General features: G+C 40.9%; 2 protein-coding genes across 8 annotated transcripts; one reads left to right on the forward strand and one right to left on the reverse strand.

The window, feature by feature from the left end:
- Window positions 1-3,390: 3,390 nt before the first annotated feature.
- On the forward strand, window positions 3,391-7,113 carry LOC114358309 (nucleolar protein 6-like). Its single transcript, XM_028312241.1, has 5 exons — window positions 3,391-3,412; window positions 4,131-4,501; window positions 5,206-5,325; window positions 5,860-5,958; window positions 6,913-7,113. Exons 1-5 carry the CDS (start codon window positions 3,391-3,393, stop codon window positions 7,039-7,041), a joined length of 741 nt encoding a protein of 246 aa, XP_028168042.1. The 3' UTR covers window positions 7,042-7,113.
- A 2,710-nt stretch (window positions 7,114-9,823) lies between these two features.
- LOC114358294 (bromodomain adjacent to zinc finger domain protein 2B) lies at window positions 9,824-59,417 on the reverse strand. Of its 7 annotated transcripts, XM_028312221.1 has the most exons (36): window positions 59,290-59,417; window positions 58,661-58,800; window positions 57,811-57,952; window positions 55,125-55,211; window positions 53,077-53,796; window positions 52,032-52,097; window positions 49,859-49,903; window positions 49,093-49,131; window positions 48,283-48,452; window positions 47,511-47,659; window positions 46,865-46,981; window positions 45,985-46,131; window positions 45,233-45,373; window positions 44,225-44,402; window positions 43,296-43,432; window positions 39,093-39,370; window positions 38,618-38,751; window positions 37,652-37,806; window positions 35,250-35,438; window positions 31,506-32,251; window positions 30,827-31,071; window positions 30,081-30,210; window positions 29,247-29,402; window positions 26,897-27,087; window positions 22,662-22,759; window positions 22,168-22,301; window positions 21,115-21,236; window positions 19,518-19,534; window positions 18,707-18,831; window positions 17,437-17,573; window positions 15,635-15,777; window positions 15,156-15,260; window positions 14,509-14,605; window positions 12,973-13,116; window positions 12,352-12,489; window positions 9,824-12,311 (listed from the first exon to the last, which is right to left on the reverse strand). In XM_028312221.1, exons 1-35 carry the CDS (start codon window positions 59,305-59,307, stop codon window positions 12,354-12,356), a joined length of 5,778 nt encoding a protein of 1,925 aa, XP_028168022.1. In that variant the 5' UTR covers window positions 59,308-59,417; the 3' UTR covers window positions 9,824-12,311; window positions 12,352-12,353. The 7 variants fall into 7 exon arrangements, with proteins under 7 accessions (XP_028168022.1, XP_028168024.1, XP_028168023.1 ...); XM_028312223.1 differs by having other exon boundaries at window positions 9,824-12,489; window positions 49,093-49,110; XM_028312222.1 differs by having other exon boundaries at window positions 9,824-12,489; window positions 26,906-27,087.
- Between the last annotated feature and the right edge of the window lie 5,822 nt (window positions 59,418-65,239).

Genomic DNA, 65,239 nt, shown 5'->3' on the forward strand with positions numbered 1-65,239 from the left:
ATATTAATTTTCTGACTTAGTTTGTTAATTAGGTCTACTTTACTGTTAATAGAAAACTATTGTTCTCAAGATCACAAGATTTGTAAAGCTTAGGTGTTTGTAAGAGTTGATAAAGAATTAAAAATAAATTGTTTTAGCTCTATCTCTAGTTCTCTACATAAATATTGTGTAAAAACATTAAAAACTTTCTTGGTTCATTTTCTATCATTAATATTTTTGTAAGTAACACACTGAAAAAAAAATTATTAAGAGCCATTTGAACTGGGAAAAATGATGTAGTTTGGACTTTATTTATTCAAATAATTTGTAAATACTACCGAATAATTCAATTTATCCAAAAATATGTCGCTACTTGACATTACCATTTCAATTTAAATTTAATTTTATTGACAGTATAGTTAGCCACGACAGATTTCATGTTTCAGTCATCTACGAGCCTATTTATCAATAGTAGTGGAAATTTTATGCCCCACAGTGTTGTTTGTATATTTGCTGCAGACTAAGGCGGATCTTGACGAAAACACGTTCACCGGACTTAAAAGTCGTGCAATAATTGTATCACAAGTAGTTAATAGTAATCAGCGCGATCTAATCACCGTATAGTACTGGTCACTGCGCGTTTTTCTGCGCACGAGTCCGCAATTTGTTGATTCCTCGGACGTAGAGACCGTTAATTTTGCGATACAATAGCATCTGTTCCTCATCCGAGTGCATTATTAACTAAGATACGCACGCTGGTTGCGTGTTGCTTCGGGCTGGGGCGTGGGACAAGTCAGGAGATTGAGCGAGCGATACAATCCTATAAGGCGCAAGTACACTATGCGTCAAATGGCCAAGACGTAATAGTGTGAACACCATCTCGTTTACTTTCTCCTTCCCCCATCCGTGCGTCGCCCATACTTCGGTGTGTGGCTAGCGCTTCGACTTGGACAACTTTCCGCATAGTGTACTTGCGCCAATAGGTCTTATATAAATAAGTAGAGACGACGGTACGTTGAGCTAAATACTTTGGTATCTATGTGCTTGTAATAAGGCCAACTATGCAACAAAAATGTGCATTCAGATTGCTGACGTCTGAACATAGTGAGTGAGTAAATAGAGAAAGTCCCAAAATAAGGGTGGAGCTAGAGTTGCACTACACAAAGCGAGAGACTGTCCACATGCTCAGAAAACACAATTTTTATTTTTAAAACCAGGCATCTCTCTCTCTTTAGTTTTCGTTCACTCATAGGCCTGGTTTCCACCAAAGCGCACATCTTGTGTTTGAATATCCAGTCAGATTTCGTCATTTCCATATCACCTCAGCTCTTCGTTATTCGAACACCTCTCCTCTCCGTTTTGGTGGAAACCAGGCCTTACATAATTATTGAAGTTTTATTGAAGTAAAATAAAATAGAGAGAGAGAGAGAGCTAAAGTTAAAGACACTAGTTCTAGAGACAGTATTATTGGCAGGTAGTTGCTAATTGCTCATAAGATAGGCCCCCTTAATTTAATTTATTGTCCGTGGTGCATAATCTTTTTCTTAAAGGTTTTAAACCTTTGTTTGTCNATAAAAAAAAAAAATATATTGAAAGATATTTATTAATGAAAACGTAAAGGTTTGCTCCCACTAGGTGGACCGACGATCTGGTGAAGTCGACGAGTCGTTGTCCATGGGGATGTTTATCCGTCTACCGACGTCTCTTGACTAAATTTCCCCAAATAAAGTAAATAATTTGCCCGTGAGAAAATTTATCACACATTTAAATTAAAAAATCAACATTATTGTAACTAAGTAGGAAACTAAAATCACAGTTATCTCAGATATTCGAGGAATACTACATTACATGATAATATAGAAGCGAAAGTATTATCACTCAATAAATTATACCTAAAGCTCACAAATAACGTTTATCGTACACGGCTATATGAGGATAACACCTGATAAACTCCACTCGACCCGAATTTAACCAGAGAGGTCAAATGTCTGATTTTATTTGTGTTTTCCAAAATATTTTAATACAAACCCCGTCGACTGCATCACAATATTTGTCGGGGCAATTTTTACCCTACTATGGCGGAAGGAGGATTATGTGTTTACATAGACCGCGTCACACCTCAATATCATCTGATGGTTATTTAGACAGCATCAATACTATTTTTTTAGTTAAAAAGTTTAGTAAATTGTAACTCACAATTACGACACTTGGTACGAAACGATTAACTTCGCCCTTTTTCTAATAATCTTCTTCGCATCTTATTCCGTTATTAGGTCCGGTAGATTTTTGATACTTTAATCGTATTCTTCTAAACAATCTTATTTTAATTATATTCCTCCCAAATGCTCAGTGTTCTACAAATATTCATGGTTAATGACGTAGGTCTCAGGCAAAATAAATTTTAATTAACTCAGAATATTATCTCCTACCAATAAGTCAAATAGAACTAAATATATCTAAGTTGATATGTAATATGAGCAGACATGAATAAAATGAACAATATTTACATATGATAATGATTGTAAATACTCGGAAATCTAGCATTTTAGTATTCCATATCAATATAATTGTGCTAACATAATATTCTCAGAATGATACAACTTTCCTCGGAAAATCTATTGTTTTATGTTTAACAGAACTTGAAGATCAGGAAAAATAACATGAGAACATGATAACACTAAGTTCGTACGTCTTTGGAAGTCCCAATAATGAAAATAATAAAATATGCCATTTGTAGTCTAAGTATACATAAATATGAAATTCCTAACTTAAATGGATGGAGCAAGTATTTTTAACGATTTAATTTTATTGTTATTGTTTTAAAATTCTTCATTATTTTATATTATTGCTTTACATTGATATTGGTTTTTCCTGGCATTTAACAATAACTCGTGTTAAATTGTATGTTTAGATAATTGACTTTCTTGTACTCATGATTTCATTTTCAACCCTAAAGAATAAGGCTGAGTTGCACCACCTAACTTTGACGGGAACTATAACGATAACCGGTGCTTATTATATATGGAGTTTGACAGATTTTTGACGTTTGTTAGAGTTAAAGTAAAATGGTGCAATCCAGCCTAAGATGTTAATGCCGCCATATTGCCTATAATTATACCCTTCAAGCCGGAATAACAATACGTAATTGATGGCTTGTGGCCAAAATACTCGTACTTCGTAAGTGGGCTGGCCCAATTACTCGCATTTAGGCCTGTTGAGGAATATACAGCTGTATTACTTGTAAACAATCAAAGATTATGTTTAATGAGCATTGGTTTGAGAACAATCGCTTTGGCAGTCAAAATTGACAAAGAGACCAGCACTTTGTTAAAAGAGCGTAGTATAGTCGTAATATAATGGAAATCAAATAATAGAAAATTTAATTTCTTCTTCTTCCTCGGTCCCTCACTGATGAGGATCGCGACCACATATGGTTTGTCTCCACAGACTGCGGTCATAAGCTGTGTGGACCGCACGATGCAAGCTTCCACCCACCGTCTTCCTCACCGCGTCTGACTATCTCGTCGGTGCCCTGCCCCGAGCACGTCTGTCTTAACTCGGCCTATAGTCTTTTTCACCTAAGATGATCCGTATGACGTTTCGAGTTTGAAAGATTTAGAGATGTCACATAACTAAACCATAGCGATTTATCTATCGATNATTAATCTAAATTAAACATGTTTATTTTTACATGTAAATAACAACTTAAGCCCGGTCGCCGAACACGTAGAATTTCGTCCAATGACCCCAAATCAAATCAAATCAAAGCGCTCGCAAACTCACTGCGGCCGCCCGTCTCACAGTCGCGACAGCAATATTATTACACGCGAGCTTGGGGTCATTGGACGAAATTCTACGTGCTCGGCGACCGGACTATAATAGAGTTAGAATTACTGATTCACCATACATAACTCTAAAAAGACAATAACAATAAGTATTATTTCTGAATCAATAACCTAGGATAATGCACCCACCATTACTATTAGAAAGGCTCAAGCAGGGACTTTAGAGAAAATGTAGTAAACTTGTTATACACAAATATTTGTTGCTAAAACTCATCCATCCTCTTGTCATCAGTCGGACGCACTTCCTAAAAAAAGCGCAGAAAATTCTAAAACCACACTCAATACCAATACAATTTACTGTTTCAGGCCGCATAAGAACGTTACTGAGAGACAACCTAAAAGGCACATCCGAGTTTCTTCTACCAGACGTGATACACAATCGCATTCAAACTGTGCTGAAAAGCTCATCCGATCTAAACGATACGGACCTACGGAAGATCCGTATACTCTACAACATGCTCAAGACTGCAATAAAAAACGAAAAAGCATTGCTAGATAAGAAGTTAACAGAGAAAAAGCCTGTAGAGAGAAAGGTTAAAAAGGATAAAGAGAAAAAAGAAGAAAAAGTTAAAACTGCAACGGAGGAAAAGAGAGAGCAGTTAGTGAAGAAAGTTAGAGGGAAGAAGAGATATGTGGTGTTTATAGGAAACCTACCACTAGATATCAATAAAGAAAAGGTAATATTCTTGACCTATTATTTTTCTATAGTCCGGTCGCCGAGCACGTAGAATTTCGTCCAATGACCCCAAGCTCGCACGCCACGCTCGCGCGTTATTATGTTGCTATCGGGCTCGCACACTCGCTGTGGCCGCCCGTCGCACAGTCGCGACAGCAATATAATTACGCGCGAGCGATAAGGATGGGTAGCTAGGGGTCATTGGACGAATTTCTACGTGCTCGGCGACCAGACTTTATCAACGTTAACCCGTCCATACTAAGCTAAAATTAGTTTGAGTTACGATGACGAGTGAGTTCACTAAAATAATCTAGCGGTGACGAGGTTTGAACTACTGACACTCGGCAAATCCGGAATCGTCAGTCCGACTTTATCTGTATTATTTTCAACTGGTCAGGGCAAATCAGTCCCTCTGGAGGTGTAGGCAGAAGCCTACACTTCCTTAGCTGATGTCTACTTCAAAATGTAGGAAAAAGACAAGAAGACCCTACAGATATACGATGACACGACAGCCGATCGAGTGAAGGGGTCGGACTGGCCGACCCGTGATCCGGGGAACGCGGGTTCGGTCCCCGCCGCCGCTCGACTATTGTGGTGAGCTCACTCGTGATACAAGCATACTTAGCTTAGTAAGAGGGGCTAACGGATATAACAAATTACTAATAAATCTTAAAAAAAATGATTTTGAATAACATTTCATTGCAGATAATCAACCACTTCTCCGAGATGAACGAACACATCGTAGACGTGCGGATCCCCAAACAAAAGGAAGCCAAGAAGAGCGCCATAGCCTATGTCGAGCTCAAGAACGAACCTAGCTATGAGGTATGTTTCCTGTGCCAATTACTTACGCCCGTATTCACAAACATTACTATGAGGTCTCACAGTGCGCGTGGACGCACCACAAACCAATCAAAATGGATGCAACTGATTACAAATAATTCGATGGTATCGATATTTCAAAATATCGAGGAATATGACATTGTTTTTTTATTTAGAGGACAAATCCCTTGATCCTTAGATATCTAGGGACCCCCCACAGCTCAGTAGTTTCAAGACAGCTTTGAGTATAAAAATCTATGAACTAATGCACACTTACATTAGAATGAGTTTTATACATACACTAGCGGCCGCCCGCGACTTCGTACGCGTGGATCCCGTTTTACCCCCTTAGGGGTGGAGTTTCGTAAAATCCTTTCTTAGCGGATGCCTACGTCGTAACATCTACCTGCATGCTAAATTTCAGCCCGACCCGTCCAGTGGTTTGGGCTGTGCGTTGATAGATCACAGTCAGTTAGTCAGTCACCTTTGAGTTATTATATTTAGATTTCATATAACTCTCATGTTATATTATTTCAGTTGGCATTGTCTAAACACCACTCAATGCTGGGCAACCGGAGAATCAATGTGCTGTACTCAACACAAACGAACAGCAAAATTACTAAAGCAGAAGCAAAAGTAAGTTTCACTTCAGTCACTAATTTATCAGAGGTAAATAGAGAGTTTAATCTACACTTCCCACGCTGGCCAGACGGGTTGGGGAGGCCTAACATTCGCGATTGTCCCTAAGACATGCACGGAAAAGTAGTCCTATAATACTGACCTGGAACCACACGCCTTATTCCCACTATACACGTACAGCTTGAAGCAGCTACAGTCGACCACTTGAAGCAGCAGCATTATACGTACACACATACACGGAACTGTAATTGTACTATACCCGGGACAAACTTGACCTTCACTGGTTAGATTTTTATTGGCGGTCAGGCTGTAGATTCTGGCTACACAGGAGTTGCAGCGGTGGGAACGAGAGGTGGGAATAGTCTCATATACACGGAACTGCTCAAGCAGTTGTGATTGCTTCGGGCGGTTGGCAGTGTGGTGTCATAAAACTCATTTTATTTTTGCTAGAAGGTTTTTTTTCTCCTTTTTATATCTGCAACTGACTTGGGTCATAATCAGTTGTTTTATCTTACTTTTTTGTGTTCTTAAGGAGGGGTATTTCAGTAAATTCTCTCCCTAGTAGGTTTTTAAAAAACAATTTTATAAAACACTGATAATGTGCTAACTGTATGAGCTAGCAACAAGCACGTCCGTACCGTGTGGCGGCCCGACTACGACTGACCCCCACTCCGCCGTATTAGTCAGTGTTGCCATAGCGCACATTCTTTATGTGTGTAGTATAGTAATAATACATCACAGGCAGTGAAATTTAAATTTGCAATGACTGCCAGAGCGGCCCGTGTATGTTGATCACTGGCTAACTGCTCGAGCTATCCATGTATAGCTGGCCTTATACAATACGTATTTCTTTTTAAAAAGCATGCATCCGATACTCATAGTGCAAGCTTTGCTTAGCTTGCGACTAGATGGCGCTGTACAAATGTCCTAAATCACGATAACGTGTTCCAGAGTAAATCGGCGAAGCTTGTAGCCCTCCAGAAGTCTGGGAAACTTATTGGAAGCACCCCAGCTGTCAAGAAACGGAGCCACCGCCGCGCTATACTCAAGAAAGCTCGCGCGAAAGAAGCTCAATCGTGATACAGATTATATTCCGTTGAAGTAGCATTGTTATAAGTTCAATTGTTAAAAAAACAGTAAAATTTACCTATTTATACTTTTGTTTTTTTATTAGAACACACTATAGTCCTTTTAGTCTTAAACTGGCTGGATAATTTAGTGTCTATAGATTTTTTTTATATGCTGTTCATACCAAAAATGTGTGTAGATAAGGTACTGAAACTTTAAAAGCTAAGTAAGTTTTTATAATTAGATTCAATTTGTGCCTTATACCTACACTAGCTTTTGCCCGCGGCTTCACCTGCGTGAAATTTAGTTTGTCACAGATCGTCATAAATTATAGCCCTTATGTTATTCTCGGTTATAAACAATAATTCTGCAAATTTTCATCAAAATCCGTTCAGTAGTTTTTGCGTGAAAGAGTAACAAACATCCAGACATCCAAACTTTCGCATTTATAATATTAGGAGGATTAATGTTGTTACCGAAATGTTGGCTAATCAAACTAAGAAATAAAACAAGATGCGAGTGCTTCAAAAAATTATTTATTTATTCGTATATATAATTTATATATCCATTTATAGTTAAAATCAACCGATGCACACAACATAAACATCTTTACTCACACATTCAAGCGCGTGGCGCGCAATTATCGACCTTATGTACTGGCAGTAGGGCTGAGAGTCCAATATCTTGGCAAATTATTCCGCTACATACAATAATTTACTTTAAAATTACCTTAGAACTCTCTAAATAAAAGCGCGAGATATAAAATTAATACTTCTTAAATACTTAGGAAAATGTATAAAATGGGCGCCCAACGTGTTGTCATTTTGTATATAATTTAGTTTTTGTGCTAAGTATACATGTAATACAATTAAGTATTTTAGAGTACATATTTTGTACATAACTACACCTTAGTCCGGTTATCAAACTACACAAAATTAAAATCATGCACCATCCATACAAAACAACAGCACGTTGAAATACATACATAAAACATTAAAATATAAGTACTGTAATTGTCTAAAACGCCAATCAACTTAAAATAGTGGAATAAATAAGTAAGAAATAAATAAAATCCCATTATATCACTGCCGTATCCAACAAGTAAAATTTTTATACAAATTAATGACTGCAATCCAATAAATAAAAAATTGTGCCGTTTATCGATGACTACAAGTTACAACACTATTCATAATGTTGCCATGTGTCAAAAAAGGTAATCGGACACTTCCGATCAAATGAGATACTTTTTAAATGTAAAAACGCCGTTTTTCCATATTTTGTATGAAACAAACGTTTGAAGTCACTAATTTTTGATTATTAATTTCAAATCTAATAAAAATATAAATGTGCCAAGACTATATTTTGTATCTTTAAACACATTTCACGGACAATAAAATTATTTTTATACGATTGCAGTCACCGAAAATAATTTCAATTTGTGAACAACTACAAAATCTTGTGCCAACATATTGATTGTAAGAGTGTATCCTCTTCTGGACAAACTTGTCCCTTCAAAGATCACATCTAAATCTCTCAGTTGAGATTGCAATCAAAAGCCAGCCCATTTAACCCTTCATTTGGCAGTGATGCTTTTAAGCAACAACCACTTTGAATATTTCTACAGCACCAAATAATAAGTTTTGTGCAAATCATTCGATTTTGTTACGAAGCTTAGTTCAGCAAAAAACTAGTAAATCGGTCGTCGACTGAGTTTTGAGTGATTTCATATCCATATTTCTGTCAGATGCCAAGATGACGCGCAATGAGAATAACAAAGTCGGAAGTTTTATGATTTTGTACTATTTTATCATCTCTAATTGTTTTTGTTTTGTCTAAATTTTATTCATAATAAATCAAACTAATCATATAAAGCAATATTTGGCGTAGAAACTGTGTTTTCTAATACATGACATGCTTCCGAACCTCGATGTTGCCTAGAAGCATCAGTGCCAAACATCTAACAAAATAGGTTTAGCTTTTTGTTAATACAAAAGAGTGTCAATACACAATAAATCGATCATGTATTACATGAATAATGTTATAGAGATGGTACCTATAGTAGGTAATTACTTTTGATGCAATTATGGACCCTGTCGGGCACAGCATTTTAGGAGAGAGGAAGAATTTGCTGTCTGTCTCTGTGTTGTCTGTCTTCACACTTACACCGCTGAACTGATTTTAAATGATAAACACATTTTTCTTGCGTTGAAGTCAACAACTATAGCAGATAACGGTAACATACCAGTTTCAGAAGCTAAAGAGAAAATAAAAAGCCAACCTTGGCTCGGCATATTGATCGTGAAGTATGATGACATACGTCATCTATCAAATGTTGGAGAAAAAGGTCATTGTCGACTTTGCGAAAATGGCCAAAAAAAAGTTTAATGCATAAAATGTGAAATACGATTGATTTTTTTAAGATTTTCATATAAAAAAAATAATTCTATAATATATCTCAATGTTTTATTTAAGTACCCCTATTTGGCAATGTGGTAAATAAGCAACAATCGTTTTTCGCGAAAATACCAACCAAATATTTTTTTTACTATTTTTCTTAACTTTATTTGATAGTAACAATTAGGTCTAAATAGATTTTATTGAAAAAATCAAACAATTTGTGTCTTGCCAAATGAAGGGTTAATACAAAAAAAAGACATCTTCGTATTTTGGACAAAAATCAATTTAGTTTATGCTAATGGATGTTTCGCGAATCAAATTAACGTAATTTTTAAGTTACTTATTAGAGTTTTTAAAACATTCATATCGATTAAAATATTTAACGGATCATTATTATTATACTCGTAATTTACAAGTCGACATATCGACTTTCTATCGACATATCGACACCGCTAAGATACATTTTACTGACAAAAACTTTGAAAGTACAGTCAGCCACGATACAAAGTGACTATTTTGTCTATTTGGAAGAGTAAGAAAATAAATAAGTAAAAGAAGAAGAAGACTATAGTATTTTTGTCAGTAAAATCAGTATAACATTATGTTTTACAGTTAATACATAGAGACGGGGACATTTTTGGCACACCACACCAATTTTCAAATTCAAATCAATTCAAACACGCGTGATTTAGACCTTCTTGTAAATAAATACCTTTGTGAGTCAAAAATGTCTCCCAGATAGAATTGAAACGTAAATCAGCCACAGTAGAGAGAACTGTTACCGTGCAATAGTAATACGCTAACACCCAATTACAGGGTCATCTACGCTTATAGTTCCCTATACATACTCTAATATTAATTCCAACCTACAAAGATTTCGAAATAACTATATTTTATACACACCCATAAACATATACAAACAATTTCAACTCTACGACTGGCCACATAATATATCCGATTAAAAAATCAATTTCAACTCAATTCTTTCACCCACTCTTAATAAATTTATTTAAAAATACTGCTTCGTTGCTACGCGCAAATCATTACAAAAATAATATTCGAAACGACATTCAATAACTATGTTCTATGCTTAAAAATAGTACTAATACTTTTTAATCTAAACGTCAGCATTAGGACTACCTATGTACAGTCTACATTATTAAATACAGACAACGATAATGTGCGTTGCTCTAGATTTTATTACAAAATCACTTTTCGGATTTTTTTACACTCAGTGAGATTCTTATTTATAAATTTTTTCGTATTTGACGACGGCCTTACAGACCGGTTACAATTTGGCATGGAATGTTGTCGTGGACATTTTTGTATTTTTTTTTTCAATCAAACGTCGTGTTTTGGAATGAATGTGTTGTAGTTTTTATTGGTTGAAATTTGTAGTCTGAAGATTTTTATGAAGTTGACTGTATTTTATTGAAAATCGATTTTAGAGCTAGCTATTTCAAAATGGCATAAGCGATATTTCTATTTCATAATAATTATGTATTGTCGTTATTATAGAAAAAACATAGTCGAATTGAGAACCTCCTTTTTGTTGGTTAATAAATTAGAAGCTGGGACAGGTATTTTCAAATCATCTATTTAGAAGTAGATTTTCAAGAATATTTACTTATTGGCTAGCATTTTAAACAAAAAACATCATTTTCGTTTTATAATATTATGATTAAGTAATAAGTAAGACTTAAATGCAGTTAAGTAACCAATATTTAGTAGGAAATCAAATTTCTAATAAGTATTAGTATTATTAGTCACTTTAATTTCTGTCTGTGAAATAGCTTAGTCAATTGTTAAAAAATCTAAAAGTTCTTAGTTTCATGCGAAAATTTTCAAAAAAATAATAATGTTGCGTTCAATAATTATGCGTCCAGCGCATTTATTGGGAGTCATAATTTAAAATTAGTAAGAGTCGCATCCGTTGGTCAAATAGTACAGCCAGCGTCAAAGTTCGTGACAACCAAAGTGGCCAAAAAGTTGACAACCTTATTCCAATTGTAACAAAGACGTCGAACTTTTTGGTTACTTTCAGTGTTACTAACTATTTGACGTTGACTGGTAGTATTATTTTTTTAAATCACAAAATTGTTCTATGTTGGCTCAGACCAACTGTGTCAATATCTATTAAAGTATCAAGACACTTTTGTCATAGTATAAAATCAACTTTGGGGCCTGAGCGTAAGAGTTGACACTTTTTTTAGTGTTTCTCTAATGCCATCATAATGGAGAGTCACTGGCTATACTGGCAACTTGCTGTAGAGCCTGATAGCCTATTATGAAGTTATCTGTCAGATAAACTACAACGTCGAGGAGAGATATCTGGCAGACAAAGTTACTTAGGTTACTGGCGGTAATCAGCAACCTTTATTTGTCTAGAGCATTATAAAGCCAGATAAAAAGTACTTGTTCAGTGTCAGAAAGCTAATTTACTTAGGCTAGGTTGCACCATCTTACTTTAACTTTGACAAAAGTCAAAAATCTGTTAAACTCCACTAAGCTGGGCCACACACATCGCGGTAACCCGAAGATTCGCTCTAGCGCGATCTGTGTAGCCGAGTATTCGCATATATTTAGGTTCTGCATAGTTGCAAGACTTCATTTTGCTGTCGCTCGAATGATATATTGATGTATGTGGCCCAGGCTATATTCTGTAGGTAGGCTAATCGTTTGTTGCTATCTAAGGTTGCTGTCACATATACAAGAATAGCGTGTAGCCATCCAAAGATTGTGCCTTCAAGTGTGCGTCAAGCAGGGTTGTCACTCATAGGTATGGCACGCAGGGTTGTTACTCAGATGTCACGTAGGGTTGTCACATATCGCGCAGGGTTGTCACATATCACGTAGGGTAGTCACATATCGCGCAGGGTTGTCACATAACACGCAGGGTCGTCACATATCGCGCAGGGTTGTCATGTCTACTGCCAGCGCTGCTCAAAGAACTGCCTCATGTTGTGCCCCGCGCGGCCCACCGGACTGTCGTCTTCGTTGAAAACTTCGCAGTTGCTGAATATTAGGCGGACGTCTGACGCGAATTCTTCCTTGCATTTGTAGCTGGGGACAAAGAAATAACTCTTTTAATCTAAAATTGAATAAAAAGTATTTTACTAATTCCTGGTTGTCCATGTAACATGCTGATCGAATCGAATATGTTAGTTGCCCGCGCATATTGTATTAAGATTTTCTTCTACTCCTATCTATTTTGTGATATCGTGCTCATCAACGAAAATGGCGTTATTATGAGCGATATATTTGCAAAAAGTTCGAAAGTTATTTGCGACACTGAATGGAATTTACGAAGAACACTTTCAAAAACATCTGTATAGGTCGCTTAACGAAAGTTGAGGCGAACACATACTCATGCCGATGTAATATTTGAATTCAGAACACATAAATCGGTCAGAATACGCAAGACGTCAGCGCGACAAGCGTATGCAGATACAAATGATTGTGTTGATCGCCTCAACTTTTGTTGCACGATCTATAAAAACATTTTGATATGCGTCTGGATGCCCAACAAAAGAGTGAGACACTCACCTGCCCTCCTGCAGTTTCCTCTTAATCGTGGAGAGGTCCATGGGGCACTTGATGACCTTCTTGTACTGCGGGAACTGCTTGGTGTTGACCGGGATCAGGAACGGCCACGCGTGCTCGTGGCACTCCATGTCGCAGAGGAGACTCCTGGAGAAAGGGAATGCCATTTAATTTTTTAGAAAACTCCTCGGTTTATTCCCCTTGCTTGAATTTAATGTTGATTGTAGATAAAAATGGTCGACGAGATGGTCGGACGCGATGAGGCAAGCTTAGAGCAAGTCTTGGGCGGAAGCTTGCATCGTGCGTTTCACACAGCTTATGACCGTCGACCGCAGTCTGTGGAGGAACACTATCTGTGGTCGCGATCTTCATCAGTGAGGGACCGAGGAAGAAGTAGATAAAAAAAGAAAGATAAAACGTTTTTTGGTAACGTTATTTTACAATAAAAGAAAGATAATCTAGTAATAAACAAAGTTGAGTTAGGTACATCATTCATAATCTAGGACCCAGCTGACCGTTTTTAATAATCTCTAATTTATTGGATTCTTTATTTCATTTTGTTCAAATTGATGTTTTTAATTTGCTTAACCACTAACTTTGGTATAAAAGTCCAGTACCTACGTGAATTGAAGGTCAAAGTATGGATTCCCAATATGAAGAACTGGAATGAGCCATATTATGGTTACGTAGCTAGATTACTATAGTCCGGTCGCCGACCACGTAGGATTTCGTCCAATGACCCCAAGCTACCCATCCTTATTGCACGCGTGTAATTATATCGCTGTGCGAAGGGCGCTGTTGAGAGGGGCTATGTGTGGTCAATTAAAGGCTGACTCCAAATTACAATGAACATTTATTTCAAAAACGGACGGTCTTATATAGGAAAATATTTACAAAATGAGACAAGGACAAAACATATACCTATTTCACAGAGAATAATTACAAACATTTTAGGGTGAGACAATAAAACGATTACCTACACACATTATACTCGTAATAAACGGTCAGAGCGAGACAGAAGGAGAACAGTATATGTATTTCACACTACACAAATATAAATAAGATGGAGGGTACACAAATTATTGATACTGAATTTAGAAAGAGATAGCCTGAACTTACAAATACATCTGTTTCATACAACATGGAAATAACACTTAAAAGACGGTACACGAATATTAATTAATAAGCAAGATAGATAAGGACACCAAGAAGTTAGTATAGGTTTGTTTCACACAACATAAATATTACACAAAAACAAGGGTACTTTAATAAATAAATAAAAACAGATTACCGACATCTTAAAATAAAAAGTCTAGTAGTGGTCTAGGGCAAAGCAGCTCTCATCGTCCAGTGCGGCGGTGCTGCCGGTATGATGCAGACGTATGTCATGTGGTGTCGCCACAGGCGCCCTCAGTTACTGTGCGAGCGCGACAGCAACATAATTACGCGCGAGCCATAAGGATGGGTAACTTGGGGTCAATGGACGAAATTCTACGTGCTCGGTGACCGGGCTTTAGTAAATCAAATAAACTCTCTTACTTGCAGAACTGTAGATCCTTGTGTAGTTTTTTGGCGGTGTTCTTCTCTTTCTTCGCCCGCGATACTAGCGGTACGTTTTCTGTGTCTTGGTCTTCAGCTGAAACAAACCATAACAATTTATTATCGACTAGTTTTATACCCGCGGCTTTGCCCGCTGTCTATCGCGCGTCCCCGTTAGAAAATCCGGGTTAAAAAAAACTGTCCTATATTTTTCCTGGTTCTATACATTACTAGTAATATAATCCGCTAGCGGCAGCCCGCAACTCAGTACGCGTGGTTCCCATTTTACCCCCTTAGGGATGGAGTTTCGTAAAATCCGTTCTTAGCAAATTTCTACATCCAATAAGGAAGCTACCTGCCAAATTCCAAGTTTGTAGGTGTTATAGTTTCTGAGATTTCGTAATGAATGAGTCAGTCAGTAACATTTCATTATTAATTTATCGTAACGATATCAAAATTCATCTAAGGGACAACCCGGCAACCAGCGGATGTCAAACGCCGGATCTACGCAGCGCTGGTGTCACGTTATTTACGTTGAATTTGTTTAGTGATTTAAGCGTTAAGATCCGTCCATCTATCATCCTCACAACTTTATTATGAAACCACGAAAGAAGAAATGTTTTTTCAGTATCATCGACAATCCTTACCGTCGATATGTTGTTCCAACTCGTCGTGTTGTATGGCGCCGTTGCCGCCGACGTATTGTAACGCGCGCCGCTTTTCCGGCGGGCCTTCGTCGAAGTCCGGCGGCGCTGGAAAAAGAAGAAATAAATAAATATCTAAGTAAATGTAAATTAATCGTAGTGAACTTACTCGTAACACAAGCAATTTGGCTTACCACAAGAGGCTATATTCTTTAAAAACAAAGTGATCCAATAAGCATAAGGGTTCTGTTTTTTAATTTTTGAAGTACGGAACCCTAAAAATGTATTTAAAAAAAACAGGAGGCGAGGATTGATAGTCTTCTTCCCGCACCTCGTACACCCGAAGGCACACATCTCCGCTCCTCTCGTCTCCTCTCCGCTTTGGTGAAAATAACCAACCAGCTTCGCCACAAATCTTCTGGAAATCTAATCTTTGGAGGAAACCACAGCCTAGCACAGGCTTAAAACTGTCTAAGACTTACCCGGGTGATGGTTAAGTCCATTCTCGGGCTCAGCCAGCGTCTCGTCAAGCTTGTCAGCGCACTCCGCTTTCTCGGGCGTGTGCAGAGCGCTCGCCGAGCATTCTTCTGCCGTGGTTGATGTCGAGGCGTGGGAAGGCGCCGGGCTGTGAAAATCATCACCATTTTTATCATCATCATCATCGCAGATTATTCATTATCCACTACAGGAACACGACCTTTTAATTTACTAGAGGCAAATGGACTTTGACTAAACATTTAATCATCCATCATCATGAGGTTATTCACTCCCGACTGCAGGAGCTTAATCTCTAGATAAGGAAGCGATATGTATTTGGGACGTGTATAAGTGCCCTGGAAAGGGCCTATGTATTAAATAAAATATTTGAATTGTTTCGTAAGTGTTCTTTCCAGTAGTCCTGCTTATTAATCAGTATTATTAAAGAGTAAACACTGACCTGTAATATTACACACTGGACTGGCTGCTGTCATAATATTTCCGTACCTATTTGAGTTTCGCCATTTTCGCGCTGTAAGCTATACTATAGGTAGATACGATTGTCCATGGAACTAAAATTAGTGATGCTCTTACTCGCTCACTCCTATGGTTTACTCCTTGCAATGTACGTCAAAATTAGTTCACGGGACAATCGCAGTGGCGCTTCAAATTGCCACACAAAATTAGCTGTCATTTGTATGGAGACCTGTCCTGTGTGTAATAATACAGGTCAGTGAGAGTAAAAATGCACCAGTGCTCCAAAGGTCACATGCTGAAAATCTGCGTCGTGACCTTTGGCATACACTGTCTCGATAAATGCTGAGTTTTGGGGGCCTTTTTTGGCCCACTTTTTGCATGTGAGATATTCTGTTTGTGTGCCCAATAAACTATTTCTATTAATCGTTTGATCCACGAAGACGCACCCCACCAATGTTTGGTCTCGGTCGCGCGGGGTGCGGGGAGTTTGATCCGAGCAATCCGTAAGGCATTATTGTAGTGTGCGTGTGCACTCATGGATAATTTAGCATGTGCCGATAACACTCAAACATTAACGGAAGAATGGTGGGGCGCGTCTTCATGGATGAAACCATCTACAGGGTGGAAACGATAAGTGATCTCACTCGATTATTTCTAAACTATACAAGATATCGAAAAACTGATTACTGATCCTGAAAGTGCTTCACGAGCTCTTTCAAACGATATCAGTAATGGGTTACAGAATTAACTTGATCTATCCGAAAATTCGATGTTTTCAGCCTCCATACTAAATGTATGCCACTATGCCAGCCACACAATATTAGTGTTAATTTTTTTTTTATTTTAAATAATAAACACTTAAAATTAACTCCTGAATTGCACTACCTATTAATGGAAAACATTGGTTGAAGGCTTTACTTGCTATAATATTATCAAGACATGAGTGCCATGACTGTGGCAGTACTAAATGTATGGAAGCTGGAAACATTGAATTTTCGGATAGATCCACTTTATTTTATAACTTATTATTGGTACTGTTGGATAGAGCTCGTAAAGCACTTTCAGGATCAATAATCAGTTTTCAGATATCTTGTATAGTTTTTAATATAATGTGGTTTTACTAAATGTATGGAGGCTAGAAACATTGGATTTTCAGACAGATTCAGTTTATTTTGTAACCTATTATTGGTACCGTTGGATAGAGCTCGTGAAGCACTTTCAGGATCAGTAACCAGTTTTTGGATCTTGTATAGTTTAGAAATAATCGAGTGAGATCACTTATCGTTTCCACCCTGTATACGCTATTGTAACAAAGAAATGATAGACCAACCTCGGCACCATGGCCTGGTCGAGGTCGAGGGAGGCGTTGTTGTCGCGCTGCTTGCTGTCGCGCTTCTTGGTGTTGCGCGGCTTCTTGGGCGGCGCGCGCGATATGCACTGCGAACAGTACCATTTGCCGCGGGGGTTCTGGAACAAACATATTTTTAAAGATTAAATCTATACTTATAATAAATCTGTAGAGGTCAATTCTGTACATGAAATATATTTTCAAAATAACTATCAGGGGGTGATTAGTGATCGATACTGATGCCAAAAATGCAATCAGTAAAATTTTTGTCTGTCTGTCTGTCTGTATGTTCCTTATAGAAACAAAAACTACTCGACGCATTTTAACGAAACTTGGTACATTTATTCTTCATACTCCTGGGCAGGTTATAGTATACTTAGGAATTCCCATGGGAACGGGAATTAGCGGGAAAATCCTTTTGTATGAAAAATCTAAACCACTTAAGTTAGACGCTTGAAATTTGGCATGCAGGTACCTTAGTACACTTAAAGCTTAGTTATAACAGGATATTGCAAAATTCCCACGGGAACGGGAGTTAGCGGGAAAAAACATTTGTATGAAAAAATCTAAACCGCGTAAGATAGATGAAGGGGGTAAAACGGGATCCACGCGTACGAAGTCGCGGGCGGCCGCTAGTAAATAAATAAGATTAGCCTGAATCTTATTTATTTTTTTATCCACAACGAGGAAGCTCTTAGCCTGTATCTCACCTGATGGTAAGTGCTTGTTTTACGAGTGAGCTCACCACAATAGTCGAGCGGCGGCGGGGACCGAACCCCTTCACCGTTCGGCTATTGTGGCTTAAAAAAAAATTAATAGACCTGCCTGCTCAAAAACTCAACTCAGAAATAATTTCAGTACTTTTAAGTGATTTTGTGAAAAATATAATTGGCAGGTAGCTCACAAGATAGGTCCCTGAAATTATGCTATCGTTTGTGGTGTATATCTTTTCTTAAAGGTCACTTAATTCACTTAAACCTTTGTTTCATCATCACATTTCATCAGTCATCAGCTTTCGTGTTTAGAAAAAATTAAGTGGGTATTTAGATATTACTACAGAATAATACTAAGTACTACGTACAGAAGATTTACTTCGTAAAAGTATTTTAAAAAATGTATGCTCAATGTCATTAACAATATGGTGTAATTTAGCTTGTCTCAAGAGTCAAGCACCATCAACGCAGGACCGGTAGTTGTAAAAAATATTGAAGAGGTCTTTGTAGTCGTCCTGTCCGACGAAGAGTGGGCTTACCTTGCCCAGCGGTGGGTAGTGGCAGTCCTGGTGGTACGCTCTTGAACATAGTGCACAGGGTATGGTGCGTCCGCTAGAAGCGCCACCACACACGATACACACGCGTTCACCGCGCGCTTTGTTCAAAGGGCTTAGTGTGAGTTTATGTCAAGCGCATTCAAACTTGACTGTGTAAAAAAGTGTCATTAAATGTTTGACGGATTGTACAGTGCCCCTAGCGGAAACTTTCAAGAACTAAATTAATATTTTTAACGCGCTCGCTAGTGACGACGTTTAATGTAAACTCACACTAAGCCCTCAGTACCTGTGACTTTAGTTATAAATGGGCTTACCTTCCTCCTTTGTCACCTGTCATCCGCTTTGCAATGGAGGGAAGTCGCTTAACCTCGAACTCCTCCTATGTTCTTCTGATTTTCGTTGCGGGTCCAATGGCAGTTTAACTTTTGCCAGACAAACTTGACCTTCACTGGTTGGGTTTGGCGGTCAAGCTGTAGATCCTGGCTACACAGGAGTTGCAGCGGTGGGAACGAGAGGTGGGAATAGTCTTGTAGTCTAGTGAGTGCTACTGCCTAATCACATAAACAGCTAGGTAATTAGCTGCAGGGTCTCTTTCCTTCGCCCTTGTCTACCAAAAATTGTCTATTGAGGTTGGATGATATGAACAATATTTTTAAGAGTGGGCTCACCTTGCCCAGCGGTGGGTAGTGGCAGTCCTGGTGGTACGCTCTTGAACATAGTGCACAGGGAATGGTGCGTCCGCTAGAGGCACCGCCGCAGACGATGCACACGCGTTCACCGCGCGCTTTGTTCACGCACTCCCAGCAATACCTGTGAAATAATAAGAAACACTACGATAGTACGATAACTTCATGCGTTCAGACGCGATATCGGAATTTTAGCGACTAAGTACTGTCGTCGGTGCGCCGAGCAACGAAAATGATTAGCGTAGTGTGCTGTTGTTGTATAACCTTTTAAATGTAACTTTGTGCCTTTTGCATTTTTTGACTATGGTCTACTTTCCAACTTATTATAGGTATGATAAACTCTATGTTCTTTTTTTAAGTTGTTAGACTTTTCTATGCTAATATTATAAAGAGTTAAAGTTTGTGTGTATATTTGTTAAATTGTAAGTAAAATCTCGGGATCTACTGGACCGATTTTAAAAAATCTTTCACCAATAGAAAGCCCATTATTGCCGAGTGTCATAGGTTATACAGGGTGTTTCTTGTAAGGTGTCAAGCCGAAGGCAGGTGATAGGTGAGGACTAGACCTATCGATTTCACCCCCATGTATGTTCTACGATTTTTCATAGTTTAGAAGTTATCGTCAATTTTGTGATTTTTTCAAATTGTATGACCCAGTAGGCTTTAAATTTTTTTATCTTTTTTTTGGGTCGACTTTTCTCAGATTTCTTTTTTTTGACAGATTCCCTATTAATTGCAGATTTTTGAAAAAAATAATCAACTTCCTATCTTTGATGCAAGATACAAAATTTTTGCTAGAAACATAAAAAATATGCTATTAGCGGAACATTCTAAAATTTTCAACTTAAAAGTTAAAAAAAAAAAAAAAAAAACCTTCTTCTTCATTTTAATTTGGTTTTGTGCTTCAGTCAGCTTTGTCCGCAGTTCATCAATATTTTCATATTCCCTATTGTATACCAGATGAAGGGCAAGAGCTTCCTCGTTGTGGATAAAACAATGTTCTGTTCAGTTATTGTCTCTAAATGTGTTCTACATAACGTAAACTTAAGGGATTGCAAACATTACTTAGTCCTAAGAAAGTCAAAAACATGTAACGGAATCTCCGACTTACCACTTTAGTGGAGCGATTACAGAAAATAATGGCCTATTAAGTACATGTTTTTTTGTGTTATTATGAAAGTTCAGAAAACTGCGCAGTTTTTAAAATTATTTTGGACCTATGGAATTTTGTTTTTTTTTTTAACTTTTAAGTTGAAAATTTTAGAATGTTCCGCTAAAAGCATATTTTTTATGTTTCTAGCAAAAATTTTGTATCTTGCATCAAAGATAGGAAGTTGATTATTTTTTTCAAAAATCTGCAATTAATAGGGAATCTGTCAAAAAAAAGAAATCTGAGAAAAGTCGACCCAAAAAAAAGATAAAAAAATTTAAAGCCTACTAGGTCATACAATTTGAAAAAATCACAAAATTAACGATAACTTCTAAACTATGAAAAATCGTAAAACATACATAGGGGTGAAATCGATAGGTCTAGTCCTCACCTATCACCTGCCTTCGGCTTGACACCTTACAAGAAACACCCTGTATAAAAAACCGAAAAATTCCACGCGGGCGAAGCCGCGGACGGAAAGCTAGTAGTACATAAAATTGTAGGAGGTTTTGGAATCAATAATTTTGGAATATGCTCATAAATGAGTGACTCACCAGTCGCCCTCGGGAATCTTGTCCATGCGAGGCTTGAAGCAGTAGGTATGGTAGCCCTTGTCGCAGCCGTCGCACAATAGTAGCTGGTCTTCGTTGTCGCCGCTCAGGCAGAATTGGCAGTTCTGTGGATAAGAATAAGGTCTAAATTACCACGAACTTGGGCATCCAAAAAGCCCTCAAAAATAGTTTTTAAATAATATTACTAGTGTTACAACAAGTGAATTGACCACCACATGGCCACAGTTCAGTAGCCGGCGGGGATCATACCTATCGAATCTCCAAAAAAATTGCAAATTAGTTTAGGTATATTACTATTATTATCCTTGCTTAAATCCAACAGTGGACTGTCATATGCTGAAAGCAGTTGCTAGATGAAATATACGGAAAATTGTGCTTTGTAGCGTTCCTTTGGCTACATTGAGTAAAGGACTGCTTTATGCTGAAATGAAGATGATTATGACAAAATTTTGCATTTTGATTTTGTATTTTTTAACTGATTTGTTCTACAAAGAGTATCTTTCCATCTAAGACGGTGATGATGATGATAATGATGACGATGATGATAATGATGATGATGATCACTGATGCTCTTGTCTCAGGCTAGCATGGTGAGTTGTGCTGAAGTGTTGCAGTCATCTCCTCTCCACGTCACCAGCAGCGAGCTATGCCTATGATGATGATGATGATAATGATGACGATCACTCACCGCCTTCATGATGCTTTTGTCCAGGCTACAGCGCTTTCCAGCGCTTGCAGCAGCATAGCCAACTGAGCTGAAGTGTTGGGGCCACTGCTTGATGATGATGATGATGATCACTCACCGCCTTCATGATGCTCTTGCCCCAGGCTACAGCGCTTTCCAGCGCTTGCAGCAGCATGGCCAGCTGAGCTGAGGTGTTAAGGCCACTGCTTGATGATGATGATCACTCACCGCCTTCATGATGCTTTTGTCCCAGGCCATAGCGCTTTCAAGCGCTTGCAGCAGCATGGCCAGCTGAGCTGAAGTGTTAAGGCCACTGCTTGATGATGATGATGATGATGATGATCACTCACCGCCTTCATAATGCTCTTGTCCCAGGCTACAGCGCTTTCAAGCGCTTGCAGCAGCATGGCCAGCTGTGCTGAAGTGTTGCAGCGGGCTACTGCTTCTCGCCACGTAGCTAAACCTCGGGCGATGCCTTTTGTTTCTGAAACAAAACATCTGTGTTAATAAACTAGCTTCTTCGACGGTGACTTCGTTTAATTGGGAATTTGAGATTATTGTAGATCTGGTCTGCGAGCACGTATAATTTTGTCCAATGACCCCGAGCTACCCATCCTTATCGCTCGTGCGTAATTATGTTGTTGTCGCGCTCGCACACTCACTGCGACCGCCCGTCAAACATTCTCGACAGCAATATAATTACGCGCGAGAGATAAGGATGGGTAGCTTGGGGTCATTGGACAAAATTCTACGTGCTCGGCGACCAGACGATAGTGAAAACGTTGAAATAGTCTAGGGCTTTAGTATGTAAGTCTATTTTTAGATCTCCGTTAGTGAACCATACCTTTCGTCTCGCTCGCACTGTCGGAGTTCTGCGGCGATGGCGCAGAAGCATTGCCGTGTTCTCCTTGCAAAGCCGCGCCAATTGCCGCCTCAGATGTACTGTAATGATAAAGAAATAAACAATAACAATATATATAATCCCAACTAATATTATAAATGCGAAAGTAACTCTGTCTGTCTGTCTGTCTGTCTGTTACGCTTTCCCGCTTAAACCTCGCAACCGATTTTGATGAAATTTGGCATAGAGATAGTTTGAGTCCCGGGAAAGAACATAGGATAGTTTTTATCCCGGTTTTTGAAACAGGGACGCGCGCGATAAAGTTTTTCTGTGACAGACAAAATTCCACGCGGGCGAATCCGCGGGCGGAAAGCTAGTAATAAATAAATTGGTGGGTAGTTGACAATATTAAGGCTTTCAAGTAACAATTTATTTATTTAGGACTGAAGACCAACATTACTTATAATTTTTATCAATTTCACTGAAAGATCTTATGGAAATTCTTTAAGATCAACAAATAGTGATATGAGTTGGTAGAGATGTGAGTCATTTTAGGGAATTGAACTGACAGTGATATGACGCCATAATACTAATATGGGGGGAGGGGGGGGGTTGCTTTGTTGATAGCTTATAAAAATACACCAAAGAACCAACACCAAGAAAACCACAAAAAACAATATTCCACACACAAAATCCAAAAAGCATAATTTCTAAATGCAACATCAACTTAATTTTAAATGGATAGTGATCAAAGCATGAGCCATGAACGAACATCTAAATGATAATGCTTATGAGAAGCGAGTTTGAACCTTCACCATATACTCGTACCTTATCAATATACAACCATCACAAGTACCTACTTTATTTGCCCTAAAAACTTCACACACACACACACACACCCCACTAGTTATGACGATAAATGATACGTCGATTTTAACTGGATTTGTTTTTAGTTATAAAGGTGAGCTAATACCGAGTTGACGAAGGCTTTAAAATTGCCACCATTTTAAATTTATTTAATTATTTATTAGGCACACCATTTTCATCCAGTTTCAACTACGCTTCGTTTAACCTCGTCTCGCCTCGCTCGACTTCCGAGTTAGCTGAAGCAGATAGTGTGGGCACTTCGCTTCGCTTCAAGCAACCTCCTCATAGCTCGAAGTTGAACACGAAGCGTCTGACTACACTATCATCTAACTTGAATTCGATTCGAGACATTCGACCTTAGGAATTTGAGCTTTTTTATAAAGATCGAGAGTGCAAATTGCAATGGTAGCAGTCATTTGAATACCGTATTACACAGAGCGCGGCCTCCAAGAGACTAAGTTTCTCGCCAATAAGTGTAGCGGAGGCATATTAATAAGCTTATGAAATGATGGATAATCCATGAGAAGCGAATGAACTACCACCACCATTTGAGTGACAATGATATTAGTTTAAAACTGAGCTCTAGCGACCACACAATAGTATCTGCCCGAAGGCTGGGTTCACTTACCTAGCATACCTTTGCACCAGCGGCGGCTTAAGGTACCGGCGCTCTATGTGTGCCTCGACGGCTGCCAAGCGGTGGCTTAGGAATTTGAGCTTTGTCATAAAGATGGATAGTGCAAATTGCAATGACAGTATCTTGAATACCGCGTTGCCTATAGCTCGCACACTCACTGCGGGCGCCCGTCGCACAGTCGCGACAGCAATATAATTACACGCGAGCGATAAGGATGGGTAGCTTGGGGTCATCGGACGAAATTCTACGTGCTCGCCGACCGGGCTTTAGAGTGCGACCTCCAAGAGACTAACTTTCTCGCAAAGTTGCATAAGCTTGTCGATAGTGGAAATATCAATTACTGTAAGGGACAAAACACGACTTTTCAGGAGAGCCAAAAAACGATTTTTTTTTCTTTATACCTCAATATCTTTTTATGTGATGTTACGATTTAAATAGTTTCTATGGCAAAGTTTCTTAGAATTTTCTGTTCTTTCATAATATAAACGCCAAATTTTCGAAAAATGGGTAGTTTAAAAGATAGCATGTCTCTTACATTAAAAAAACGAGCTTGACTGTACCTTACAATGTTGAAATTTCACAGTATGGAATGTCATGTATGTTGTAAGGTACATTTAAGAATAAACACGACAGTAATATTATTGTAACTTGACAATTTTAACATTGAAACCTGATGTAAGTAGAGGTTGCATTCGAGTATTCATTAACAAAACGAAGAGAAGAGATAGAAACAAGACAACTTAGTGTTCACAAATGCAGTTGGAGGCATCAAATACACATCACCAACAAAACATTTAGTCACTGATGATGCCTACATCTGCATTTGTGAACAAGTTGTCTTGTTTCTATCTTTTTCTGTTCATTTTTACGCAGATAGGTTTTTTTTTCAATCATCGTTCGTTCGTTTTAGCCGAATGACGTCCACTGCTGGACAAAGGTCTTCCCCCAAGGATTTCCACAACAACCGGTCCTGCGCCGCCCGCATCCAGGCACCTCCTACAACCTTCACCAGATCGTCGGTCGACCTAGTGGGGGTCTGCAGCACATTACGTCTTCCAGCTCGTGGTCGCCACTCAAGAATTTTTCTGCCCCAGCGGCCATCAGCTTTGCAAGCTACGAGCTCCATCCACTGCCACTTGATTTTAGCGATTCTGCGGACTATGTCAGTCACTTTGGTTCTCCTGCGGATCACGTCATTTCTGGTTCAATCACTACGAGCATAGCACGCTCCATCGCCTTTGACCTTGAGTCTTCTTATGAGGCCCACAGTAAGCGACCACGTCTCAGATCCATAAGTTATCAAAGACTTTTGTCTTGAGACAGTGCGATATTTCAGACGTGAGAATATCACGAAGCTTCCTGAACGTTGCCAGCCGAGTTGGATTCGACGATTGACCTCTTCCTCGAAGTTAGACCTACCTAAGGCTGGTTTTAGTGTCACGCAGACCGTCAGTGCGGATCGCTCCGCACAGCCAATCTGTATGAACTGATAGGGAGCGAGCGATTCCTGCGGACCGCATTACTCTAAAACGCTTCCTCGAAGTTTACAGATCGGCTGTGTGAAGCGGATCCGCACTGGACGGTCCGCGTGACACTATAACCAGCCTAACTGGACTGTTTGTACTAGGTACATATAAGTGTCAACAACTGCCGAGTGTAGAGTATCCAACCTTTAGAGATGAAACCTTGTTGAGAGGCTCGACTCAGGCCATTGTGCATTGTGCCTAGATCTTCCACGGTCTCAGCCATGGCTATGATATCGTTTGCGAATCGAAGGTGGGTTATTTACTCACCGTTGATATTTATGCCGAATCCGTTCCAGTCCAGAAACAGTTTCGGAGTTTTCAGTTCCCCCTGTCTGCTGCTGCAACTGGTCGTTGCCTATCTTATGTTATTATTACACACTGTAAAACCCTGGTTTTCCTAAATAAATAAATAAATAAATTAATTAATTAATTAATTGATACTTCCACTATCGTTGTGAAACGATGGACTATGAGAAGCGAATGTACCATCACCACACTCCTTCAATGACAATGATATCTAGCGACCACACAATAGTATCTGCCCGAAGGCTGGGTTCACTTTACCTAGCATACCTTTGCACCAGCGGCGGCTTAAGGTACCGGCGCTCTATGTGTGCCTCAACAGCTGCCAAGCGGTGTCGAGCGCGCGCCACTAGTTGTAATGTTGCGCTACTCGCGAAATAGTGTGGACACGCACTTTACTTGGCTTCGAGCGACCTTGTCTCGCCTCGATCGACTTCCGAGCTGGCCGAAGTATGGGCAATGAGCATGCACTTCACTGCGCTTCTAGCAACCTCGTATCGCCTCGCTCGACTTCAGAAAATTGACAGTAAATGCGCGTGAGTCTTAAGGCTCGTATTAGAACACGAAGCGTGTGACTACAATAGTCATCTAACTTGAATTCGCGTCGTGACATTCGTCCTTAGGCATTTGAGCTTTGTCATAAAGATCGAAAGTGCAAATTGCAATGGCAGTATCTTGAACACCGTGTTGCCTAGAGCGCGGCCTCCGAGAGACTTGAGTTTTTCGCGAAGTTTTACGAAGTACCGAAGAGAGTAGTGTAGCAGAGGCATAAGCTTATGAAATGATGGACAATCCATGAGAAGCGAATGAACTACCACCACCATTTGAGTGACAATGATATTAATTTAAAACTGAGCTCTAGCGACCACACAATAGTATCTGCCCGCAGGCTGGGTTCACTTTACCTAGCATACCTTTGCACCAGCGGCGGCTTAAGGTACCGGCGCTCTATGTGTGCCTCAACAGCTGCTAAACGGTGCCGAGCGCGCGCCACTAGTTCGGCGCCGCTGGCGTCTGAAGGCGGAGAGACTCGTGAAGGGCGCCAACCTTTGGTCTGCATGGAAGCTGCACAGACCCGCTCTTCTAGTTGTTCCACCTGGAATGAGATTATGGTTTTAGTATACATTTATTTTTTTATTTTTTTATTTATTTATTAGGTACACCAACGATAGGTACAACAATACACAATATGTTAAAAAATACGCAAAATATTAAGCTAATTGCACTATCACTTAGGCCCAGTTTTTTGATTCATAGTTAAAATAACAAATTGTTAAATTTTGCTACTAATGGTTAAATATTAACAAAATGTTAACTAATAGTTAAAAAATGTACTAAAAGTCAAGCTAACCATTGTTCAAAAAACATTTTTTTCTGATATTTAACCACTTGTCATTTGACATCTGTCAAATTTGACTATTGGTTATTTTAACTACGAATCAAAAAACCGGGCCTTAGAGGTATACATACACAGCTTGCAAGAAATATAAGTTGCTGCTTAGTTAGCATAAATGATGTTATATAAGTTAAATTATTATGATATAGAGTCGGTTGCTGTTGCCTTGAATTTGGGTAGGGACATGAAATGCACATCCAGGGGACCACTACATTTATTGTAGATCTTGCAGATCCGACATATAGGAGAGTTGGCTCCTAGAACAGTTTTTCGAAAGGGGCGGGAGAGAGGTTCAATGGGTTTACGTGGTATTCGTAATGGGACTTTGAAGTTAAATTTCTTGGTTGAACTTGTACCGGTACTCTTAATTCTATTTCGTATTTGGGGTTAAAAGTGCCGATAATAACGTGTTCTATGACATTTAAATGTTTCAGTAGTCTAACTAAATTAAAAGTGTGAAAAATGAAGGAGCAGATAGAGACTTCATGTGTCTCTCGTACAAAATGTAGGTAACATCACGCAGTTGGTCGTCTAGACACGACGTCTATGGATAGATGGCGTCATACAAATTGTACTGTGAACAGAGGGCGCAACCAGTGTCCAAATAAAAGGTCAGCTACGCGTATAAATGGCACCTGTGGTCAAGCTGATGGTTAGCTGAACATAATGGCCACTGCTGTGTGCTACAGACTTAGTTCTGCGGGCAAATAACGTTTGTGCTACAGATGACTAGTTAATGGCTGTCTACATACGTCAAATTTGAATTCAAATTTAAATTGTTTATTACATGAAACATAGGATAGAACACAAAATTAACGGCAGCTATGTTGTCTAAATGTATATTTTTTTGTCTTACTTTTGACTAAACAAAGGTTTTTCTTTGTATAGCCTGACCAGGAACATAAAAACCCTGGCATAGAGGCGCTTCAATTGCTATTGATAGTGCAACACTGAGTACAGTCCTACATGTGTTAAATTAATAGGCTAACTTTATGTATCAGGATTCAGGATTACGCGCTAATTTGATATTTTCATAAATTAACGAAAAAATATTATTATAGGTAACCTGATTNAAAAAAAAAAAACATTTTTTTTACTTTAATAACCCACTTTTCTGGCAATTTTACTCTATTTCTTGCGAGAAAAATTACGTGATATTTTCCGAGACCCCCCCTCTCCCCTACGTGAGATTTAGTGAGGTTTTCGTTGACCCCCTCCCCCCCCTAAAAGTCTCACGTAATTTATGGACGCCCCCTTACGGGCTAATTTGATATTTTCATAAATTAACGAAAAAATATTATTATAGGTAACCTGATTTAAATAAATTAAATGAAACCATCAATCGAGCTAGTAGAATTTATTTTATTATTCATCAATAATCAAATTCAGAACTTGAATATTCAACTGCAATGTCTGCTCAAGAACGGTACTTCTTTCCCAATCCCATAAAATTCAACACTTTGAAAGTGACATTTTTAAAATAGGTAGCTAGTTGAAACAAACCACAGCTAATTTTCATAGTGGACTGTACTATACGATAAACATGTCAGTCAATTTGACAACCTTTGTCGGAAACATTATTCAATGAAAATATTGTCCGAACCCTTAGTATTTCTCTTCGACAAATACTTTAACACATTGTGAACCACTTTTCTTTCACGACTATAAAAATATTTTAGCAATTTAATTCATAAAACCAATTGCGCACATTTAAAATAAAGTTTGTTTACACTTTGACAGCAAGGTGACATGTCAATGAAGTTTTCAGTTACTGTTGCCATTAAAAGAAATTAGTACCATTAGTTTTCCGCAACATGGCGAGGGTTTTTATGTTCCTGGTCAGGCTATACAGCACTTACCGCCAATAACAGCTGCATAGCAACGCGTCGCGCGGCGCTAGCGGAGTATGAACCGGCAGCGTCGGGGCTGGGCGCGCCGCTCGCGTGAGCGATCACTCGGTCAAGGTGCGATACCGTCAGTTCCGTGGACAGGATGTCGCCTTTGTCTATGTAGATCTGAAATAAACGTTTTTATATTTATATTGGTTATACTGCTGGAAAATTCCTTGAACTATTCCGATTCTGAGAATTCTGAGAATATTATTATGTATTCTCTCAATTTTTATTTAGCACATTCATAAATTATGTTCGTTCATTTCAGCCAAATGACGTCCAATGCTGGACAATGGCCTCCCCCAAGGTTTTTCACAATGAACATAAATTATGTATCTAGTTAAAATTTACTTATCCGGCTCGAAGGACCATAATGTATATTTGTCTTGATAATTAAATGAAGTTTAAATAGTGAAAATGAACGAATCATACCAGAATCGCTAAGGAAAACACTGCAATACAAATGCAATACAACGAATTTTTTCTTGCTAAAATATGTATAATCGGATCTCTAGCATTGGCTATCTTTTATTTATCAAAGATAAAAAATAGCAAAGCAAATACTAGCTCTCTGGTCCCTTTTTTTTTTTTTATGCAGAACACGGCAGGTATTTGACCACAATCGCACCTGATGTTAAGTGGGATGCGGTCTAGGATGGTACATATCTGCCCTGTAAGTGCCTATTCACTCTCGCCTTGAAAAGGCCCGGATTATAGTTTTATAACCTATCTTGGCGAGGTCCCACTCTTGCTTAAAATTACATAAATATTTTATTTACATCAGCATATTAACTGTCGTACCTTGTTGTTAACAGTGGGCAGATGCTGAACGAAAGCCGCGTGTAGCTCCCGCTCCCTTACTCCTCGCGGGTGTAAAGCATCCATCAACTCTTTGAGCTGGTCCGGATCTGTGATCCGCCACCAGCCGTGTCTGTGGACGAATGATAATATTAATGTTGGTATTCTTCTGTCTCATATTCTGCATTGATTGTGAATTAGAACCTAATATGAGGTTTAAAAAATTCTGTATTACCCAAAAGGACAGGAATAAATCGAAAACTATATTAAATAGTCTGGTCTCCGAGCACGTAGAATTTTGTCAAATGACCCCAAGCTATCTATCCTTATCGCTCGCCCGTAATTATATTGCTGTCGCGACTGTGCGACAGTGAGTGTGCGAGCGCAACAGCAACATAATTACGCGCGAGCGATAAGGATGGGTAGCTTTGGGTCATTCGACAAAATTCTAAGTGCTCGGAGACCGGACTTTAGTAGCAGAAATAGATTAGGTTCGCTTCCAGTTATCTCGGAAAACGTAGTTTACACAATGGACCGACGATCTCTGGTAGTAGTTGGACGACATGAAAACGGAAAAACATGTTTTGCATCCAGAAATTAACTGTCTTTAGTGAAGATAACTTTTACACTATAGTGGGGCTAAACATAGGGGGAATGAGAAAACTTCCCAGATGGGCTAGTTTCTGTGGAAATATTGAAAAATCCTGCTTTAGAGATAAACAGATCATTGTGCACAGAATAATACTGACCTCAACTCCTTAGGCACAAAGTTGCCTTTCACCCTAGCCGGTAGTCCTTGCTTCTTGCAGCATTCTAGCTGCTGCAACTCATCGGGTGACATCTGCAGCGGCGGCGGACTGTCACAGGTGACATAAGTTGACAGGGCGTTAAAGTTGAGGAGTCCTAGACTGGTGAGGCTGTTAGCTTTGGCCTTTTGGGTGGCCAGGTCGTGTTTGATGGCGTCAGCTTGGAGCTCCTTTTCTAGGTCGTTGTCCTGCGGAATGACGTGCTTTTGTAGTATTAAATTTATTAGCAATACTTCCTGGGAGATTTTTGGTTGTTTTTATAACCTACTAAAGGATTTTTTCCGTTACTGTTGGTCAGTATTAGTGGATTCAGGTTTGTCTGTCTCCAAGCTACGAGTAATTGACGATTTTCAGACCAAAATGTATGGTAGCTTAAGCAGTCAACTGTACTTTTAAGCCGACCTTAAAAAGATGTTTTTTAAACTATGATTACAATATTTCTTACAACATAACGTTTAGGAATGTGATTATAGTACAAAGAACTTCTAATTCTTCTATAAAAGTTGAAGTAAGTAAAAGTTATAGTAAGTTTGTTTCACATTTGCTTCAGGATGAGACAGAAATCATCGAATTAAGTTAAAAAACCAATCTTAGTCAAAACCACATCAAAAGCTAAGCTTACCTGTTCCTTACTCTCTTCTTCTGCCTCCTCTTGCATAGACACATCTTTGTTGATACTAGCGTCCATCATATCTTGATCCAGACCAGACATAGTCAGACTAGAATCCGCGTAGACATTATTCGAGGGCACTTGCACACTAGTCACCATACTATTCAAAGTGAACAGGCTCGGATCGTTCAATAAATGAAGATTATTCGATACATCCCATTTGTGACCTTGGCATAACACCACTTCTGCACATGTATGCTCATTGTCGCAGTATGTAGGTAAATCGGCTTTGTCGGACTCGTTGATGTTGTTCAAGAATGAGCTCTCATGCCTTAGTATAGAAAACCATTTGCCTTCTAACATTCGGGAATATAAATGCCCGTGCGCAGAATCAGGTTCCATCACTTCTTTTTTGACTTCTATTGGCTCTTTTTCGTCTTTGACTTCAGCTTCGGCTTTCTTAGCCGCGTCTAGTTGGGACGAAACTGCTTCGGCCATCTTGCGGAGCTCTTCAAGGTTATTTACGAGTTGGTCTTTCGGTTCTTCCGGTTCTGTTTCTTCCTTCTTGACCAGGTTTTCAACTTTGACGATTTCCTGCGGTTTGTCCACCGGCTCCGCTTGGGCAGCATACATGGGCTTGTGAGTTGGTTTTTGGACTAGGAACGCGGTGGGAATGGAATCTTCTATGTCGAGCATATCTTCTTCTTCGTTGTTCTGTTTCTGCTGGATGTATTTCTCTTCCATTTTTATCGATGAACCTGCGATGGAGAAGTTAGGCAGTTGTATAAGAAGCAGATTACAGTAGTTTGTAAAATAATGCAGTTATTTAGTAAGAAATCGTTTCAAAATCAAAATCAAAAATATTTATTCAGTTTAGACCACAAGTGGCACTTATGAACGTCAAATATATAAAAAAAGGTAGCCCTTATGGGGCACTTTACACTTTACTTTGTTTGCTTGATTTGATGCTTTTATGAGACTAAAATCATGCTTTTTGTGTGTTCAAAGTTACTATTTTGTATTGTTTAATTTTGATGATGATACTGTTGTTTTGATTAAGTGTCATTGTAAATAAATAATAAAATAATAATAAATATTTTATTATGAAACACATGTTACATTGTCATTACAAATTAGCCTTATCCATTTAAGTTTTTAAAAACTTGTCCTAGGATAAAGCTGCTCTTCACAATGTTTAAAAATTTCTAACATGAGTAGGTAACTAATAATTTTACGTTTAACAATTCCACGAAGCTCAGCAATATGTTATAAACAAATTTTTACAAAAATCTCTATGAATAAGAATGAAATAAGAAATTAACGCACTGCTTTTAATTAAGATCATAATTCACAAATCAATAGTTTTTCAGTTTCCATATAGTCCATCTGTTTCAACCAGTCGTAAATTTTTTTCTTAGCTTCATTACAGGACATGTTGTAGATATGCAGTATTCTATTTATCCGGTTATATAGGGTTATCGATCTAGACTGAAATTGGTTCCGTGACAAATGACAATGCCGGAAATTGGCGTCTTTTTTTTTTCGCGCGGCCATCGACCAAGTCATGTTTTTTGGATACAAAATAGTAAAATAAACCAAACTTACTATGACATGTATACCTCTAAACTCAGTCTGAACTGAGTTACGAGCGTTAGAAGTTTGATGATTTACATACTAGATTTGCTTTTTGCGCGCAAGTTTTGTAAGAAATTGCAACAAAATAGTGACATTGTATATGTAAACAAACAATACCATCCATTAAAGGCTCCAGACATCAGTGTGGAGTAGAATCAGCGCAATAAAAAAATTGCGCAATATTTTGTTGCAATTTCTTACAAAACTTGCGCGCAAAAAGCAAATCTAGTATGTAAATCATCAAACTTCTAACGCTCGTAACTTAGTTCAGACTGAGTTTAGAGGTATACATGTCATAGTAAGTTTGATTTATTACACTATTTTGTAATAAAAAAACAAAGTTTGGTCGATGGCCGCGCGAAAAAAAAAAGACGCCACCTTCCATATAAAATCTGGCATTGCCATTTGTGTGGATGTTTAAATTTGGAATAACATTGTATGGATTACGTTTTGCATTAATAACACTGCACAACAGCATTTCTGATGATTGGGTTATGTTACATGATATTAGTCCAATTTTTAATGACGATTTCAAATCTGTAATTAAAATGTCTGTATCAGCTCTGGTTAAAAAAATATGACACTTGGGTCTTTTTGTAAAAAAACACTCTTTTTTTAGAGATGATCCTATTTTATGAAGTTGTTAAGTTGAAAAAACTTTCTTTTATTTGACTTCCTTGCTGATGCTGAAGGCAGACAGCTCTTCTGAATGATTCAACAGCAGTCAGCCATCATGTGTGCATTCCAGTGGCCCTGATAGCGTCCCTCTATCGTACGAAGGCCCTGGTGGATTTGCTCGCCATGTTCTTCACTTAGATCCTTAAGAGTTGTGATAAAATTGTTCAGGTGATTGCGAAGAGAGTGTAATTCGATGTTTATATTACATCCAACCAAAAAAACATGTTTGTAAGTGATTTATACGTTGTTCGATGTGTAAGAATAGTAAGATTTTTTCGGATTTTCCAAAAAAAAATTAAAATACCAAAATAACTCATTCCATGTCTTTTCGGAAGACTTGAAGATCCTAAATCTCTAAAACGATCGTTTAAACCATCTTGGCTACATGGTTTTGAAAATTTCGGGTCACATTCAAAGTCTCTACCACACTGACAGTTTTCGCCTCAAAATCCTCATGTGAAGTATCAACATGAGGTTCAGGTGACTTCTTAGGGTTGAAACAAATTTGTGTGGATGTTTAAATTTGGAATAACATTGTATGGATTACGTTTTGCATTAATAATAGGATCAGGAGTTGTGTTTTTGTGAGTTTTTAAGACACATAGAAATATGTATAGCTGCCTTACGGTTAGCACGTTACAGTCTTCATAGATTTTTACGGTACTGTAAGTAGGTTTTACTAGTAATAAAACTTTCAAAATGCATCTTTGGGCGCGTTCAAGTTGGATCAGTTTGGTTTTATGAGTTCCACCCCAGATGGGTAGACAATAGGAGATGACAGACTGCACCAAGGTTTTATAGATTTGTATCAAAAGTTGTCTATCGGAGACATGCCTAAGATATTTAAAAAGCCATATCAGTTTCCTCACACGTGATGTACAGTTTTCAATCTGTTTATGCCAGTTAAGCTGTTGATCAATATATATGCCGAGATATTTAACAGATGAGACTTTTGTTAAGGCGGTGCAGTTGCAGGGAGTAGCCGGGTAGTTATTGCATCCGTGAGCTGTTAATTGAAGGTCAGTCGGTGGTTGAAAACGATTTAAAATAGAGAAAGTCATGTAATTTGTTTTTCCGGTGTTCAGTGTTAATAAGTTATATTTAAGCCACTTTATTACAACTTGTAAACCTACTTCCGCTTTATTGTATACTTCAGCCCAGTTTTGTCCATGGAAAAGGAGGGCCGTATCGTTGTAAGAACATAACACTTTTTTACATCGTCTCAAAGGTTCGTAAGCAAAATCGATTCAGTATACTGATACTACTGATCTGAACCAGTGGGTTCAGATCTTACTATCTTTACTGATTTTACTGTCTTAATATTTGTAAAAAACTAAGACAGTAAAAGTTATTTTATTATAATTATTTATTCTTAGTTTACTGCTGAAGATAGGCAACATTATTGTCTCAGATGTCAATTTACATAATTTCTTCTTGACTTACCTTCGACCTTACAAGCGCCATGTTTGACATTCGGCTCGTACTTGATGATCTGGGTGTGGTCGCTGAGATTGAGCTCCGACTTGATGCTCTTGAGTTCCATCTCACTCTTGAGAGCCTCTTCTTTCAGCATCTCGGTTTCTGAGTCGAGGCGTTCAGCGTCGGACGGCGCGGGCTCTTTTTTCTCTCGACCTGATAAAAAGGATAAGCATTAATAAGACTGTTTTTGTATCTACTTATATTCCGTTCATGTAAAAATCCTGACTGGAATGAGAAAATGATGGGGACTTCTTTAAGTGCTTCTTTAAAAACTCGATATCGGTGAATCCAGTGTCATTCAAATACACATCATTTTGTATGCACAATGAGGAAGCTCTTGGCCTGCATTGCACCTGATGAAAAGTGATGATCAGGCCGAAGGTGGAAGCGAGCTTCAACCGGAATCCTCAACCATACAGCAACTAGTTAACTTACCTCCAACTGTACTCAAGTAGTCAAGATGGTGGTAGCTATCCAAGCGGACTTAGAATGAGCCCTACCTACACTCCAAACGAAGCAGAAATGTTGCCCTGAGAATCAAGCTCAGAACCTCTGGGTTTGAAACAGGTGGTCTCACCACTAGACCAAAGAGACAGCAGGTAAACTCCGAGCGTAGCACGCTCTATCGCCCTTTAGGTGACTTTGAGCCTGCGAGGCCCATAGTAAGCAGCAACTAAGCACGCTCCATCGGCCTTTGGGAGACCTTGAGCCTTGAGGCCTATAGTAAGCGACCTTCGGGTGACCTTGAGTCTTCTTATGAGACCTGTAAGCGACCATTAAAGGACTCCTACCTCTCTTCTTCCTCCGGGCGGCTGGGGGCGCGCGCGCGCGGGCCTGCGCGGCCTCCAGCGCCTGGTGGTAGGCCATGGTCTCAGCTGCGCCGACTCCAGCGCCTCCACCAACACGCCGCGCTTGTTGACTCGCTTGTGTGGGGTCAATAGAGTGAGACAGAGAGACAGAGAGTCCAATCTATGTATCTAGAGTATCTAATGTATCTGTCCCGTACCTGTCTTCTTAATGTCAAACTTCAAACTCCACCTTTGAACAGATATCGGCAAAAACAGTGTGCTTCAAATACGCAGCGTTAGAGCCATTAAAAAGACTCGTTCGACCGTTCATTTCAGCCAAGTGACTACCATAACAACCGATCCTGTGCTAGGTGCTTCTTGCAATCTTCTATAGATCGTCGGTGCACCTAGTGGAAGCCCCGATCCTGTGCTACCCGCATCCAGGTGCTTCTAGTGACCTTACCAGATCGTCGATCCACCTAGTGAGAGAACCAATACGGTCCCTTGCATGGCACAGCCTGCTTAGTTTATGTTTGCTATGAGCTGTGTGCCACGCCTACTGTCACTTAAGTTTGACAATTCTGCGAGATATGGTGGGTCACTTTGGTTTTCCTGCGAGTTACGCAGGAAAACTCTGCGCATAGCACGCTCCATCGCCCTTTGGGTGACCTTGAGCCTTGAGGCCTATAGTAAGCGACCTTCGGGTGACCTTGAGTCTTCTTATGAGACCTGTAAGCGACCATTAAAGGACTCCTACCTCTCTTCTTCCTCCGGGCGGCTGGGGGCGCGCGCGCGCGGGCCTGCGCGGCCTCCAGCGCCTGGTGGTAGGCCATGGTCTCGACTCCAGCGCCTCCACCAACACGCCGCGCTTGCTGACTCGCTTGTGTGGTGTCAATAGAGTGAGAGAGTCAAGTAAGAGAGAGAGAGAGAGATAGTATCTAAAGTGTCTAATGTATCTGTCCCGCACCTGTCTTCTTAGTGTCTTTCAAACTCCACAGTGTCTCTTTAAACACTTGACATTGACGAAACCAGTGTGCTTCAAATACACATCATTTTTAGCCACAACGAGGAAGCTCTTGGCCTGCATCTTACCTGATGGAAAGTGGTGATCAGACCGAAGATGGAAGCGAGTTGCACCCAGAATCCTCTCAAAGAGGAACTGGCTAACTAACCCCAACTGAGCTGGATGAATCTCCTCCAAGGATTTCCACAATAACAGCTCCTACGCTGCCCGCATCCAGGTGATTTTTACCAGATCGTCGGTCTACCTAGTACGCAGCCTACTTTACATCTTCCGGCCCGTGGTTCTGCCAGAACTCCCATCAGCTCTACGAGCTATGTGCCCCGCCTACTGGCACTTAAGTTTAGCAATTCTGCGGACTCTCTTTGCTTTTCCTCATTCTGGCTCCGTTACACAAGGAAACTCTGAGCATAGCACGCTCCTTTGAGCCTTATGAGGCCCTCGGTAAGCGACTCACCTCATTTCTTCTTCTTGGCGGCGTGGGCCTGGTTACGCGGGAAAACTCCGAGCATAGCATGCTCCATCGCCCTTGAATGACTTTGAGCCTGGAGACCTACCTCTCTTCTTCCTCCGGGCGGCTGGGGGCGCGCGCGCGCGGGCCTGCGCGGCCTCCAGCGCCTGGTGGTAGGCCATGGTCTCAGGCTGCGCCGACTCCAGCGCCTCCACAAACACGCCGCCGCACTTGCCGAGCGACCAGTAGCGGCGCCAGTACCTGAGGATAGAAAAAAAATCGTTTATTGCTTGCTTTACAAAAAAGGAATTACAAAAAAAAACTTATATTTAAAAGGTGGAAGCAACAGGAGGTGGCTCAGCTTGTGCTGCCAAGGACTACTTGTCCTTTTCAGCTATCCCCACTTAGAAGAAGAAGTTCATGTTATGTTGCAGTAGACTTTTAATGAAGAATTTTATCGATTTTGGACGATACGTTTGTCATCTAAAATCGTCGATAAGACTTTGTCATGACGCGCATCCTAGCCCGTCTGGTCATGTTAGGTGGTAACAAGTCCGTGAAATAAAACTCATCTTTCCTCTGTAAATACTATTGTATACACGGCCACACTGTTAACTATCCATTTCCGTTTTTGCTCTCGCTCTCATCAAATGGCGATTCTTTGAGATAGAACGAACGACACGACAAGCAATGGATAGTTAACACTGTTGCCGATGGTACATTAAATATTTCTTGTTTTTGAGTTCGTGTCCATAGAAGCTGTGATAGCGGGCAGGTCAGTTTGTTAAATTAATCAATTTTAACATTTTATGACAAGTGAATATTAGCAAACTAAAATGTAATAGTAGGTATTTTTTTTTATAAAAATCGAGCTAATCACTGTTTAAAAGACGCATTATGCTTATATTTAGCCCTGAATGGTGGTACGCAAAACCTTAAAATGTTCATAGACTTACAAAAAGACAGTGATCAGTCAAGTAAAAAAAAACAGTGAAAACAATGGCAACAGGCTCTAAAAATTTGTCGTTTATCTGACAGATAAGTTGATGATAAACTATCACTCGTGCGTTACCTGTCCTGGCCATAGCAAGTAGCACGAAGCGCGTGCGAGCCGGCCGCGAGAGATTGTAACTGTTGCTCGGACTGTCGCGTCAGTTTCTCTAACTTGCGAGCTAGCTCCTCTGAAGATAGGTTCTTGTCTTCGTCCTGTAATGATAAGTTATATTAAAGTATAGCATGTTAAGTGTAAAAGCCCCACTGATAGCGAGTCGAAAAAGAAGGCTTCCGTAACATATCGTGCAAATAAATAAAAAATACTAATAGCACTTAATAAGAGGCGAAAAGAAATCAGAAATTTTCTCGTGAAACCGGCTCTAAAAATGTAGTTGTCGAAACGATTTTCTGATAGACTATCAGGGAGTTTAACGGTGAGTGTTAACTCAATAATGTGTGTTCAATCTGATCGATAAGTTGAGTAATTTTATCTTGGTGGGGCGCGTCTTCGTGGATGGCACGATCTATAACAATTCCAGAAAATAAACACTAACCTCCTCCGGTTGAGTGCCTTCGCTCTCCAAATCGCTCAATATCGCATCACAGTCGCCCATAACGCTGTCCTTATCCAACTTAGAATTATCTGCTGGGGAACATTCCTCCTTATTGTTATTCAGAATCTCTTTGTTCTTCATGTTATTTGATAAGTCCTTTAGGGGCGAGAGTTCCTTGTCACTCTCCTCCGGCTCTTTGTATGGAGAAGGTGGTTTTTCGTCTTCAGGATGGGGCGAGTCTGGTTTCTTGGGTGTGCTTTTTTCTGATGGTGGTTGTTCTGTAAAGAAGAAGAATTTTATGAGATAGTCAAGACACTATAGTCTATCCAATATAGCTTGATTAGAATGACGGCTGTCAAACGAATGTGACTAGTGATGGGTATGTTTCACACGGTTCACATAGATGTATCGATAAGTTTTCGAAAAAATGATATAAAAAAATGCACCCAATTTTTCGGATTCGACCAAACGAGTTCCACCAAATCGTCAGTTTTGACATATATTTTCCATACTGAAACTGTCAATGTGTCAGTTAAATTAGGAGTTATTCTCGGATAAAAGTTTGGTCGAATCGGGCCTAAATTCAATTGGACATCAGACATTAGGAGAAAAAATAGCTTCTTAGCCGCAGCATACCTTCTAAAGGAATAACCTTTTCTATGCAACAGTTTCACTAGTATACCCTGGGGGAAATCGAACCTTTACTTCAAACTCCTATGTTCTTCTGATTAATTTCGTTGCAGGTCCAATGATAGTTTAACTTTCCCCCGGGACAAACTTGACCTTCACTGGTTGGGTTGTTTTCGGTCAAGCTGTAGATCCTGGCTACACAGGAGTTGCAGCGGTGGGAATGAGTGGTGGGAATAATAGTCCCATAAGAAATCAGAAATATTTATTTGCTTTTACATGGTTTTACAAGATATTATTCATATTCAAGGGTTTCAGCAACGGAGGTAAGTTCACTGATGATTTGCTCGAATTTATGGCCTTAAATGAGCTGGAGCAATATAATTGTGTTTTAAATGTGAAGGATAAAATACTAGACCTGGTACTTTGTTCAATTGCCATTACGGAATTGGACCTAAATTCAGATCCTTTAACATCAGTGGATCCGTTGCATCCACCGCTTCAATTCATAGTCCCTAGTGCTGACCCTGTAACTCTTTTGCCGAATAGTGACGTAAAGTTCTGTTTCTTCAAGGCTGATTACGTTAAGATAGTTGCTGCGCTACAGAAGATATCATGGAACGACGTATTACCGGACGACCTTGGAGTTGATCTGATGTCGACCAAATTCCATGCCATCCTTCGCAATGTAATCGAGAAGCATGTCCCGAAGTCTAAACCACCAAACTATAAGTTCCCGCCCTGGTTCACGCCGAGCCTTATCAAATCATTAAAAGAAAAACACAAATGCAGACTAAAAGTGCGCAAGTATAACAAAAATCCACGTGATATTTTAGAGTTTGAGCTGTTAAGGCATAGATGCTACCAACTACAAAAATCTGCATACAATAAACACCTGAGTAACCTGGAACAGACATTAACTTCTAATCCTAAATTTCTATGGTCCTTTATCAAGCAAAAAAGGAAGGGTAAAAGTATGTACCCAGCGGAAATGTCTCTCGGGGATGTTGCGGCGACTGAGGGCAGGGAAATTTGCAATCTATTTGCTTCCCATTTTGAGTCTGTGTATAATCGAGATGCTCCCCGAGCTGCTAATGCCTCGACATCGGATCACTCTGGTAACGTCTGTCTCGCTTCTGTCGTCTTTACCAGGGATCAAGTTTATCGAGTTTTGAAGAGACTGGACTTGCATAAGGGAGCGGGTGAAGACGGACTGCCGTCGGTGTTTGTGGTAAGGTGTGCCGATGTTCTTGCATATCCATTATCACGCATATTCAACAAATCATTGAGTACCGGCACATTCCCATCGAATTGGAAGACATCATTGGTTCTACCTTTACATAAGTCTGGTCATCTGGGTCATGTTGATAACTACAGGCCAATTTCTATTCTTCCTACATTTGCCAAAGTGTTTGAATCGATGGTAAGCCCCTTGATTTCCTGGCATTTCCGCCAATTGGTTTCTCCGCATCAGCATGGCTTTGTGAAGGCAAGATCAACTTCCACCAACCTAGTAACCCTTGTAGAGGATTTGGTGAGATCTCTTGACCAGGGAAAGCCTGTGGATGTTATCTATACAGACTTCAGTAAGGCTTTCGATAAAGTCAATCACGATGTACTACTTCGAAAACTTTCCTTGATTGGTATTAGTGGAAACCTACTGAATTGGTGTGGATCATACCTACAGAAACGAAAGTCAGTAGTGGTAGTGAATGGCTACACGTCGGATCCTTTCGATGCCTCTTCTGGAGTCCCACAGGGATCTATTCTCGGCCCAATTTTCTTCAACATCTTTATTAATGATATTCATCTTTGCTTTAAAAATTCTAACATTTACTTGTTTGCCGATGACCTCAAGATTCTGAGGCAAATTGAGGACATAAGTGATACTAAACTACTACAGGAGGATTTGGATAGTCTGGTTGAATGGTGCGAGGTAAACGGCATGTCTCTAAACGCGAAAAAATGTTTTGTAATTAATTTTACCCGTAACAAAACGTCCATCGCTAGAGATTATACTATAGGACCTGACAAACTTATGGAATTGAATTGTATTCGTGACCTGGGAGTGACTCTTGATAATAAACTGCGATTTAATATTCATATAGATAACATTGTAAATAAGAGTTATAAATTACTTGGATTTGTGTTGCGAAACTGTAAAGAGTTCAAGAAGCCACAAACTAAAATAGTTTTATACAACGCACTCGTGCGAAGTGGTCTAGAATATTGTAGTGTAGTGTGGAATCCACATTACGACGTTTATATAAAAAAACTTGAGCGCATCCAAAAAAGGTTTTTATGGCATCTGGCATTCAGTGTCAACCTGGCAAAAAAATTACCCCACTATCAAGATAGATTACGTTACTTCAAGTTAAATACTCTTCAGGAACGCCGCTGTGTGCTTGATAATTCGTTTTTATACAAATTGGTCAACGGTGCTTTTGACTGCCCTAACCTGCTCTCAAAAGTTAATCTAAACGTTCCCTATAAGTTGCCTAGGATATCCCGATACAACTTGTTCGCGACCAGGAGCTCCAAATCAAATCTAGGTCTGTTTTCCCCTTTAAATAGAATGTTAAATCAATACAATGCCCTGTCTAGGTCCAATAATGTTAATGTTGATATTTTTTTCCTTAGTTTACGTAAATACAAGTCCACATGCTTGGACAAATCTCACCGATTTGAACAAGCATAGGGACTTCTTTACCCCATAATTATTAAATAAGTATTTTTAGTTTTTAATCCCTAATTGCTGTTGCTTTAGTCTCTAACGCATGATGTTTTCACCTATAATTAAGTTTGCATTTAACAAGTGTCATTTTACGTACGTACTTTTGTGAAGCCTCAATGTAACCTTGTTGGTGTTCAAATAAATAAAATAAATAAATAAAATAAATATTCATATATGTATATACATAGTCTATTGTCGTCAAATAACTCTAGTGAGAGTTTTGCTCACCATCGTCTGTAGGCGGCGGCGAAGTGCTGCGTGTAGCAGCGCTCTCTTTAAACAGCCACTAAATATTATCTCTACTACTAATCTAACTATAGCTCTAGTGAGCGTTTTGCTCACCTTCATCCGTAGGCGGCGTCGAAGTGCTGCAAGTAGCGGCGTTCTCCTCAACCAGCCGCTGCATGTGCTCTAAGGTAATAACACTAATCTAACTAAAGCTCTAGTGAGCATTTTGCTCACCTTCGTCCGTTGGTGGCGGCGAAGCGCTGCGCGTAGCGGCGCTCTCCTCAACCAGCCGCTGCATGCGCTCTAAGGTAATAACACTAATCTAACTAAAGCTCTAGTTAGTGAGCATTTTGATCACCTTCGTCTGTTGGTGGCGGCGAAGCGCTGCGCGTAGCGGCGCTCTCCTCAACCAGCCGCTGCATGCGCTCTAAGGTAATAACACTAATCTAACTAAAGCTCTAGTGAGCATTTTGCTCACCTTCGTCTGTAGGCGGCGGCGAAGTGTTGCGAGTAGCGGCGCTCTCCTCAACCAGCTGCTGCATGCGCTCTAAGGTAATAACACTAATCTAACTAAAGCTAGAGCTTTAGCTCACTAGAGTGAGCATTTTGCTCACCTTCGTCTGTAGGCGGCGGCGAAGTGCTGCGTGTAGCGGCGCTCTCTTCAACAAGTCTCTGCATGCGCTCCAAAGCTAGCGCTTGCTGCTTCTCAGTCTGTTCTGTGCGCATCTTCCGTTGGTGGAGGACTCGCACTCTGTAAGGAAAGGTAGTCAATCAAAGACATCTCCTAGAGAAACTTTTACATAAAAGGCACCTGTTTATTAAAGCAATACAACTTCGAAAAATGCCGAAACGATTTTCTCGCGAGATGTAAATAGCCACACTTAACGAACCGGCAAGCTCCAAACTAGCGGTGCACTTAAGCTCGCACACTATCTAATGTGGCCGTGCCGTATTTCAAACAGTCATCAACACAATTTCATACAAAAAGCACTCCGTTCTGAGAGAACTGACCTAACCAAAAATGACTTCAAACCACGAAAACAAAATGCTCACGTGAATAATGTTTCATTGGTCTTATTAAACAACCTAGTTTCGAAAGTCTCACGGTATATCTGCCTCTCTCACTCGCTCGTAATCGACTACGAGTTTGTGCTACAAATTAGTTGTTGAGGAACTACAAATACTAAACAATAACTTACTGAGCAAAATCACAGTTCAGCTTAGCCTGTGTAGTAATACGAATAGCACATTAAACTGAACAGTGAATGCTCTTATGCAACTGTAATAGAGGCTATATCACAACATAAAACTAAAGCCTGGTCTCTGAGCACGTAGAAATTTGTCCAATGACCCCAAGCTACTCATCAGTACCGCTCGCGCGTAATTATGTTGCTGTTGCGCTCGCACACTCACTGCGGGCGCCCGTCGCACAGTCGCGACAGCAATATAATTACGCGCGAGCGATAAGGATGGGTAACTTGGGGTCATTGGACAAAATTCTACGTGCTCAGAGACCAGATTATAACAACAAAATTCGACTTACTTCCTGATCTTCATGTCCATCAAATACCGCTCCTTCTTCAGCTGGTTCAAGTTCTCCAAAGACTGGTCGATTTGCCGCAACACTGCTTTGTTTTGTAACAGTTCGTTGCAGATAAAGGCTAGGATCTTGGCCTTGGTCGTCGCGTTCAGGGCTAAGAATGGCTGGTCACGGAGGGCCTCTGTGGACAAAATTGTTTCATTAGTATTGAGAGAATGAAACATTATAATGGGACACCACATAAATAAAAATAGGTAGGTATATTGTAGTGCGGAGATTCTTCCCTTACTGAGAGATTTTTTCATTCCCACTCTGCTACACCCCGCTTACTACACTAATATTATAAAGAGGAAAACTTTGTTTGTTTGTTTGGTTGTAATGAATAGGCTCAAAAACTACTGGACCGTTTTTAAAAATTCTTTCACCATTTGAAAGCTACATTATCTACGAGTAACATAGGCTAAATTTTATTTTGGAAAAAAATAGGGTTCCATAACATATGTAGATAATGTAGTCCACGCGCGCGAAGCCGCGGGCGGAAAGCTAGTTATTTGTATAGAAACGGCGCAAATCTTTTATCAGCTCTGTTCAACTGTTTCAACTAAAGATGAGCGGAGACGAGAGGTGTAAATAACGAAATTCTATTGGTTGCTTAAAATACCTCGTCTCTGATTTGTTGGAAAACTAATTCTAGTCAACACATCTCGCCTCCAATGTAACCTTAACCAGTACGCTTTTCCATACAGTTCCGGTCCCTAGCTGAAAAATAGTTTCTTCTCATCTCCGCTTTTGTGAACCTATAGGTTCTGTCAAATGAGACAGGGCGTTAATCGTACGATTGCAGGACCGTATAGACTGTTGACAATTCATAATTCCATCGCAGTTGTCTTACAATTTTCCGTGTCAGTCCTGCAAATGGACGTCTGGATCAAAACGTCTAATTTCAAAGAGCTCTTACTTAGACCTCCGTTCTTAGGCAGAGACATGTCCAACAGTGGGCTATTGACTCACCGGACAGCTTGTAAGTCTGGTTGGCGTGTAACTGCTCGTAGTAGGCCGCGTTCTTAGAGTGCGCGCACGCATGCTGCATTTCTGCGTCGCTTTGATGGTGGTCTGCTACGCGGCGCTCGCGCTCACGCTCTGCGGTTAGCCCTGTGAGCAAGGGATAATGAGTCTTATGTCCTAAGCGTGAAGGTTCAGACGTTTAGCTACGGTAAAACGACATGCCAATATCAGGACTGTTCAGGAAAGAAAATAGTACGAGTGTAACGTCTGTCGTGCTTCATTCATTACTGATACTATTGCAAGTGGTCTATAGCATTGTGTACCACTATTTGTGCTTTTAATAGTCCCATAGATATTTAGGTTTGTGTTCTACTACAGTTCGGTATCTCTAATGATCGCTGATGAACACCATGCCAAATATGGGCTAAATGCTAAGTATTTAGCCGTAGATTAACTCCAACTTTAAGATAGATCAACAGATCACACGGGCCCTAACTGCTAGATTTTATCAAACCAAACAGAAATCTGACATCAACGAATATCAAGAGAAAGCAGCCAGTATATTTTTTAATATGTCTTTGGAAGTTGGAACCGTTGGAGATAAGATTTGTCGTTGAGGATTCCGTGTTCAGCCAGATCATCATAACTTTCCATAAGGTGAGATGCACGCAGGCAAAGAGCTTCCTGTTTGTGGAATAAAAAAAGTTTCTGACGAATCCACTAAACTATCTTCCTGATATCTGTTAGGCAGGACTTACCAGTGAGCGCCTTGATCTCCCCAGTAGCGTTTGCGTACAGGTATATCCGCAGCACCTCACTCAGATTGGCAGGCGTGATGTCACCCATACGGATAGCATGACCGAGTAATGTAGTATGCCGTCCCGGGTGTGGAATGCCTGGATCCTCTGTAAAATAAGAAATATGGTTAATTATATCCCACTAAAAACAAAAACACAAGAAAGCTAATAACTGTTGAATGTGGTTTAAAAAACAGGCAATAGTTGTAGGTGGAGATGGTATCATTAAAATGGCCCCCAAGCCCAGGGGCCCCCGAATCCTTGCCAGAAAATCACAATTGAAAAGAACTTTGAAAATTTCTCACATTTTAAAAATAAATAGAGAGAAATTAAAAAGCTGTATCAGGAGTAAGTAAGTTTAATGTCAATTTTGATAAAACCTAACCAGTTTAGATTGCAGTGGGGCCTCATTTTTTTATTTGCCCCAGAGCCCTTGGTCTTGGCCTAGCTACGCCACTACTTGTTACAGCAAATTACAAACTAGACTTGTCAAATATGAGCTGGGCAATGCTTGTTTGGAGCTCAGAGGGCCTTTATTAATCTAAGCTCAGAGGTTTATACAATGTTTTCACAGCGCCGACAAAAGAATATTATGATGATCTTCATGGTTGAAAAGTTCTAAATGTTTTAGTTGGCCATACATATTTTACAATATCTTGGCCATATTGCGATGTGTCTAATGAATAAGATAAGGAGCTCCTTAGAAGTAGACACTTATTGTGTCCAGTAGCTTCCACTTCAACAACTCAGTTTCCTGTGAATTTGTGCTGAATCGGAAGAAAAAAGTATCTCCTTTTGTCTTTGATTACTCATTTATATACATGGATAAAGGTTAACTTACCAATGGCACAAACCAGTAGCTGGGTCAAAACCTGCACTAGTTCTTCTTCTGCATCAACCGAGCAGTCCGGCAATAAAGCCAGCTGGAAAGTGTTCAGAGTCGGGATGTTGTCTACGTCTGTAACAAGATAAAGCAATTATAAGAATTGTCGAGTAAAAGAGCAAAAAAGCACGGCTGTACCATTCTTTTCTTGAAGCCATTCGGGCCATTATGGACCACCTCAGACCCAGAGGTATCGGGTTCGATTCTCAGTAGGGGCAACATTATCAGCTCGTTTTTTGTTGAAGTCTGCCTGGCTAGCTACTACTCGTATCATACCTAAGGCAGTCGTCATAAAACCAATGTTAACAGCATTGTTGGTTTCTGGCAGTTGAAGTTAAGATAGCCAGATCCTTTATGGTTGAGAAATTCGGGTGAATCTCGCTTTTACCTTCGGCTTGATCATACTTTCCATCAGGTCAGATGCAGGTCAAGAGCTTCTCTGCTGGATAAAAGAGTACTCAATAGTTGTACACTTACAAATACCCTGGATAAACTTCGCTGGTTGGGTTTTTATTGGGCGGTTCAGCTATATCCGTCTACACAGGAGTTGCAACGATGGGAACGGAAGGTGGGAATAGTTCCGTTACAAATAAAAACTACTCACCAAATCCTAGTGTCTGCCCAAAGTTGTGTATGAACTCGTACACTTGAAGTATGTCCGCGAAAGCCTGCCCCGGAAGCTTGAGGCCGGGGATCCGCGCGAGGGTCGGCAGAGGTTTTTTATCCGAGAGGGATGAGTCCTCTTGCGGCCGTCTGTAGAAAAAGGTCTCATTGAGTTTAGAAATGTAAGTGTTTAGAATTAAATAAAACTACTTATAAGTAACTAGCTTATGACAGTGGCTTTTGGAGAGTGCATAAATTCCCTAAAAATAGCCTACAATGTACTAAATATAAATTTTGCATTAAGCTCGCCTTTTTGTACGGAACATTGTTGTGTGTGCAATAAATTCTTGAAATAAGTAAATAAATAAATAAATAACAATAATAATTTAGACCCGTGAATTTCGATCTGTCACAGTATTTATCGCACGCATACGTGTCTCACTTCCAAAAAACTATCCTATTTTTATCTTTGGGTCTTAAACTAATATAAATATAGGTACGAGATTCAGTAGATTAAGCGTGAAAGAGTAAGAAACATTTCTCCATCTGTCACACAGTCTGTACAGTGTACACACTTGTCCTCTCCTCAGGTTGTCTACAAGAGATCCCTTTCTGGTGATAAGACCGCCTAAATTATGCCATTTCAAATCAGTTTTTTTTTGTCTTGTGGTGTGTTATTAAGAGTATCTAACAATGTAATTATTTGAGAATACAGAGTGTTTCCCTATTAGGTTTGTGAAATGGGCGTGGCCTATCTTCTATCTCCCTCTCACCTCAATTCAGCCAATAGCTCCATCTCCTTCCGTCTCTGCTGCAGCTTCTTTTCTTTGACCAGCAGTCTGTCCAGTAGGTTCTGGTGCTTTCTCCTCTCCTTATCCTCCCATCTCTTTCTAGAGTCCAGTTGGCGGATGAACGTCGTGTGCTGCCGTCTTCTTTCGCGTTCCTGGGAGAGAAAGGGATGGAAATATAGATAGGTATAGAGTAATGGGAGTAAATACCGTTACCCTAGAAAAGAAAGAGATAGGGATAAAAAAATACTAAACTTTCACTAAAATAAAGCCCACCAAATAAGCGATAAGTAGATATTTGAAATACTCCTAATGAGCTCACAATATGAGATTTGTTGAACTAATTTGAATATCTATAGAGTAATTTCAAAGCAATGAAATATTCAATTTTACAGTTATGGGAAAGTTAATTAATTGAATTTTAGGGCCAAAGTGGAGTGTATAATGGCAATTATTATGTATAAATCATTGTCAATAGTCAAATAGAAATCGTACGTGTGGAAGGTTAATAAAGCAAAAATTAAAAGAAAAACACGGTGTTTTTGGCGAATAACTCAATCCATTTTACTTTAAACCACACAATAAATAAAACAATAAATAAATTACATTTTTTGCCACGCCACATGCAAATAATATTCCGCACAAAATAAATACCAACATATTAAAAAAATAACTGCTGTAAATAAAACCACAACCCCATAACGCCTAGTGATGTTAAATAATGAACCTAAGCAGCCGGTAATAAGGCAGAAAATACCACAAACCATGTATTTAACTACTGTATAACTTAATTACCTCAGTTATATACTTTTGCTGCACCCGTGATGTGGCATTCCATTTCGGGAATGAGAAAAATACACATTTAATATACATAACACACAAATTAAACACATTGTATACATATAAACTTTCATTCCAATTTTAAGAGCAGTCTTTGCAATTTACTTGATTACATCAATATTTAATTTAGCTTAATACGAGGGGCTAACGGGAGTATTATGGAGCTCGCAAACTCTCTGCGGGCGCCCGTCGCACAGTCGCAACAGCAATATAATTACACGCGAGCGATAAGGATGGGTAGCTTGGGGTCATTGGACAAAATTCTATGTGCTCGGAAACCGGGCATAATCCAGAATAATCTTTAAAAGTGGCGAACTTAATGTCGGGAGGCATTCTCTGCCAGTCAACTACAGGTCAAGCAGAGAAAGTAAGGCTGTGCAAAATTAGATTTTTTATGTAATTTAAGCATGAATTCTATAGTCATAACTTAAGAACCGTTCCAGACAATATCATAATATTGTCAGGAGGGCGTTACTATCTACCTACTGATTTATTAGTTCCAATTATTGCCACGTTGGACAGCCATAATTATAATTATGACAATACTGGGTTAGTTTTTGATTTTTGCCACTTGAAGTTTCAAAATTGTTGGACTATTTTTCAATAAATAAATTTAAATTCTTCATCAAAATGCAAAGACTGTCTAAGTTCATCCAAATTCCAAATACACACACATTCAACATGCGCTTTGCACACAAGTACAAAATGAGTAAATATTCACCTGTTCTTTTAGTAGGATAGCCTGTTGTCTCTTCAATTCTCTCTCCTGTAACAAAACACACGTTTAAGAATAAGAATAACAAAAACTTTATTTGACACAAAAAGAAAAAAAGAAAAACAGAACAAAGGGATTTTATGCCATAAAGGCGCCCGCTTTGTCCCGAAGAACTATAAGGACTTAACTAAGTCAGAGCCTGAGGTATGGGGGCGGCGCGGGAGGGTGTTTTATGACGTCAAACGTTAACGAGACTACCGAGATCTCCTTTCGTGCCGCTCTCATAATATACCTTAGGCAGTACTGAGTTATGCGCTAGCCCGTCAACTGTAATATTTTTCTCGCTCTATAGTTTGGTCTGTGAGCACGTAGAATTTTGTCTAATGACCCCAAACTACCCATCCTTATCGCTCGCGCGTAATTGTGTTGCTGTCGCGCTCGCACACTCACTGCGGGCGCCCGTCGCACAGTCGCGACAGCAATACAGTGTGAGTCACGTTAAAGTGTACATATGAAAATAGATGAAACTAGACCTATTTTTATCGACAAAAAAGAGGTCAAAAAATTTTTGAGATTTTTTTTAAATTTTTTATAGTATTTTTTTTCTTCCAATTACTTATTGTAAAGAAAACGTAATAACTTTTAAACTAAGCGGTATATCCTGATAAAATAAAAACAGTAATAATGCTAAATAACAAGCGATACTAAACAAATACATAAAAAACACAAAAAAGGCCAACAAATAATAAAAAATGATACTTTTTGAAAAAAATCTGCTTTTAAATTCGTGTTTTTTTGGTTATTTGATAAATTTCTCCAAAAAATTCCCCTATAACTGGTGGTTTTTATTACTTTGTATTATTCTCTATCGTATTACCTTCGTAAAACCAAAAATCGCATGTCTCTATCCCTATCACAACGTTTGCAATGATCGTTTGAACTAAGCCTCTCCGGGCGCGCCATTCAACGCTTCGTTAACAACAAAACTGAAAATGGCTCTAGATTTGTAATTTTGATAAAGACAAGTTAGATTTCAAATAAAAACAAAAGATTTCGAAGTAAAATAAGCATTTTAGTTAAAATTAAAATTGTCTCTACCTGTAGCGGAGAATAATGTTGTGGCAGGCCTTTGTTCAAACGATCATAGCAAATGTTGTGATAGGGATAGAGACATGCGATTTTTGGTTTTACAAAGATAATACGATAGAGAATAATACAAAGTAATAAAAACCACCGGTTATAGGGGCATTTTTTGGAGAAATTTATCAAATAACCAAAAAAACACGAATTTTTAAGCAGATTTATTTCAAAAAGTATCATTTTTTATTATTTGTTGGCATTTTTTGTGTATTTTATGTATTTTTTTAGTATCGCCTGTTATTTAGCATTATTACTGTTTTTATTTTATCAGGATATACCGCTCAGTTTAAAAGTTATTACGTTTTCTTTACAATAAGTAATTCGAAGAAAAAAAATTCTATAAAAAATTAAAAAAAAATCTCAAAAAAATTTTGACCTCTTTTTTGTCGATAAAAATAGGTCTAGTTTCATCTATTTTCATATGTACACTTTAACGTGACTCACACTGTATAAGTACACGCGAGCGATAAGGATGGGTAGCTTGGGGTCATTGGACAAAATTCTACGTGCTCACGGACCGGGCTTTAGAAACGTACGTACAGTCATTCATTTGCCTCTGGTAAATTAGAGAATCGCGCTCCTGCAGTGGAGACTAAAGGACCTGATGATGATGATGATACATTATTGGTGATCACTAATCACTGACCGTGCTTTTGAAAAGCCAACTTATTAACTAACTTAGATATGATAAGATAACTGTTGAACTGTCTTAATGTTTTTTGGCTATAAAAAGTGAGCTCTTTTTTTTTCAAAAATTCAATTTCGTTCGTTTCAGCCGAATGACGTTCACTGCTGGACAAAGGCCTCCCCCAAGGACTTCCACAATGACCGGCCCTCGGCGCCCGCATCCAGGCACCGCCCGCGACCTATACCAGATCGTCGGTCCACCTAGTGGGGGGCCAAGTGAAATTGATGAAGGGCCATTGAAAAAAATTAAGATGTAAATGTTATTCGGTTATTCTTTTTTCGCAAAACTGCCAAAATCCACTGGCACAGTGTGAGTATTTTTTTAAAACAGACAGACAAACACAATACCAACCTGTTGCCTTTTAGCTTGCTCCTCAATCTTCTGCTTCTCGATTTCTTCCTGCTTTTTTCGCTTAGCCTTCACAACATTCGTGCCAACAACATCGAAAGCGGTACAGCAAATTATAATCAAAACAGCGTACATGAAACAAAATCGCAAAATTACTCTAGTGTCAAGTAGTTTATTACTTAAAAAAAAGAAGTTAAAAACTTAAAAATTTCATTTAATTACAACAAAAAAAAATTATCATTATTTTTAATTTTTCCAGAATTAAAAAAATATTATCATTCAAATAAAAATACTTAGCTAAAATAAATTACAAAAGCTTTTCATGCTATAATAATATAGGTACACATATAAAAATATAATTTAGTAGTATTCTAGGCTAGTATTCAATCGACAGGTAACTCTTCCTTTTTTGTTACTGGCAACATTTATTTCTGCTTTCAAGTGATCTAGACACGCGGCAGCATGTCAAGCCAAGTACAAGCAAAGGAACTGGCTAGCCAGCGCCGTGTGTAATATTACACGAACCATTTGGTGCCACTTTTGACCCTTTAGGTAATTACCTAATACAAAATAGTGTTTTACTGCTTTTTCATGGATTGCGTGGAGTCAATTCTTAAACAATTTCAGGCACAAATACAAGATAAAATATTCCCTATAAGTAAACGTGTAAGCTAACGCTTTAAAACTTTTAAAATAAAATATTTACTTGAGTAAGAAAGAAGTGCATACAAGCGTGCAATTTATAACTTTCGAATCGAGCAAACCGTGTGATATTTTCAAATTCATTCGAAATGTTAGAAAAAGAAGAATCAAGATACATTATTGTTTAGGCACAACCTAAAGGTCAATAAGTTATTATCATAGAGTAAGAAAGCAGACAGAAGTGTCAGTAGTCAGAAATCTGCAGAATTCACTTAATAAGAAAATTCTAGTGCTACCCTCTAGTATTATTAAAACAGATCCCAGTTAGTGCAGTCACCTCCACAGAATATTAATGTATTAGTATAATAAACCGAAAGTTAGTATTAATTTCTTAGGGCAGACGTACCGGTCCGTACGTGTCCTTACTGGCAAACGGATGGACCGAGATCGATAGGGCTCCGTCTTTCCCGATATTAAAGGTCCCTTTACTAATCTTTTTGGCTATGATATCAGTCAGTATATTGTCGTCCTCCTCGCTCAAGTCAATGACCTCTTTCAGTACAGACTTTTGACTGTCTTTAGGTAAAAGCATAAGGTTTTGTGTCATGAACTCGTTTTTGGCGTCTAAATACTTCTTTTCTAAAATCTTTGCATCTTCAGTCTTTTTGTCAGCCGGTAATTTTGACCAATCACAGCCGTTTATGAATTCGGATATCCTGGAGTAGGATTCTATAAGCTTTTCTAAATTGTTCTCTTTGTCGGGGACTTTGGGTCGCTTTTCATTCGCTTTCATGAGCGAGAAGTCGAAGTATTTATTGTCTTTTGGCCGCTTTGGTAGATCGAAAGCGGCTTTCTCAGCGAAGTCCTTCATTTTGTCTAGAGCGTTGTATTCCTCTTCTTTATAATTCTGGTCAAAATTTATGGTTTTTATGGGCGAATTTTGGTTATCTTTCGGCCCTGGTACCGGTATCAACGACAAAGATATAGGCGGCATTATCCGCTCTTTCGGCGTCTTAGTCGCAGGGCCCATGACTATATCTGGTAATTTCCAATCACTATCGGTACCAGATTTCGGTATCGACGGCAGAGGCTCGATGGTGAGCTGCGTTCGGTTCTTGTTGATATGCTGTTTCGGATTACGATTTTTGTTAGTTCTTTTTTTTTTGGTATCAATTTTTTTCGGTATCTTTATTATCAATTGGATTTATGACAACATTGTCAATCCCGAACGTTGTTAGAATCACGTGACCCAGGAAGTTGGTAATACATAAATAAATATAAAAGATATACTATACTATATAAGACACACAGCTACTACCAACTAAAGAAGCTAATAAGAATTCTAACGCTCTACGGAAAAGCAAAAAGGTACCAATTTTCGTCATAATACCTAAAGGAACTTTTTGCTTTTTATAGAAAAAAACTACAGATAATATAATACGTATGTGAGCACAATGTTGCCAAGCGTCAAATTGATAATAAAAAATATAAAAAATAAAACAAACACAAGCACATGTATTTTTAAAAACATAAATATAGAGTAAAAAATTCCCGCGTTACAGATTTTACAAAAACAACTTTTCGCATTGTATTTTGAACTTTAAATGCATCACTTTAAATTCAAAATTACTTTATTACAGTTCAAGTAGAAAAAACTGTTTTCGAAAACTGTAAAGCGGGAGCCATTAAAAATATAAACACATACAAATCCCAATGATCTACTGAACATATATCCCAATACAGTCCCCATTGCATGTAGGTCTAGACAAGTGGCAATTTTCGAATCGAAAATTCATGGAGCGATGTAACTCCATACAAAAAACGCCCGAGCTAAGGCATTTCGACATTACAGGTCATAGCAGACTTATCAACTCGGAAAGGGATCAACACCGTATCGCCTTTTGCGAGCTGTCATCCCCTTTCGCGAGCTGTCATCGCCTTTTGCGAGCTGTCAACCGCGAGGCGAGGCGTTTATGTTATAGATGACTCGCGCTGAACTGTCCCACCAAACTCAATGACAGGGGGGCGCTACTATCGTTCAACTATATGGTTTCCAAAATGGCAAAAATCGGAACCAGCGATCCGGTATTGACGGTGGCGCCCCGCTGTCAATGTCATGGATAGGAAAGTTCAGTATTTTGGAAATATACGGTGCAACGCACACTTATCCAGTGTGCATTGCAGTATGGAGTTTCACACAAAGAATACAGAGGTGGAATTATGTAAAGCAATCGTAATCATTTGACAGTCATAACGTACGATAAAGTTAGTTAAACATAGCGTTTGACGGAACAATCGTACGTTATGAACTGTCAAATGATAACGATTGCTTTACACAATTCCACCTCTGATCGCCTCGAGTTGATACGGTTACGATCCCTTTCCGGGTTAATAAGTGTGCTACGTCCTTTGTCATGTTTTGCTACTTGTCTAGAGGGGCAAGGTCTGACATACCTCGAGTAACTGTTGACTCCGTGCTTCCTTCTCCCGTTTCGCCATCTCTGCCTTTTCGTTTCTCTCTAACTCTCTGACTAGACGAGCCTGCGAAGAAAAAGTATTCATTTAATATTTATTAAGGTGTTTAATAATGATTTTCGTAAACTTCCTTAGCAGACTCATCTTTGTAATGGAACAACGAAAGCACTACTACTTTAGACAATGCATGAATATTTTAGTTATTTAAAATAAGCATACTTATATGACATTCAAATTAAATTAACAAGATAAAGATTATTTTTTAATCAAATCATGTGACATCTTCTCGCTACCTATTAATTTGTTGTAAACAAACAAAACTTAATAACCCGCCAAGTGGCGGTATCACTGCGAGCACAAAGGCGGCTCGCAGTAGGATCCAGGAGCTCGCAGCTAGATACGCGATGACCGTAGACGAGCCGTACTCACTTGAAGGTTGGTTATGTTACATGCTACGTTACGTGCTACATGACAGGTGAGTAGGTACCCTGCTATACCGCCACTCGGTCGGTCGCTGCGATCTCCCTGCAAACCACGCGCGAGCAGCTGATACATTACATGCTACACGGCTAGATGAGTACCCTGCATATCACTGCACAAAGGCGGTTATTGTCACGAGCAATGTGGCTCCGGGAGTTACGCCATGACCTGCTACGTTACGTGCTACATGGCATGTGAGTACCCTGCATAAGGGTTCAGTATGTTACCTGGTCGCGCGATCGGAGACTGGCGTCGCGGCGCGCGTCCCTGGCGGCTTGTTGGCGCCGCGCCAGCTCGATGCGGCGGTCTACTGGTGGAGGAGTTGGTCGAGGACCCGCCAACCGCGCTTCTTCCAACCTTCTCCCGTCTAAAGTCCGGTCGCCGAGCACGTAGCATTTCGTCCAATGACCCCAAGCTAACCATCCTTATTGCTCGCGCGTAATTATATTGCTGTTGCGCTCGCGGCGGCGCACAGTCGCCACAGCAATATAATTAAGGGACTAGGTAAGTGTGTTACCTGGAGCATTATATCGTGGTGTGAGGCCTCGGCGTGTTATAGATCTTTGTAGAATCAATCTACTGCGCTGTAAGGCTTCAGTATGTTTACCTGGTCGGAGTAGCCTACTGTATTGTGGTGTATATAAGTGTGTTGCGAGAATGGTCCACTGTTCAAGCATTATAAAGCAGGGTACTTATCTAGCCGTGTAGCATGGTATCAGATACTGTATCAAGTGAGTACATAGGCACGAGTCAGCTGCGAGCTGCTCGTGCGTGATTCGCAGGGAGATCTCAGCGACCCGCCGAGTGGCGGTATCACTGCGAGCATAAAGGCGGCTATTGTCACAAACACTGCGGATCCGGGAGCTCGCAGCTAGATACGCCATGACCGTGGACGAACTCTCTTGAAGGTTGAACACGTTACATGCTACGTTACGTGCTACATGGCAGATGAGTACCCTGCTTAAGGGTTCAGTGTGTTACCTGGTCGCGCGATCGGAGACTGGCGTCGCGGCGCGCGTCCCTGGCAGCTTGTTGGCGCCGCGCCAATGACCCCAAGCTACCCATCCTTATCGCTCACGCTTAATCATATTGCTGTCGCGACTGTGCGACGGGCGGCCGCAGTGAGTGTGCGAGCGCAACAGCAATTTTTTTTTTCATTTTTTTCATGCATGTGCGATCGTTGTAAGTCCTTGGTTTATCACTGGTCTCTGTATGTGTTACCTGGTCGCGCGACCGGAGACTGGCGTCGCGGCGCGCGTCCCTGGCGGCTTGTTGGCGCCGCGCTAACTCGATGCGGCGGTCTACTGGTGGAGGTGTTGGTCGAGGGCCTGCCAACGCTGCGAGGGCCCGCGCTTCTTCCAACCTTCTCCTGTCTAAAGTCGCCGAGCACGTAGCATTTCGTCCAATGACCCCAAGCTACCCATCCTTATTGCTCGCGCGTAATTATATTGCTGTCGCGACTGTGCGACGGGCGGCCGCAGTGAGTGTGCGAGCCTTGCGTTAGGATACACCTCTTATAATTTTGACGGGGATAAGAATCAGTCTAATATTTATTTGGTCTCACCAGCGCGTTGTACTGCTTCATTGTGGGATATCTGGTCGCTCACTGGAGATTCAAGCATCATAATTGATCGTGGGAGCGGTCCACTGCGTTGTGGGCTGTCATATTGGCGTCACAGCGTGTTATCTAGCTACTAGAGCAGACCTCCGCCCTGTATACGTTACCTGGAGCATTTCATCGTGGTGTGAGGCCTCAGCGTGTTACCTGTGGTCGGAGTAGCCTACCGTACTGTGGTGTATCAGTGTGTTGCGAGAATGGTCCACCCTTCACTGAGCGAGTATTAAAAGGATTTAGTATGTTACGCGCGTCCCTGGCAGCTTGTTGGCGCCGCGCTAACTCAATGCGGCGGTCTACTGGTGGTGGTGTAGGCCGAGGGCCTGCCAACGCTGCAACTTCCAACCTTCTCCCGTCTAAAGTCCGGTCGCCGAGCACGTAGCATTTCGTCCAATGACCCCAAGCTACCCATCCTTATTGCTCGCGCGTAATTATATTGCTGTCGCGACTGTGCGACGCGCGCCCGCAGTGAGTGTGCGAGCGCAACAGCAAGTTTTTTTTTTTCATTTTTTTCATTCATGTGCGATCGTTGTAAGTCCTCAGTTTATCACTGGTCTCTGTATGTGTTACCTGGTCGCGCGAACGGAGACTGGCGTCGCGGCGCGCGTCCCTGGCGGCTTGTTGGCGCCGCGCTAACTCGATGCGGCGGTCCACTGGTGGAGGAGTTGGTCGAGGGCCCGCTAATGCTGCGAGGGCCCGCGCTTCTTCCAGCCTGGAGATAAATAATCTGTTTAATACCTTATTTTAGACATAAAGACGGGTCCAAGCCCTTATCTTGACATACTAACTTCTTCCAGCCTGGAGATAGACAATCTGTTTTATTCCCTTCTTTTGGACATGTAGGCGGGTCCAAGCAGTCCACTTCTTGACATACTAAATAAACTGGTTTACTTCAACTTTGAGTCAAACGCTTTATTTACTGCTCTCTCTTAAACGAGGCTAGTTTTAGAAGGGTACCTCCCCTCTCCTTACCAATACAATTAAGTCACGGCAAAATGAGACTGGTCTGGAAGCACTTTTGGCATTGCTAATGTTCATTGTAGCACGAAATATAGACAAATAATAAGAAAGAATCAAATTGTTTATTTGCCTCTGGTGAATTACAGATGATAATCATGTAGTGGAAACTAAATAATTTAAGATGACAGTAAAAACATCTTCTGATGTCTTCGCTCACCACACCAGATTGTTTCTTGTAGCAGGAGGTACTTCTACGGCCGGTTGGGCGTACTCTCAGCAGTCACATAGCTCGTAGGACTGACGACTAGGGGCCGGAAGATGTATGGGCAGACCTCTCACCCGATGGACTGATCATTATGAAGTTTGCAGGAGGCATCTAGATACGGGCGGTCGTAGTGGAAATTTGGGGGGAAACCATTGTCCAGCAGTGGACGTCCTTTTGCTGAAAGGCTAACTCTACCTCTTAGTGATCTCCTGCTCGTTAAACACCAGCGGCTCAGCAAGCTCGGCTGCTGGTTGCACGTATTCTCCCAACACTGTGCGCGCGCTGAAGCTGAAGCAGTCGGCCGACAGCGCGGGGCACGGGTTTGACTCTAAGAACTGCCAACAAAAAATTAGTAAAATGTTGAGGTCACTGGGAAGGATCCGGGGAAGACGAATGGCAACCCTACTTATGATCGACTCGTGTCGCTACACCGACACAAATTACTATGCGCAAGCGACGAGCTTCTCTAGTCCGTTAAGCGGGCGAATGTCACTTGTTTTTGGAATCTTCGCGTAAGCGTCGCACGTCTTTTGTCCGTAGAGTGGACGGGCGTACGTCAATTTTTTTTCTGGAATTTTCGCGAAAGCGCCGCGCGTCTTTTGTTCTTTGAGATGACTATTCGCATAAGCGCCGCGCGTCTTTTGTCTGTTGATCGAACGGGCGCGCACGTCGCTTGTTTTTCTACATTATTTGCGAAAGCGCCGCGCGTCTTTTGTCCGCTGTACGGGCGATTGTCGCTTGTTTTTCTAGAATGTTCTGGAGTCGGCGAGAGCCAATACTCTTGTCACAATTGTAGACCCTAAGGCGTAGTAAATAAGACTCACCGCCTGCAGCTCGTGCATGCTCTTGATGGCGGCGGCGGCGTGCGGCTCGGGCGGCGAGTAGCTCACGTCGCCCTTGATGCTGCAGGAGCGCGACAGGCCCTTGATCACCGTCACCCTCCAGCCTTATAGGGACCCCAATATACTAACTACACGGTAATACTATCATACTATCCCCCCTATTTTACCCCCATTTCTACTTAGACCACTTTAGAGTTTTCTAAACCTTCACATGGTCCCCATTATGCCGACAGCTCCTTTCTACTTAGACCTTTTTCAGAAAGCAATCGACCTTCATAGGTTTGATAGACACAGGGTTTAGCGACACAAATTACTACGCGGAAGCAACGCACGTCACTACACGAAATCGACGCGTGTCTTTTGTCAATTGAGAGGGCAAATGTCACTTGTTTTTCCACCACACACTTGTCTTTCGTCCGCTAAGCGAGCGGGTGGCGGACGTCGTTTGTTTTTCTGGAATCTTCGCGAAAGCGACGCGCGTCTTTTGTTCTTTGAGATGACGAATGTCACTTGTTTTTCTAGAATCTTCGCGAAAGCGACGGTCGTCTTTTGTCTGTTGATCGAACGGGCGCACGTCGCTTGTTATTCTACATTATTTGCGAAAGCGTCGCGCATCTTTTGTCCGCTGAACGGGCGATTGTCGCTTGTTTATCTAGAATGTTCTGAAGTCGGCGAGAGCCAATACTCTTGTCACAATTGTAGACCCTAAGGCGTAGTAAATAAGACTCACCGCCTGCAGCTCGTGCATGCTCTTGATGGCGGCGGCGGCGTGCGGCTCGGGCGGCGAGTAGCTCACGTCGCCCTTGATGCTGCAGGAGCGCGACAGGCCCTTGATCACCGTCACCCTCCAGCCTTATAGGGACCCCAATATACTAACTGTGCCCCCATTTCCACTTAGAACACTTTTGGATCTCCCCAACCTTACATATAGACCCCAATATGCTAACAGCTCCTGTTTTACTTTCTACTTAGACCTTTTTCAGAAAACAATCGACCATCACAGGTCCACATAAACTATTTGGATAAACGCACGGTGCAACGCACATCACTACGTAACAGCGACGAGCGTATTTTATCCTCTGAGCGGACGATAGTCACTTGTTTTTCTGGAATCTTCGCAAAAGCGACACGCATCTTTAGTCCGTTGAGCACACGTCACTTGTTTCTCCTAGAATGTTCGCGAAAGCGCCGCGCGTCTTTTGTCCATTGATAGGGCTGGCGAACGTCGTTTGTTTTTCTAGAATGTTCCGGAGTCGGCGAGAGCCTATACTCTTGTCATAATTCTAGACCCTAAGGCGTAGTAAATAAGACTCACCGCCTGCAGCTCGTGCATGCTCTTGATGGCGGCGGCGGCGTGCGGCTCGGGCGGCGAGTAGCTCACGTCGCCCTTGATGCTGCAGGAGCGCGACAAGCCCTTGATCACCGTCACCCTCCAGCCTTATAGGGACCCCAATATACTAACTATCCCCCCTATTTTACCCCCATTTCTACTTAGACCACTTTTGGGTCACCTTAACCTTCAGATACATGGATCCCAATATGCTAACAGATCCTTTTTACTTAGACCTTTTTCAGAAAGCAATCGACCTCCATAGGTCTACATACATCACTTAGACACAGGGTTTAGCGACACACATTACTATGCGAAAGCAACGCGTCACTACACGAAATCGACGCGCGTCTTTTGTCAATGGAGAGGGCAAATGTCACTTGTTTTTCCAGTATCTCCCCGGACGTCTTTCGTCCGCTAAGCAAGAGGGTGGCGAACGTCGTTTGTTTTTCTGGAATCTTCGCGAAAGCGACGCGCGTCTTTTGTTCTTTGAGATGACGAATGTCACTTGTTTTTCTAGAATCTTCGCGAAAGCGACGCGCGTCTTTTGTCTGTTTATCGAACGGGCGCACGTCGCTTGTTTTTCTACATTATTTGCGAAAGCGACGCGCATCTTTTGTCCGCTGTACGGGCGATTGTCGCTTGTTTTTCTAGAATGTTCTGGAGTCGGCGAGAGCCAATACTCTTGTCACAATTGTAGACCCTAAGGCGTAGTAAATAAGACTCACCGCCTGCAGCTCGTGCATGCTCTTGATGGCGGCGGCGGCGTGCGGCTCGGGCGGCGAGTAGCTCACGTCGCCCTTGATGCTGCAGGAGCGCGACAGGCCCTTGATCACCGTCACCCTCCAGCCTTATAGGGACCCCAATATACTAACTATCCCCCCTATTTTACACCTATCTCTACTTAGACCACTTTTGGGTCTCCTTAACCTTCAGATACATGGATCCCAATATGCTAACAGATCCTTTCTACTTAGACCTTTTTCAGAAAGTATTCGACCTTCATAGGTCTACATACATCACTTTGATAGACACAGGGTTTAGCGACACACATTACTACGCGGAAGCAACGCACGTCACTACACGAAATCGACGCGCGTCTTTTGTCAATTGAGAGGGCGATGTCACTTGTTTATTTCTGGAAGGTTCGCGAAAGCGATGCGGTTCTTTTGTTTGTTAAGGGTGCGGGCGAACGTCGCATGTTTTTCTAGAAACTTCGTGAAAGTCTTTCGTCCGTTGAGGGAGCGGGCGCACGTCACTTGTTTTTCTACATTATTTGCGAAAGCGCCGCACGTCTTTCATCCGCTAAGCGAGCGAGTGACGAACGTCGTTTGTTTTTCTAGAATCTTCGCGAAAGCGACGTGCGTCTTTTGTTCTTTGAGATGACGAATGTCACTTGTTTTTCTTGAATCTTCACGAAAGCGACGGTCGTCTTTTGTCTGTTGATCGAACGGGCGCACGTCGCTTGTTTTTCTACATTATTTGCGAAAGCGCCGCGCGTCTTTTGTCCGCTGAACGGGCGAACGTCGCTTGTTTTTCTAGAATGTTCTGGAGTCGGCGAGAGCCAATACTCTTGTCACAATTCTAGACCCTAAGTCCTAGTAAATAAGACTCACCGCCTGCAGCTCGTGCATGCTCTTGATGGCGGCGGCGGCGTGCGGCTCGGGCGGCGAGTAGCTCACGTCGCCCTTGATGCTGCAGGAGCGCGACAGGCCCTTGATCACCGTCACCCGTTTCCAGCCTTATAGGACCCTCAGACCCCTCAGATGGACGCCAATACCCCAAGGAGCCCTGTTTTACCCCCACTTCCATTTAGGCTCTTTTTGGCCATTCTACCTCCATTTATATGGACCCCAATATCTCAACAGCTCTATTTTAGTTTCTATAGACCTTTTTTAGATCGCAATCGACTAACATAGACCACTTTGATAGACACAATCTGTAGTGAGTCCACATCTATGCGCAAACGACGCGTTTCTTTTGTCCGATTAGCGGGCGAATATCATTTGTTTTTCTAATGTTCACGAAAGCGTCGAGCGTCTTTTGTCAATCGAGCGAGAGGGCGAACGTCACTTGTTTTTCTGGAAACTTCTCGAAAGCGACGCGCGTCTTTTGTTCTTTGAGATGACGAATGTCACTTGTTTTTCTAGAATCTTCGCGAAAGCGCCGCGCGTCTTTTGTCCATTGATAGGGCTGGCGAACGTCGTTTGTTTTTCTAGAATGTTCTGTAGTCGGCGAGAGCCTATACTCTTGTCATAATTGTAGACCCTAAGGCGTAGTAAATAAGACTCACCGCCTGCAGCTCGTGCATGCTCTTGATGGCGGCGGCGGCGTGCGGCTCGGGCGGCGAGTAGCTCACGTCGCCCTTGATGCTGCAGGAGCGCGACAGGCCCTTGATCACCGTCACCCTCCAGCCTTATAGGGACCCCAATATACTAACTATTCCCCCTATTTAACCCCTTTTAGATTGTAAAATACCCCCCTATTTTACTCCCATTTCTACTTAGACCACTTTTGGGTCTTCCCAACCTTCACATGGTCCCCATTATGCCGACAGCTTCTTTCTACTTAGACCTTTTACAGAAAGCAATCGACCTCCATAGGTCTACATAGATCACTTTGATAGACACAGGGTTTAGCGACACAAATTACTACGCGAAAGCAACACACGTCACTACGAGAGATCGACGCGCGTCTTTTGTCAATGGAGAGGGCGAATGTCACTTGTTTTTCCACCACACACTTGTCTTTCGTCCGCTAAGCGAGCGGGGGGCGAACGTCGTTTGTTTTTCTGGAATCTTCGCGAAAGCGACGCGCGTCTTTTGTTCTTTGAGATGACGAATGTCACTTATTTTTCTAGAATCTTCGCAAAAGCGCCGCGCGTCTTTTGTCTGTTGATCGAACGGGCGCACGTCGCTTGTTTTTCTACATTATTTGCGAAAGTTACGCGCGTCTTTTGTCCGCTGTACGGGCGATTGTCGCTTGTTTTTTTAGAATGTTCTGGAGTCGGCGAGAGCCTATACTCTTGTCATAATTGTAGACCCTAAGGCGTAGTAAATAAGACTCACCGCCTGCAGCTCGTGCATGCTCTTGATGGCGGCGGCGGCGTGCGGCTCGGGCGGCGAGTAGCTCACGTCGCCCTTGATGCTGCAGGAGCGCGACAGGCCCTTGATCGCCGTCACCCTCTAGCCTTATAGGGACCCCAATATACTAACTATCCCCCCTATTTTGCCCCTTTTAGAATGCAATCAACTACCACAGTCCGACATGGGACATAGACTTTGATACATAAAGCAACGCACATCACAACGTGAAAGCGACGCGCGTCTTTTGGCAATTGAGAGGGCAAATGTCACTTGTTTTTCTAGTATCTTCGCGAAAGCACTGAGCGTCTTTCGTCCGCTAAGCAAGCGGGTGGCGAACGTCGTTTGTTTTTCTGGAATCTTCGCGAAAGCGCCGCGCGTCTTTTGTCTGTTGATCGAACGGGCGCGCACGTCGCTTGTTTTTCTACATTATTTGCGAAAGCGCCGCGCGTCTTTTGTCCGCTGTACGGGCGATTGTCACTTGATTTTCTAGAATCTTCTGGAGTCGACGAGAGCCAATACTCTTGTCATAATACTAGACCCTAAGGCGTAGTATATAAGACTCACCGCCTGCAGCTCGTGCATGCTCTTGATGGCGGCGGCGGCGTGCGGCTCGGGCGGCGAGTAGCTCACGTCGCCCTTGATGCTGCAGGAGCGCGACAGGCCCTTGATCACCGTCACCCTCTCCCAGCCCTATAGGGACCCCAATATACTAACTATCCCCCCGATTTTGCCCCTTTTAGAATGCAATCAACTACCACAGTCCGACATGGGACATTATACTTTGATACATAAAGCAACGCACATCACAACGTGAAAGCGACGCGCGTCTTTTGGCAATTGAGAGGGCAAATGTCACTTGTTTTTCTAGTATCTTCGCGAAAGCACTGAGCGTCTTTCGTCCGCTAAGCAAGCGGGTGGCGAACGTCGTTTGTTTTTCTGGAATGTTCGCTAAAGCGACGCGCGTCCTTTGTCCGCTGAGCGGGCGAATGTCATTTGTTTTGCAAGAAACTTCGCGTAAGCGTCGCACGTCCGTTGTCCGTAGAGTGGACGGGCGTACGTCACTTGTTTTTCTACATTATTTGCGAAAGCCCCGCACGTCTTTCGTCCGATAAACGAGAGGGTGGCGAACGTCGTTTGTTTTTCTGGAATCTTCGCGAAAGCGACGCGAGTCTTTTGTTCTTTGAGATGACGAACGTCGCTTGTTTTTCTAGAATCTTCGCGAAAGCGACGCGCGTCTTTTGTCTGTTGATCGAACGGGCGCACGTCGCTTGTTTTTATACATTATTTGCGAAAGCGCCGCGCGTCTTTTGTCCGCTGTACGGGCGATTATCACTTGTTTATCTAGAATGTTCTGGAGTCGGCGAGAGCCAATACTCTTGTCATAATTGTAGACCCTAAGGCGTAGTAAATAAGACTCACCGCCTGCAGCTCGTGCATGCTCTTGATGGCGGCGGCGGCGTGCGGCTCGGGCGGCGAGTAGCTCACGTCGCCCTTGATGCTGCAGGAGCGCGTCTTT

This window comes from Ostrinia furnacalis, unplaced genomic scaffold, assembly GCF_004193835.3.
Source record: "Ostrinia furnacalis isolate ACB-3 unplaced genomic scaffold, ASM419383v2 OfSCF3837, whole genome shotgun sequence".
Classification (NCBI taxonomy): Eukaryota; Metazoa; Arthropoda; class Insecta; order Lepidoptera; family Crambidae; genus Ostrinia; species Ostrinia furnacalis.

Excerpts from the sequence above, each read along its gene's own strand:
- LOC114358309 (XM_028312241.1), top strand. The coding sequence starts at position 3,391 with ATGAGGATCGCGACCACATATG. Across the intron at positions 5,326-5,859 it reads AGAACGAACCTAGCTATGAG|TTGGCATTGTCTAAACACCA; the intron begins GTATGTTTCCTG and ends ATATTATTTCAG. Across the intron at positions 5,959-6,912 it reads TTACTAAAGCAGAAGCAAAA|AGTAAATCGGCGAAGCTTGT; the intron begins GTAAGTTTCACT and ends AACGTGTTCCAG.
- LOC114358294 (XM_028312221.1), bottom strand. Across the intron at positions 48,453-49,092 it reads AGCAAAAGTATATAACTGAG|GAACGCGAAAGAAGACGGCA; the intron begins GTAATTAAGTTA and ends TTTCTCTCCCAG. Across the intron at positions 17,574-18,706 it reads ACTACCCACCGCTGGGCAAG|AACCCCCGCGGCAAATGGTA; the intron begins GTAAGCCCACTC and ends TGTTTGTTCCAG.